Below are 55,072 nucleotides of genomic sequence, written 5' to 3'. Positions count from 1 at the left end.
CTCGTGTGGTAACCCAGAGTAGGGTATCTGCGACACGAGCATGTAGTATTGAAGCTTCAGCTCGAAATTCTGCTTCTGGATCTCCGGAAGTCGAATAGCTGATCTGTTGGAATAGTACTCATCTGGGCGATTGTAGTCGGCCAGTGGTTTCGATCGAGCGTCCTCGTCTACAGGTTGAGCAGCTCCTGTAGCATCATCATCAGGGATTACAGTCCCCTGAGCGTTTATTTTCTGACCTGTTGCATTTTGTTCTCGTCCTGTGTTAGAATAATAACGTTTACCATTTTTGACGATACGGTATCGATCGACATACGAGGTGTAATATCGATCGTTGTCGAACGATTAGGATCGACCGACGATGAAGGTCTGGTGCCGGTCGACGGTTGGTTGTGAGTATCGATCGACGACGAAGTTGTTGCGTCGAGCGATGTGGAACGTTCACCTCTACGGATGGTGCGTTCCAAATGAGCAGGATCGTCTGAGAACAGCAAGTCTTTCTCTTTGTTGCTTCTGGTACCGCTGGGCATGCACCTGAAAAGACAAGAAAAAGATTATGTTAGAAAGGGGGTAGAGAAGAAAATAAGAATCAATAAAACTAAATCTAATGGCGATCAAAGCTCCCCGGCAACGGTGCCAAATTTGATACCACTCAAATTACCCTAAGGAGTGTTACTCTCATCAAAAGAGGTTCAGATGTAGTACTGAGGGATCGAATCCACAAGGAGCTAGGGAACAATTAAATCTGGTGTTTATTAATTCTAAGAGTTGTAAATGTTTAAATCAAATAGCAATAGTAACAAGTGAAGTAAATAGTAAATGTAACTTGGTTGGAAATGATATTAGATGCAGGGCCACTATTCAGGTGTTGGAGATTATAATATCTATAGATGCCTATTTGTTGCATGCATGATATGTTAGAGCTCAACCGCTTAACTCAGTGATCAGCTGTCGCATGTTTCACTGGTTAACAAACTAGATCTTGTGTCTCAACGGTTAGTATGTTGACAACGAAAGAGTGTCGATCGATGGTCCTATAGGGACGTCGACCGATACACCTTTACCTATGTCGACCGATAGTCAGTTGAGGACATCGATCGACGGGTTCTAGCCAGGCATATGCGCGAGTATGATATGTCCTATTAAGATACTAAATTGGCGGTTAGCCCTCTCTAGAAGTCCTAATATGATAGATAGATGTCAGGATGGGATAACAAGGGTGCTTGAGTGAACTACTCAGACATAGCAAAGCAATTCATGACAATGAAGAAATGGGAATTCATAGTATAGATGAAAAGAAATGAAAACAAGGAGTTCCAATCACAAGTGATCTTCTCTCCAAAACTCTCTCTCTCTCTCTCTCTCAATGTAAAACTGTAACAAAAAGCTCTCTCTGCCGTCAAAAACACTTAGGCAGTATATAAACTACTAGGTTAAAAACTCGTCAGGGCATTTTCGTAATTTGGCTTGGACTTGGGCTTCATGTCCGCTGGATCCAAAATGTCACATGTCCAATGTCTCGACATCGATCGATGGTACTTGTGTACATCGATTGATATTAATCTTCATTTGTCGAGGCATCTCATGGTGTCGATCGACAGCACTGGATGCGCATCGATCGATTGTTCTTCCTCTCGTCGACCTCTACTTGGTCAGCTCGGATGAAATGTCCTTTAACCTCCAAAATGCTCTAAAGTCATAGCTTTACTCCGAAATGCACCTGAACCTGAAAACATACCTAGAAGAGTAGAAAACATAGATATATATATAGTAAAACACCTATATACCATGGATGAAAACGGGTCAAATCCAAGGTATATCATGTACCTTGCTGCGTCTTTACACTTTCAGCGGTTTGAGCAATATGAATATCCATCTGTCGCATGTGGCTGGCAACGTTGTCGTACTTTGTGCTCAGGTCATTGAACATGTGGTTCATTCTAGTGTTGATGTCAGTGGTGACCTGATTCAACGCCTTGCCTTGCATATGCTGACCTTGTAGTAGATGATGCATCATCATGGCTAGACTTTTTAACTCATCTTGCGGAGCAGTTGTGGCCGCTGGAGTAACTTATTGGTTGGTCAGCTGTTTCTGATTCTGGAACTGATTGTGCTGAGCCTCGCTGAGGACATAGGTTTTCCCTTGGTGGTTCTGGTTGTACCCCTTTTGGTACCCTGCGTTCTGCCCTTGGTTGTTCTGGGTATTGTCAGCCGGAGTATCAAGCTTGGGGTAGTTGTACATATGTGGATTGTTCCTCCCGTTAGGGTTTGGGTGATAGTTCTTGAACTGCCATCCCTGTCCATTGACCTAACTGACCTCATTTTGATCATCCGCTAACTGATCTGCTTCCAAATTATTGTCTGCAGTTGCCTTATCCTGAGGAGATTCCTCCATGATGAAAACCTAGTTCTGGTTGCTCTTAATCAGTTGATCAACCTTGGCGGTCAGCTCATCTATCTTGCTGTTGTCGATGCTGTTCACCTTTTGGGTGCGATCACTCTCCCTGTTATTATCGGATGAGCTTGACACCATGTTTTCAATCAGCTCAAACGCTCTTTGCGTTGATTGGGTCCTGAAATCTCCCTTAAAGGCTGAGTTGAGGGCGTTTCGGTACTCCCATCCTACTCCATCATAGAACACTCCAAAGAGATACTCATCCTCAAAACTGTGATGTGGGCACTCTCTTCGATAGACGTTGAATCGTTCCCATTCATCACAAAAAGGTTCGTCCACCAACTGTTTGAAGGTGGCAATCTTCTGCCTCAGAGCTGCTGTCTTTTACTTCGTGTAGAAGTGGCTAAGGAATGAAGATCGGACCTACTCCCACGAAGTGAGTGATCCGGTTGGTAGAGAGTCTAGCCAGCGAGCAGCCTTCCCATCAAGAGAGAAAGGGAACAGTGTGCATTTGATGTAGTCTGGTGGTACTCCGTTTGCTCGAGTGAAGCCGCACACTTTCTCAAAGTTCTCAATGTGATCCATTGGGATTTCCAGGGGCAAGCCATTGAATATCTTCCTCTGCACTAAACTGATCAAGGCTGGCTTGATTTCAAAGTCTTGTCTGGTGCAGGGTGGTGGGTTGATGGCAGAGCGTGTGGCTGGCAGGTTACGTAGGAAGTTCCTCTGCCCAATCTGAAGAGCTTCTTCAGCGTTTCAGGCTGCTTGCTCAGAAGCGGCTTGTTGTGCCTGGATTGTCTGTTGCATCTGCTGTTGCGTGAGTGCCATTGCAGCAGTGAGATCATCTTGATTACCGTGATCACCCATATTGGTGTCGGTTGGTCCTGGCTGTTGACGGTTCTGTCTTTCTAATCTTGCGAGCTCTTCGTTGGTAAGCTGTTGGAGTGGTCCTTGTGCGTTGCTTCGAGTATTTCTACTGGTCATGCACCTGGATCATCAGCTTGAACAAATAAATAAAAGAAAGTTAGATATCTTAGACTAAATATAAAACCAAAAAATAAAGGTAAAAATCTGGTCCCCGCCGCAACGTCGCCAAAACTTGATACACTAAAAATTAATCCTTGCCACTATCAAGTTTAACTGTGGTAATTGTAATATTTGAGATTCAATCCAGAAGACCAGTTCACACTTTACTCTTATGAGTTCGATATCAAGCTAAGAACAATGAGTGGTTTTAATTTCAATAGTGACGTAGGGAATAAGTAATGAAAGGTTGTGTTCAATTTAAACAAGAAGCTAGCCTAGGGTAATTCATCGGGTGCTGATACTGAGCCAAACAATTATTCAAGCGCGATGAGATGCAATCTAGAACTCGGATCACTCGTGCTGGGACAACCCACTGTCGTGGTGTTGTTCCCTTTGCAGATCGATCTTGTTACCTAAGCTCTTGCTTGGAACAAGATGCGATAGCAAGCTTTAGAGATAATTCACTTAACACCCTAATATCTACTTTCGCTGATTAGGGATACTAAGCTCATTCATAATTGATCCAGCTATCTTCTACACAGTTAGTGAGTTAATTAACTTAGGTTCGAACATTAAGTGATCAAGTTAATGCAAGCAATAAGTATTATATGAATGAAGACACTAATGAGATCGCTTATCTATGTTCAGCTCTTGTGATCAAACACCCTAAAACCCTAAGCAAGCTGAACTGACTACTCTATCATTATGCAAGATGACACAAACATGATTTCTGAATAATACTACATAGAAAATAGAGTAGAAAACAAGGGTTCATGATAATCTTCTCTAGATGAGAGATGGAGCCTTCTCCCTTACAAGTTGCAAATCGCCAAATACAATCTAGAATTCTTGCAAAAACAAGCGTAGAAAACAAAATAAAGATAAGGATGGATTTTATATGGAGGTGCCATCGACTTCAAAGGAGAGATTATGTGACTAGGGCAAATCTTTGAAAGATATGGAAACTTCCATAAATGTCGGGAACAATCTTCTGGCTGCTTCTGGTGGGATCAACCGTCAGACTGCTCCGCTCGATTGTTCCACGGGGAAAGACTCCAATTCTTGCTCCTTTCTTGACGCTTCTTCCTTTAGCTCTTCAGTGAACTCCAGACCTGAAATGGCTCTTAAAGGACTAGACTAACTCGATAAAATATTGAAAAACAAGTTATAAAGCATATACAAAATGGTGTCAAAAACACCATGTATCATATGGTTTCTAAAAGACATTATTGGATAATTTTCTAATCACTTCTTTTGTTTGGAATAAGAAAATAGCAGTGGAGCTGTCAAGACATAAATTGGGTATGAATCATAATATATTTGAGCCTGGAGGAGAGTTGTGGAATCACATAAACAAGATCAAACTGACTGAGAAGAAATCAGCTGCATCGACATTTGATTTTGTTAATCTCTCATCCTTTGAATAAAGGTGTTACATGTCTCAGAAGCCAATTGGAGAATTAAACCACATCAGTTATGGATCCAACGAACTAGAGAACACAGGAAATGGCCATCTGATCATCATCATGATATTCCCATTTTGGCAAAACATGTCATTTTGGGTTGATGTGGTGAAATAAATGTATCTGATTGGGTTGGAAGGCCACAAACTTACTTATGGCGACCAGAGGAGCTTGCTAAGGTAAGTAATTATGTTTTCAAGGATTATGTTATCACTAAATACAAAGATATAATGCACTTGCTTTTGTCAAAAGAACCACATACAAATTTCAGAGAAGCCTTGAAGCACAAAAGAAAAAACTACAAGCAAGAGGAGCACAAGCAGTTCAGACCACCTGATTTTGAGCAGGATAAGCACCAAGACATCACTGGATTCATCATCAACAAAGAAGCACCTCTAGATCCAGAATACAAAACAAAACCGAGCAAAAACAGATTTTGAATAAGACTTACTCTATGATGAACTTTCATGTGCTAACTTGCTATGTGATTATGAATAAGGTTTGAGGAATGCATCCAGAGAAAGTAGAACCAACCTTTTGCAAAAATTTGACAGTCCCTTCTACATAACCAAACGGATCAGCAACAATGCATATCACCGAGTCTTCCAAGGTAAGTGTAATCTGATTTCAAACTTTAAAGTTGCTGGTTTGGTCCATTTTATTGCAGGTAAAACATATTAGAGGTCAAATCTTTCTGAAGAGGAAGGGATGATGTGATCATTGATATCACAAGACAATGGATGCATGAATCTGATCATGGAAAGCTTGCAGCTGAGGATGCAACAAGAATAATAAATTGTTCGAGATGGAAGCACTATCATTTTTATACTTCAACCACCATCCAAGACAGTCCAAGTTCAAGATCTCAACAACTAAGCAAGTAGCTTTTGTTGCTCTTTTCCTTACCTTTGGTTTTGTCCCACTGAGTTTTCCAAAGGAAGGTTTTTAGCGAGACCACAAGTTATTTCGAATCACTTGGTTGTTGATCCTTCGGTCCGAAAATAAGAGTTATCATTTCTATCTTATGTTATGTTTTATATATATATAAGTTTTCTAAGTCAAACATTTAGTCTTTATTTGTTCTTTGTTGCATTTTCGAGAGGATCCTTGTGTTTTTACTCTTTTTTGTATTTTTGAGACCTTGTGCATGTGCAAGCACTACAAGAAAACATCTTGTTTCATACGGACGATTTCGTCGAAAATTCGTCGGAATAAGCTATTTCTGCCAATATTCTAATGAAACAATTGTCGGTTATATCTCGTCGGAAAAAAAATTCGGGTTTTCTAACGAATTTCTAACGAAATTCCGACGGACAACAAAAATTAATAAAAACTTGAAAAGTGTTTTATATATATATATATTTATTTATTTTATTTTTTTTGAAATAACACTTTCAAAAATTATAAAAACTCTAAAAAGGTTTTAAAATTTGAAAAACATTTTATAAAATAATAAAACTTTATAAATTTCACAAAACAAAAAATTAAATAAACAAACTACAAAATCAAAATCAAACCTACGTAAACCACAACCTAACAACAAAATCTAACATCTAATTCATAAAATTCTTCATCCTAACATAATTCCAACATTCAAAACCTAAAATTCACAATTTTACAATCAAAAAGCAACATAAGTCAAATGAGAGAGGAGAAATGAGGAAGAAGAAGGGGTTTACGTTTTTATATTAAAAATTTCTGACATATTGAGTTTGTCAGAAATCCGTTGGAATTTTTTTATTTGGAGCTTCACGAAAAATTAGGCAGGTTTTTTCCCAGAAAATTTTCAATTTCCGAAAAAATTCCGATGAATATACCATTTTCGTCGGAAATTCGTAGGAATATACCATATTCCTCGAAAATTCGTCGGAAATATATTCGCGATGAATTTCTGACGAATTACGTATTGGATTTTCGAAACAAAGCAAAAATAAACTAAATAATAGCTATTGATAGTATATTGATGATTATTAGGGGTTATAATCTTCATAATGTTTGAAAACACACAAATTAAAGATTGTAAGATGGATCACCGTAAATATTTTCTTGAGTATATAAGTGTTAACAAGAAAGGTTATGTATATGTCGATGCATCCGAATATGTACATAGCTTTAAATAATTGAGGTATTATTAACCCACATCATATTTATCATTTACTATATGTCATGGTGATCTTGTAGGTATCCTGTTTAACATTTATTTTGAAGATTTCATATCTAAAACTCAAGCTCATCGGAAATTCGTCGGAAATTTCTGACGAATCTCCTACGGCAATTTTGCAATCCGTTCCGCGAAAACATAAACCCCAAATCTATACCCTAAATCATTTAATCTTTCTTGAGAGTCGTCGGTATTTCTTCGATTATTTTCGATGCTATTTCGTTGTATGGTAAAATTTCATATTTTTCGTAAATTCGTCAGAAATTTTGTCAGAAATTTCCGGCGAATATTTCTTCCCTCATAAATTACTATGTTTTCTTGTAGTGAAGGTTCTTTCTTTATATGTGTGTTTTGAAATCAGTCTGAATAACAACCATCTTTTTATCATCTTGTTTTTATTGAGTTTTCTCTCGGTCTGTTGGTGTATAATATCCAACAAATCTAGGTTCAATTTTCTTAATGTGTCATCATTCGATCCACAGCCCTTGTGTGCTTGAGTCTCTGATTCGCGCAGAAAAGCTTATCCCTTTCTCAACCGTTCTACAGTGTTGATTTTGGCTAGGATCACATTTGTTCATGTATTAATTATCTCCAACAGCAAGTGTTTCAAACACTTCGAATAAAAACACTTCTGCAGATAAAACGTCTAACAGTTCTCTGCTTATGAAAATAAAAGTATTTCTAAACCCGGATCGTTACACTTAAACCCTTTAATACAGATGATACTGCCATAGACATTGTAGGATTTGCAAGCACATGACAATTATTTCCACATGAGTTAAACTGGTGTATTTTGACGGCCTTTAATTTCAAAATTGGCTGCGCAGGAAATGGGGACATATCTTTTTAAATAATTCTCTTGCTGTTCCGCAGAATTATCCGACAGACTTTTAAGTTGAAATTATACACAGTTAAACTGAAAAATTGACGTTTTCATTACAAATTATTGAAGTACAAAGTATTTACATAATTTAAAACAAGACTAGTTTGGCGAAGTATGCATTTCTGTTCATTAGACTTTCATACTCAAAAATGGTACTTCAATATTTTAAGTTATATGAAGTTATGGCAGTTAAACCCAAATTATGGCTTTGATTAAACAAGCATATAATTTCATATATATTAAACCCAAATTTTGTGACTTAGAAAGGGTTCCTGAAGAATGACACCTAAATCAGAAGAAATTTTTGACAGTTCTCAAAAACTTTAAACTTACTTTGATAATTTAAGTTTCACAAAGTTTATAGAACGAAACCTAAATTTGATATTTTCTTAAGTTTTTCATTTTCGATTTCAGTAATAACTTTTAACTTATTCGATATTATATTCCAATATATGTATGTATTCAAAGGAAAAAATTACCCAGTCAACTCCTTATGTATAAAGAAAAACAACATGAATTAATGGTTAAAATATTTATGGTTAAAAGGTTATGCAATCACCTTGCTATATCATATCAAATTATATAAAATTCTTTTATCGAGTTCTATTTTATATAGACTCAAATCCATTTTATGATGATATTTTCATATTTTAAAATGATCTCGATAATTACATCTGATTGTTTTCAGAAATTGTTTACATTTAAAAATGTATCTCACTATGCATATTAGAGACAAAGAAGCCAGTTCACCTACTAAAATCACGTTTTAAAAACAACGCAAGTTCTGTCACCCGTCAAAACAAAACAAAACAAATATAACCAACCAACCAACCAAAAAAAAAAAAATTTTAAATGATAACCCTCTAAAGTAAGCGACGACTTAGCCTTCCTATTTAATCAGACCATCACTTGCAATGGTAGAAAATATCCAAAAACAAGCAGTAGTACAAATGGATCTCTTCTTGATTATTGCCGCGATGGTAGCAGTCGCAGCCTTCTTCCTCCTTCGGAGCTCCACGAAGAAATCTCTCCGGCTGCCTCCGGGGCCAAAAGGTCTTCCTATTATTGGAAACCTCCACCAGATGGAGAAATTTAACCCCCAACACTTCCTCTTTCGTCTCTCCAAGCTCTACGGTCCAATTTTCACAATGAAAATCGGTGGACGCCGCCTTGCAGTGATCTCATCGGCTGAGTTAGCCAAGGAACTCCTCAAGACCCAGGACCTCAATTTCACCGCTCGTCCTCTCCTGAAGGGGCAACAAACGATGTCATATCAAGGTCGTGAGCTTGGTTTCGGACAGTACACAGCGTACTATCGTGAGATGAGGAAGATGTGTATGGTTAACCTATTCAGCCCAAATCGCGTCGCAAGTTTCCGACCCGTTAGAGAAGAAGAGTGCCAACGTATGATGGACAAGATCTACAAAGCCGCTGATCAATCAGGGACCGTTGATTTAAGTGAGCTTCTCTTGTCCTTCACCAACTGTGTCGTCTGTAGACAAGCTTTTGGTAAGCGGTATAACGAGTACGGAACCGAGATGAAGAGATTCATAAACATCTTGTACGAGACTCAAGCCCTTTTGGGCACTCTGTTTTTCTCCGACCTTTTCCCTTATTTCGGATTTCTTGACAATCTCACTGGTCTTAATGCGCGTCTCAAGAGAGCTTTCAAGGAGCTCGACACTTACCTTCAAGAACTTCTCGATGAGACTCTTGACCCTAGCCGTCCTAAACCTGAGACGGAGAGTTTCATTGATCTTTTGATGCAGATCTACAAAGATCAACCTTTCTCCATCAAATTTACCCACGAAAATGTCAAGGCCATGATATTGGTTCGTAACTCAGTCCCTCAATAATTACTAAATGCTATTTTTTCTAAGTGAAACTATTATTATTTCCTTTCTTTTGTTAGGTCAGCCTTTTTTGGTTTATAGGTTTACTTTTGATGAAAGATTTAAAAATAACTTTGTCCCAATTTCAACAGGATATTGTTGTACCGGGAACTGACACTGCGGCAGCAGTGGTAGTATGGGCCATGACTTACCTTATAAAGTACCCTGAAGCAATGAAGAAAGCTCAAGATGAAGTTAGGAATGTGGTCGGTGACAAAGGATACGTCTCCGAAGAAGACATCCCCAATCTCCCTTATCTGAAGGCCGTCATCAAGGAGTCACTCCGTCTCGAACCAGTCATCCCAATTCTTCTACATAGAGAAACCATAGCAGACGCGAAGATAGGTGGCTATGATATTCCGGCGAAGACCATCATTCAGGTGAACGCATGGGCGGTTTCTCGTGACACAGCCGCCTGGGGAGACAACCCTAATGAGTTCATTCCAGAGAGGTTCATGAACGAGCAGAAAGGAGTGGACTTCAAGGGGCAAGATTTTGAGCTCCTACCTTTCGGGTCAGGCAGAAGAATGTGCCCCGCTATGCATCTTGGAGTCGCAATGGTAGAGATACCTTTTGCTAACCTTCTCTACCGATTCGATTGGAGCCTACCGAAAGGGATTAAACCTGAGGACATAAAGATGGACGTCATGACCGGACTCGCTATGCATAAGAAAGATCACCTCGTCCTTGCACCAAGGACGCACATTTGATCAGGCGTGATGGGGTGTGGCGAACAATAATATATTAGGAGAATTCTGCTAGTAGATATGGCGACAATGGTTGTTTTCCAGTGTACGGCAAATTTTCGGTTTGTGTGTCATGACTATATTTTTCGCTTGATTTTATGTTTAACAAATAATGTAATCGTGTTTTCAAACTAGAAAATTAAATAATGTACCCCCCTATGTGCAAGGTTCCTTCGAATTCGGAATAATTGTGTAACACCCATCTCATCATCTTTTGAGAACATCTTTTCCCTCATTAGAGTCAATCAACAAATTTTAATAAATCCATGTCGTAACTAAAAAAAAAAACCCAAGAAAAATACCCATGACACCAGTTCTTGCGGATGTCATCTATTCGCCAGTTTCACCTAAAAAAGACAAGAAAAATGATTGAGTACATGAAAATCACTTTAAAAGGTATAAGACGCTGGACCCGTAATCCATAGACTCATGCATATCACTCCGAATATATATGTATAATTTAATCATAACACTAGATTTTGACCCGCGCTTAGAAAACGCAGATTTATTTTTAAAATTAAATAAATTCTTCTTATATACTTTCTATATAAGATAATGTATATGTTTGGATACATTTACTCGGGTGCATTGAACCGTACTAAATTGGAAAAAACCCTAAAATTAAGCTAAATTTCATAAATAGCCGAGCATATCCTATATCTTTGGAATAGAAAAATAAAAATCAAACTAAGGAATAAAAGAATACTTAAAATTTTAAAATACAAAGTATATACCTATTAAACATAACCAAACCATTAAAAAAATTTATACTATTAATGAAACTATATGTGGTAATGATCACATCATGTGTAAACATGTTTGAATAATCTGTCATATATTCATGAGAATTTATTGTTAGAGTAATTATGATTATGTGAGAGTAATAAATGAGTTTATTTAAATTATGTAAAGTATTTATAGTTAGAGAAATATAAGGTAAAACTAAATAAATAGTTAAGTCTAATGAAATGGTCCAACAACTTTGTTTAATTAGATTTTTTAAGACTCCTTCCCTTTTAATATTATAGATATAACAAAGAAAACAATTAATGTGTCCAAAGAACAAACAAAGATCCTTGTTACGAAATATGTAATGCACCTTGTAACGGCCCAAAATTTAAACCCAAAATTTTTCTTAGGATTAAGTAAATAAACAAATGTCCTAATTACGAGATATGTAATGCATCTTGTAACGACCCAAAACTCAAACCCTTTTAGGTTTAAATGAAATCTCATTAGATCCATTAGGAATACACCTAGGGTTTTTCTTTTTTCCCCTATAAATATAGAAGTCCCCTTCTCTCTTCTTGCATCACAAATTTTAAGCGGAGCCATGCAGAGAATTCTGGAGACCAAAATCTTTAGCCATCATCTCTATTTTTGTCTTTCACGCAACCATCTCTCTCTCTCCTTGTCGCTGATCTCTCTCTCTATATCTCTTTGCCGGACCACCGCGTGCACCACCAAAGAAGCCGTCGGCCACCGATCCCGAGCCACCAGCCGAGTTGGAGTGCTTGGTTGTTGCTTGCTATGGTTCCTTGTTCTCGAGTTCTATCAGATCTACTTCCAGGTGAGATGATTCGAAGATAGTTTTCCTAATGATTATGTATATTGCTTGATGTGGGAATTAGGGTTTGGTTGGACTTTCTTGCTAATTAGGTTGGTAGATCACAATGCTTGTCAGGTTGTTAGATGCATGTATCATATTGAATAAGAATACTCATACTACTTAAAGGACCTAATGGACTTGTGTTGATGTGAGAGATTGAATTGTTAATTTTGTCAACGATTTCTGTTATTGCTTGTTATGATTGTTTGTTGAAAGCTAGGATGCTAGAAAGAATTTAAAGATTATGTTAATAGATAAATGGAATGAACAAGATAGTAGAATGCTTAAATATGCTTGTATTGATTGTAAACTAAATTGCGTGTGAAACCGATAACGGGTGACGTCTAAATGAATGTGTTGAATTATGAGAATGAGAATAAATTAAATGTGTGGCACCTAGAATGGGTAGCGTCTAGAAAGAGATGTTGTGTTATGCTGTGATAAGTTGTGAGAGTAGAGCTAATAGGATTGAGTCATGCCGATTATGGGCATAAATGACTATTGAGACCACATGGTGGACAGTGCCAGATGAGCCAACGGGCCATGAGTGGGTAGTTACGTAAGATGTGTGGTTTGTAGACCGGTTTGGGCGCCCTGCAGAATAGCCGCCATGGTGGGGGACGATTGTGTGCGTGCACGAGGTCCTAAATTTTAGGTTGTGTGGTGTCGAGCCTATGTCTAGGAATTGCTGATTCGATTGGTCTATTAGTTATTATGTTATTACCAATTGATGGCTTGATTTCCAGTGGCTAGTTAGTTCTCGTTTCACATTGAGTAGTATAAAGTCTCATGCAAGGAGACTAGTCTAGAACCAATTCATTGAGTAATCCATTTAGTCATTCCCTCCATTTCCATTTCCCATGTCCGAAGAAATGTACTTAAGTAGAAGTCATGGATATGGTTAGGTTGATGTTCATAATCGAAGGCAGTGTACGTCCAGAGTCCTGAGACTAATAACGGGAAACATTGAGATGTCTAAAATGAGTAGACACATGTCCATGAAACCACACTATGAACCCTGGCCAGACGCAGGGGAGCGGGTCGTTACCCACCCCTCCCTATTAGAGGCTTCCATCTATAGAGGATTCCTTTTTGGGTATGTGCTTGTTGGGGATATTTAATCCATGAAGCAAATCACATGCCTAAAACAGGTTGCCAACCTTCCTCTCTTGTTGTCATCTTCCGCCTCTTGCATGCGTGTTCCTTCTGCTTTTGGGGTAAAAAAGGAAAACATCCAGATAAATGATAAGCTTTCCATATCTCAGGATATGAATAAATCTAACATATATTCCGACTGTAACTATCGATAAAAGAGACTCAAAAACCATAGAAGAATGGGATAGACAATTAATCCCTTTTGCCTTATAGGAAGGCATATAGAACTAGGGTTTATATACAGATACATTGTACTCCATCTCAGAAAATTAATAAAACAATTAATCTCTTCTTCCTGATTTATTCCTTTTTTCCATAGTTTCACAAAAACCCTCTTGTATTATACCTTAACAATTTGGCACTAGATGAAAAGGGATAACTAGGACTATGCAACGATGACTAAAAGTGAACATAGCAACCCTTAGCTACCATGGCCGATCCCGACTTGCTTGCTCATCTCAAAGCTTTTCACACACAATTCACCGAGATGAATTCCACAAAATAAAAAAAAACAATACCCTCGCGGGTGACCCTGGAATCATTTCGGAAGTCCAGACCATGAAGGAAAGGATGTAAGGATACTCTAAGAAGTTTTGGGAAAGACTGCATAGGTTATCACAACTCAAAACTGAGAACCTAGTTCTTCGGGGATAAAACTCATCCATCAACATTGGAAGAAGGACACGCCATATATTTGAACATCATTCTCGACCAATGTAACCCCTAGGCATCCTGACCGGAGTAGAGAATGTGAATTCGTGAACCCCTTCGAAAAATGAAGATCCATCTGACGGAGTTACCATCGCAAAAATGGACTGTGTTAACCTTCCTGTAGATGATGACACCTCATATATAGACACAGACACTGACATGCAGGAAACAAGTGTGGCTAAGAAATCAGGAAAAAATGCCTACTTGGAAGAGGTCTTCTCTAAGAAATTTGAAAAAGTGCATGTGCTAATAGAAAGACTCCTTGGCATCGCTTCCCTAATCAGACGGAGCACCCTAGATTCCTATGCGGATACTCCATTTTTGGGAGAGTTCCCCCTGATTGAGATTCCGATGAAATTTCTACTTTTCTGAGCTTAAGGATATATGATGGTACCAGTGATCCTGATAATCGTGTGGCCCAGTCTAAGTAAATGATGCTTAATACAAGGGTCCCGAAAGAAATCTGGGAGGTTACCATGTGCAAGGGTTTCAAATCAACTTTTAGCGTACCCGCTCTGCAATGGTACATCTATTTGCACAATGGCCCAATACACTCCTTCACAGCTTTGGCCGACCATTTTTCGAACAGTTCGCAAGAATCATTAATATGGAAAAGACAGACGACGGTTTATATGAAATCCTGAAGCATATAGTTGAACCTCTACATAACTACATAGCGTGTTTCCACCAAGAAAAGGTAATCATCCCCAAATGTAACGTGTAGCCATCTCCGACTTCAAGAGAGGCATGCTGTCCGGCGTAATCCGTAGAAGTAATTAACTAAATATATGTGTCGAACCATGTAGAATGTTCTATCTCGAGCATGGGAAAAAGAAAAATGAGATGAGGATTGGGCATCCTGAATTAAGCTCTCCCAAAATCAGGAATCTTTAGTCATAAAAATGAGAAAAGCACTGAAGAAGATAAACCCTATCACAAGCCAAACAAAGTAGCATGTGGAAAACCTATCATATATATCACCATCATCCCATAAAAAATGCTGAAGGAATGGCATTATCTAAATGGCGAGACATATCAAATCTGTCTATCTCAAAATCAGAATTGTTCAAAGTTATGAGGTAGATAGCCCGCTAAATCAAGCGGCTAAAGAAAATGAGAGAGCTAAAATCATTATGTAATACAAATAAATGGCGCAAATTTCAAAATGACCACAATCATAAGACTGCACCTCATTAAACATGGAAGTCAACAAATTACTAAAAAAAGGATACATCTTGGAATTTCTCTTCGCTAGAGCTAAAAACCTGCTTAATAGAAAGGAAGCAAATAATCACCTAGCCCTAGTTACTCTTGATTTACACAACACCACAATATGGTAATAAAATGTGATATATGATGGCTCTGAAGTTAGTGGCATCACACATGAAGCTGATAAAAATAGTACTAAAAGTGTTAAGAATGGTCGGGATAACCGGGAAGCTAAGTGTACTACTCTAGAATCGACGTAATAAGCATCACGACTGAAAATTAGGAGAAAACCCTCCCTCCACACCATGATATCATGGTTGTGTCACTCACGGTAGTAATCGTTTAGTGAAGAGGATATTAGTGGAGTGGACGTTCCACTAATTTAATATTCAGGGATACCTACAATGATCTAGGACTGGAGAAGGGTGCCTTGATCCGGAAAATCACGCTATTCATGGGCTTCAATGGAGTGGTCAAGCAAACAATATGCAAAATAGCACTCCATGTCTATACGAAGGAGTAAACATGTCCACTAAATTTCTGGCAATAAATTGTGCGACATCTATTAATATGATCGTGGGACGCCTGATAGACCATGGATTTGACCCATTTTCATCCATGGTTTATAGGTATTTTTACTATGTAGTATTATATTATAGAGTCTATTTATTATATTTATAAGATCAGGAGTGATTTAGAGATAAGTGATGATTTTGGAGCATTTTGGAAATATTTGGAGCAAGCACCCAAGATGACCATCGAGCTCGACCATCGGTCGATATTGGAGGAGGAATATCGATCGATGTTCACACCTGAACATCGATCAACAGCAAAGCGCGCAGAAAGCCCGTTTGGTCACAGTCGACTTGAAGCCCAAGTCTTCACCAATTTACAAGATTACCCCTGACGAGTCTTAACCTAACTATATAAGCTTTGCCACCATGTTAGAGGCAAAGGGGTGCTTTTCTGTGTTTTTAGTGTTATTACTTTCAGCAAAAGGTTTTAGGATTGTGATAGATTGGAGAGATGATCCAAAGTTATAATTTGTGATTGAAATTCTATTAATATCTATTTTACTATTCTATGAAGTTTTCTAACCTAATTGCTTTCATGAATTGCTTGGCCATGTCTGAGTAGTTCCACTTTTAGATTTAGCGTTTAAATAGGTTATGAGAGATTAGCCCCAACTATAGATTGCTGAGTTGTAGTAATTGTCATTAGGATTGTTCATTAATGCATGTTTCTAGATTAGCTACCTAGAACTTGCCCTAGGATTGATAAATAAAAGCGAGAGCTTCATTCTCATCCTGAAAACATTCTAACTGAGCTAAGTTTCTTGCTAAGAGTAAGGCGAGAGCTGATCTAGTGAGCTTAGTAAGCATTATTCAACCTGTGCATAAAGCTTAACTAGAAGCGCGTCGATCTAGATTCATATTGGATAATTGATCGACAGAGCGAAAGGTGTATCGATCGATATCCCTATAGGATTATCGATCAACACTGCTATTGATCGAACACATTTGTTTGGGTCATTAGATCTAGTTAATAGACGAGTTCAAACATGCCATTGCTGATGGACTTGTTGAATTGACAGTTGAGCTTTACATTATCATTCATGCAACTCATTAGGCATCTGTAGGATTATAATTCCAAGTTTCCTAAATAGAAACCCTAAGTCTAGCTATTTCCTTTTAAGCACCAAAACCTCAACCAATCAATCGAGCACTTACTTGCTCAACCAAAACTATAAATTTATATTTTAAATCTTAAAAACTTCCTACTTAACAAATCATATTAGATCCATTAGGTTCCCTAGCTCCCTGTGAATTTGATCCCTAATGACTACAACTCGACCTCTTATTTGAGAGTGTATAAATTACTCCTTAGGGTAATTTGAGTGATATCAACGCCCTTGGATCACTGACATGGGAGTCATGCTTTCCACTCTTCACCAAGTCGTCAAATTTCTTACACATGGGGCATAAATGAAATAAAAGGAGACCAAAGAACTCTCGTCCTTCTATCAAACAACTCTGAAAGGAATGACTGCAATCTTATAGTATTTACAGCAGACACCTCTGGATTCACATATATATCATCTTGTCTAATTCTGATTGCTTCCCCTGGTTCTATGTGGATATGCCCGACATAGACCCAAAAATCATCATGCAGAAGCTGTAAGTAGACCCTTAACATAAACCAGTAAGGAAGAAAATGTATAAATTCGCAGCAAAGTGATACGCCATCAAGTCTGTTACCTATTGGATGTTGGGTTAATAAGAGAATTGCAATACCCAAAATTGTTGACAAATGCTGGTGTGGTACACAATAAGAACGAAAAATGGTGAATTTGCATACTTTCACTGATATACCATAGATTTTACCACATTTAGACTATGGTATATAACTTTTTTAGAGTCTATTAAAATATTCTGGAGTCTCTTTTAGAGTATTTTCAGCTTCAGGTACGTTTTGGAGAACTTTGGTGATTATGGAGCTTTTTAAGGTGCATAACTGCAAAGACGCTTGAAATGTTTAGCTATGGATGGAAACCTTACCACGGTGCGATTGAGCCCATTCTTTGATACAAGATAGAGCTTTGAGTTATATTTCCAATGCCACTGGTTTGAGGTCAATCAAACGGTTAGATCAGATGTTATGGCTATTTTACTGAAGAATGGTCAGTCTGCCTCGCGAAAGGAAGCTGTCAAGGAGATGAAGGAACGTCGATCGACAGTGTGCCCATGGTGTCAATCGACGGTGATCCCAAAAGACGGGCCGAGCCTATTTTGTGACCAATTTAGGCCCAGAAGTCACCACATATTACCAGAATACCCCTGGACTACCTGAAACCCTATTTTTCTCTTTCTAAGCCATTGTTGACGGCTATGCTTCATACTATACTAGAGGGAGAAAGCATAAGATTGAAGAGAGAAATCTCTGAACACCATGAAAGAGGAAAAATCTTGAACTCCCTTTTTTTCTTTACTCTACTTTGTCTTTTTATTATTATTATTCTATTGCAGTATTATTTAGACCATCATAATTATAACAGCCCGATCCCCCGGCGTCCGACCGGGGTTATCGAAAGGGCGTTATGGACACATGTCTACTCATTTAGACAACCTTACGTGTTCCGTTACTGGTCCTAAGAGTCAACGGACGCATAACCTTCTTTGAAATACCATCACACCCACATCCATATACTTCTACTTACAGTCCTGCGCACAGGGAAATGGAAAGGGAGGGATGAGCAACAAGTTACTCAGTGAAGCAACTCTAGACCAGCCTGCCCGCATGACACTCTATACTCCATGCGGGAACTAGGGCTGACTAGCCACTACAATCAGTTAATGCATCTTAACATTTCATATCATCATCATTCTTTTCCAAACATTCTCCATTCTATACATTTCTAACAACCTAGCGATCAACCAATACAATGATCTCACTCATTGCCTCACACATCAAACCATAGACTTAACCAACTCCATTTCAACACCCCGATACCCGACCTTGAACTAATGACTCCTACAATGCACGTTTTTATATCCCGCCTCTCGCGGCTGGCTCGTCTTCTCATTCTCCGTGGGTAGCTCTCGCTAGACCACTACCCCATATTTCTGTGGGTTCCACCACAACTCCTATGGGTGCCTAGCGTAGAAATACTACCCCATGTACGCCCTCTAAACTCTATATGATCACCCAAGTACCCGACCATGAACTAAGGACATCTACAATGCACGTTTTTATATCCCGCCTCTCGCGGCTGGCTCGTCTTCTCGTTCTCCGTGGGTAGCTCTTGCTAGACCACTACCCCATATTCCTGTGGGTGCCCCAACGGGACACTACCCCACAGCTCCTATGGGTGCCTAGCGTAGAGCTAATCCACGTACGCCCTCTATCCTATATGATTCCCCAAACTCATGCTTAACCTTAACATCATTCACTTATCCAATCTCATTCTCATTCACTTTCACTCTCTTATTCTCATTCCTTTACACTTAGACTCGTACTCATACTCGTTCACTAGACGCCACCCGTTATCGGTGTCACACACAATACACATCGCACTCAAGGTCTACTTACAGTAACATTAACAATCAATACTCATCTATCATCTTAGCATTCGCTTCTTTTTAGCATCCTAGCTTTAATCACAAACAACACATGGGACTACACATCCAAACATACAAGCATCACCCATCAACCAATCAACATCACCACAACATAAATCAGTTCATTAAGTCCCGTTAACAGTATGAGGGTTCTTATGCATCGTGATTCATTCATCTATCATCCTAACAATAAACGTGTTCTATCAACCTAGCTCTCAAACAGGGTCTAATCAAACCTAACTCCAACATATAGGAGTATACAAAATCATGAGAGAAAGTTGGGTTCGAGACACTCAACCTTAGCCTAGATCTGGATCCGGATCTGGAAACAAGAGACAAGGGAGAGGAGATCTGAACAGATCTGGAACAAGTAAATAAGAGAGAGACGAGATCTGGTCACCACCACAACACCATACAGCCACCACTGTGACATCCCCGATCGTAGATGACCGGAAAAGACACGGTCGATGTTCCTCGATGGTCGATCCGAGGTTCTCAGAATACTTCCGATCACCTTAGACTAACAACCAAAGAACACCAACGCTCCTATCAGATATCACTCTAGGCTTTTCAACCCGAAAAAGCAATACCCGATAGTTAGTTCGTCCGGACAAGGACTAATATCATATGGAACCCGTACTTTAAAAACATTCTTTATATGTCATTTAGAAGCATCTTTCAAAATTTGTTATAAATTAACCTCGAGGTTTTCGGTCAACAAATCTTATACATAAGATATATCAAAATGACTTTGCAAGGATAATAAAACTACCGCTGGCTAATGATGTTCCTTCCAATCCTAGAGTAAGGTCTCCCGACTACTGGTTACCTGCATCACAAATGAGTCATGAGTAACTAGTTTACTCAGTGAGCCTAGTCCCGCACCCCAACATATATTGATAATATCTAAAGCAATCAACTTCATTTGTATGCAGTGGAAATATATTCCATATCTGGATATTTATATATAAGGAATATTTTTCCATCATTGTGAATCTAATTATATACATCACTTCCTATTCCCGTCTCTCATATCACTCATATAATCATATTTATATATATATATACCAGACCCGAGAAACCACAAAGGCTAAACGAGTCTAGCAAGTTAGCATCACCATCATCGCCATCAGATATTCAAAAATTGAACATCTAACGCTGCATGCAGTTACACGGCCTCCAGGGTGCGACCCCATCATCGTGTCTTCGTGACCTTGTTCCATATCGCAGGACCAATTTACGGTAATCATCATTCATACGGGAATATTTTGGAAGACAGGTTTATAATAAGACTTCACATGATTAATACTTCCATACTTAATTATATTTAATACTATACATATGTATTAGTACTTGAGAACAAGTACTAAGGTTTGGAATAAACCTCTATGATCATTCATAAATATTTAATAAGTGTTTACACTAAGTAAACATCTTACCAATTCAATATTGATCAAGAGACAAAGCCTATCAATCATCTATAATCAGTACGTTCAATCAAGAAATATTCATTCACTACTCATCAATCATCTATCTACACTCACCTTTGATTCCATGAGATTGGCTAAGGAAGACTATACTCGAGCTCAAGCTAATCACACTCGGCTTCTGGAATATTCTCGATTTAAAATCACCACAAGAATCCGACTGATCCGAACACTATCCTTGACCATCTGTACCAATAACATAACGGTTGGAACAACGGTTAACCAGTCCGGTTCAACCCCACAGTTCAAGACTCAGGACAGCTACTAAGGCAAGTTCAAGGCAGCTTCAGTTCGGTTCAAACATAAATCGTTTCAGCTAAGTTGTCTAGATGCTAGGGGAAAATGAACTGAACTAATATAAATCCACACAAGGGATTAAGAAATTAATCCAGAGAGGAAGAAAAACAACTCAGCCAGCTGGTTACAATCTAAACTGATCTGGATCAAAAGGCAAAACAGTTTACCGGTTCAAATCAAACACTGTGTGAACTTAACTGATACTCCACTTTAAGATGAAGCCACGCCAAACCTAATCAGTACCACATCAAGAAAATGTCGGACTCAATCAGAAAAAAGCTGAACCGCAGTCAATCCAACAGAAATGCTCACATAAAACTGATCCACACAACAACTTACATCTTTACCGATTAAAATCAAAGGCTGAAGAACATGGGTGATTCTCAACTTCAGGACACCAAATCTCCAACTCTTTACCACACAAATACTCACTGATTAAAGTCAAAAGATAGTGAGAAAGGGTCGTCCAAGCTCCCTTCTCTTCTCTTATTTTTTTCTGAATTTTTCATGTATTTTCCTCACAGATTTTTCTCTCTTTCTTTCTCTTTTTCTCTCTGAATTTTTCTTTCTTGTTTCTGAGATGAATGAGTTCGACCAGGAAGAGGACAATGTAATAAATGACAGGGGAAACAGCAGGAGAAGAGTCAGCAAGAAAGGACAAAAGTTTCAGATCAGTATGAGACATGTGGTGAGCTGAATCACATTTTCCTTCCCATGAAGTAATGTCATTTCCTTTCCATGAAGAAACTTCAAGCAGGTGTGCAACTCACATGACTTTAATGTAGCAAGCAAGCTGGAAGGTGCAAGTCACATGTTCAGGTCAGGAAGGAAGCAAGCAGCCAGGCAGCACATGACATGCACATGACTCGCAAGCAACTGAAAGTATTCAAGACCAGTTTTCGATAAAATGTTTCCCGTCCATCGGTTCTCGTCCAGCTTAGATAAAACTTGACCATAATAATTAACACTTGGTCAGAACCATTAAGAGTAGGTACTTTGTCCTCGAGACAGTCCCATCAAGAATAATTTACCGGGTCGATTTTTATTTTTAATTCTGGTCGAACCAACTCCGAACTGGTCGAGCGGGATTTTTCTCGACCAAAATCCTATCCGCTCGTGAGGGTCTTTACATTCTTCCCTCCTCAAAAGAATTCGTCCCTGAATTCTGAAAACATAGATGTACACACTTTACTGAACACTGTCTCTGAAAGGAGTTCTGGATATTAGCTTTGAAATTATCTTCATCTGCCCATATCAAAACAACTCATGGTTGATTCCTTGATTTCCCCCAACCGATCCTTTCTTTTCTGAGCAGCCACTTTCAAGAAAACCAAATTCTTTACTCTGCACAACTCTTGTGATCTGCGGTCTGCATATTTTTTCTAACAAACTTGTCTCTGTAGACTATCACATCTCAACATTTTCTATCTGGCTTTCTCCCATAACAGCAACATGAAATTTGGAACGTTAGGTGATGTGCCATACGTGAAAGTAACATCTCCAGTCTGGTCAATGTTAACTTGATTAACCGTGCAACAATCAAACAAGAACATGCACGATCAATCACACCAACATGATTCAGACCAGGGGTGCTACTCTCAAATACGCACACTCACCTATTCCAAGAATGATTTCACTTACTGTATTCTTTACACTTCTGATCTATCTGAAACCCTCTTCATAATCTTCTAACTACTACTAGAACTCGACAAGAACCACTTGGTGAAATCCCTAGGCTATTGCAGTGAATCCAGGTTGAACAAGAATATTGAACAGCTTACTTCTAGATAGCAACAACTCTTCCAATTCCTTAAGCATAACTTCAAATTCTCTAGCTATCTGATTGTTCACTATATCCTTGTTATCTTCTCTTTCCCTAATGATCAAGATAATGGAATACACATCTTCACCTTTTCCCAAAAGGTCTTCAACTCCCAAGACTGATACGAACGATGCTCCAACACTTGGTAGAATACCACTGTAGGCCATTGGCGACTAGTCTTCTTCCAAAAAAATTATTTCCTCAACATCCTAATTGAGCTCGGTAACTAGATAGTCAATCTCAGTCTAGATAGAAACACATCGCTCTAACGGAAGTACTATGGAATGGGGAAAGGCATACCACAAATTTTAACTGGTAGCCAGCACTTCCAAGAATAAGAACGGGTACTTGAATTCACTAAAGTGAATCCTACTTACAGCTATGATAATACTCGGGAACTACAACTACGTGTGGTTCCCGAATCAAACCCAATATGGACGGAAAATTCCATCCATAGGCAAGGTCTCTTACGACACCTTGATCACAATTCACATTTTTTTTTTAATTTCAATCATTCATAAAATTTTAAAAATGCACACAACACACAATGGGATAAGAAGCAAACCTGTGATTGGACCTTTCAGGGGTTTTGACGGTCCAGTCAACCATAAAGTGTAGGCTCTACCCAAATAGCCTAACACTTGGATGTGGACTAACGGTAAGGAAAAGCGAACAAGTTCAACAAGTCTTATCTTAGGTATAGGTAACATAGATCGGGTACCTTCATGAGGAAAGGTAACCTAAAATCCTAACTCTTCACAAGAACCACCAAAGCGCGAATGATGCAAACGTTCCAAGATTTCCCAAACTTTAACAATCAAGACCATTCTGTCTGTGCTAGTCACAACCATAACGACTCAAGGTCCTCGATCTTGATCTGAAGAAATGTACACCCAAAATCATCCCCAACGACTTACTTAACTCACTTCTTGAAACTGATCTTTGATCTGCAGCGGTTGGAAAATAAACGGTCTGCATGACTTGGTTAACTTCTTCAGAAATAATAGCTTCTTTAACATTCACGTCATACTCTAACATCTCCTCGAAGCTTTGAAACTCCATGGTCTTTTATCTTCTCCAAAATTCTTGGCTAAGTTCCCAAAGATTTTCTGTATGATCTTTGGCTTATTCTTCAAACTATAATCGATGAATGAAATTCACTCGACCACATATCTCGATGCTTAAATTGTTCTATATGATTAACTCGACTTGAACCTCTTGGTGGAAACATCCCACTGTACCAACTCCATAAACTAAATCTTCAATCGGTCCCATACCTTGTGTAGAAATAATACTTCTTGAACTCTTGATATCTTTCCAACTCGATCTCAACTCCTTGAAGTAATTCTTGACTCTTGAGTAACAACTCATAGCGTTCATCTCCAAATAGCTTGCTGCCAAATCCTTCTTGTAATTCTCTGAACAGCGGCCACGTCAATATTCTGCTCTGAGTGTTGACTCCCAAATCTGCCTCAAACCAAAGTATACCTCGAACGGTTTAGTCCTTCTTCGGTATCTTACGGTCCCAACTGCTTCTTCTTTGCATCATAAGCTTCATGATATCTCATTGCAAACAAAATGCTTCATGTGCTTCTACCATCTTGTAATAAAGTCGAGCTATCAATTCTAAGCTTAAAACAAATGATGAACAATTCAGGATTGTACGGCTCTGGTCCTGGTACGGCTCATCATAAGATTGATATTGATAACACAAGAGTCCGGAGATGTATTCGATGTATCAATTCTGTCCTATATATCTCTCTAAAGAATTGGCATCCCCACTAGAACTCAAAAGAACGGCAGGAAGGCATGACGTTACTGACTCCTAAAACGACGATAGTGAACCCAGCCATGAGGGTAGAAAACTCGAGCATGATGATAGCAACATCGATACGTACGGTCCACACGTTCAAGCTTGTCTTGGTGCTTCTCCTATGAAAGATCACTGTTAGGTAACTACCCATGACTATCTATCCTAAAATGAAGGAACAAGCCAGCATATCCTAGTTATCTTTGCGACTCATTTTGACTCGAAAAACATTTGAAACAAGTCCCATTCTAGCATCATATAACCATGCTCTGATACCACCTTTGTGACACCCCCGATCGTAGATGACCGGAAATGACACGGTCGATGTTCCTCGATGGTCGATCCGAGGTTCTCAGAATACTTCCGATCACCTTAGACTAACAACCAAAGAACACCAACGCTCCTATCAGATATCACTCTAGGCTTTTCAACCCGAAAAAGCAATACCCGATAGTTAGTTCGTCCGGACAAGGACTAATATCATATAGAACCCGTACTTTAAAAACATTCTTTATACATCATTTAGAAGCATCTTTCAAAATTTGTTATAAATTAACCTCGAGGTTTTCGGTCTACAAATCCTATACATAAGATATATCAAAATGACTTTGCAAGGATAATAAAACTACCGCTGGCTAATGATGTTCCTTCCCATCCTAGAGTAAAGTTTCCCGTCTACTGGTTACCTGCATCACAAATGAGTCATGAGTAACTAGTTTACTCAGTGAGCCTAGTCCCGCACCCCAACATATATTAATAATATCTAAAGCAATCAACTTCATTTGTATGCAGTGGAAATATATTCCATATCTGGATATTTATATATAAGGAATATTCTTCCATCATTGTGAATCTAATCATATACCTCACTTCCTATTCCCGTCTCTCATATCATTCATATAATCATATTTATATATATATATATATACCAGACCCGAGAAACCACAAAGGCTAAACGAGTCTAGCGAGTTAGCATCACCATCATCGCCATCAGATATTCAAAAATTGAACATCTAACGCTGCATGCAGTTACACGGCCTCCAGGGTGCGACCCCATCATCGTGTCTTCGTGACCTTGTTCCATATCGCAGGACCAATTCACGGTAATCATCAGTCATACGGGAATATTTTGGAAGACAGGTTTATAATAAGACTTCACATGATTAATACTTCCATACTTAATTATATTTAATACTATACATATGTATTAGTACTTGAGAACAAGTACTAAGGTTTGGAATAAACCTCTATGATCATTCATAAATATTTAATAAGTGTTTACACTAAGTAAACACCTTACCAATTCAATATTGATCAAGAGACAAAGCCTATCAATCATCTATAATCAGTACGTTCAATCAAGAAATATTCATTCACTACTCATCAATCATCTATCTAGACTCACCTTTGATTCTATGAGATTGGCTAAGGAAGACTATACTCGAGCTCAAGCTAATCACACTCGGCTTCTGGAATATTCTTGATTTAAAATCACCACAAGAATCCGACTGATCCGAACACTATCCTTGACCATCTGTACCAATAACATAACGGTTGGAACAACGGTTAATCAGTCCGGTTCAATCCCACAGTTCAAGACTCAGGACAGCTACTAAGGCAAGTTCAAGGCAGCTTCAGTTCGGTTCAAACATAAATCGTTTCAGCTAAGTTGTCTAGATGCTAGGGGAAAATGAACTGAACTAATATAAATCCACACAAGGGATTAAGAAATTAATCCAGAGAGGAAGAAAAACAACTCAGCCAGCTGGTTACAATCTAAACTGATCTGGATCAAAAGGCAAAACAGTTTACCGGTTCAAATCAAACACTGTGTGAACTTAACTGATACTCCACTTTAAGATGACGCCACGCCAAACCTAATCAGTACCACATCAAGAAAATGTCGGACTCAATCAGAACAAAACTGAACCGCAGTCAATCCAACAGAAATGCTCACATAAAACTGATCCACACAACAGCTTACATCTTTACCGATTAAAATCAAAGGCTGAAGAACATGGGTGATTCTCAACTTCAGGACACCAAATCTCCAACTCTTTACCACACAAATACTCACTGATTAAAGTCACAAGATAGTGAGAAAGGGTCGTCCAAGCTCCCTTCTCTTCTCTTATTTTTTTCTGAATTTTTCATGTATTTTCCTCACAGATTTTTCTCTCTTTCTTTCTCTTTTTCTCTCTGAATTTTTCTTTCTTGTTTCTGAGATGAATGAGTTCGACCAGGAAGAGGACAATGTAATAAATGACAGGGGAAACAGCAGGAGAAGAGTCAGCAAGAAAGGACAAAAGTTTCAGATCAGTATGAGACATGTGGTGTGCTGAATCACACTTTCCTTCCCATGAAGTAATGTCATTTCCTTTCCATGAAGAAACTTCAAGCAGGTGTGCAACTCACATGACTTTAATGTAGCAAGCAAGCTGGAAGGTGCAAGTCACATGTTCAGGTCAGGAAGGAAGCAAGCAGCCAGGCAGCACATGACATGCACATGACTCGCAAGCAACTGAAAGTATTCAAGACCAGTTTTCGATAAAATGTTTCCCGTCCATCGGTTCTCGTCCAGCTTAGATAAAACTTGACCATAATAATTAACACTTGGTCAGAACCATTAAGAGTAGGTACTTTGTCCTCGAGACAGTCCCATCAAGAATAATTTACCGGGTCGATTTTTATTTTTAATTCTGGTCGAACCAACTCCGAACTGGTCGAGCGGGATTTTTTAATTCTGGTCGACCAAAATCATATCCGCTCGTGAGGGTCTTTACAACCACCATCACCACACTCGGACGATCACCCCACCACCACTTGGACGACCACCACCACCACCACCGGCGGCTCGGCTAGCTCTCGGGGGGCTCGCGGCGAGGAGAGAGGAAGATATCCAACGGAAAGAGAAAAGAGAGGGAGAGAGAGAGAGAGAGGCGTGAGAGAAGAAGAGAGAAAAGGAAAAGAGAAGCTTGACGGCTAGGGTTTCCTAGTCTCTATAAATTCCTGCAGAGCTTCACTCAAGTTTCAGAATGAGAGAAAAGTAAGAGGAGGCAGCTTCATTTATAGAAACAGGAGGAAACCTTAGGTCATTTACCCTAATGGGCTGCAGTCTTAATGGGCTCTCCTTAAGAAAATTTTGGGCTAGGAACCGGGACGTTACAATAATGCTTCTTATGAATATGTCTGAGTAGTTCTTTTGTTAGATTTAGGGTTCTTCAAGGGGTGAATTATGGTTTGCTAAATTTATATTGTTGTTTGTGTGATTTAATTATTTCTTCATCTAGTTGTTCTTACTGCTAAGCTTAGGATTGATAACCCTAAACTTATATCTTGGATTTACTTACGAGAGTTGGATTCCTAGGTCTAAGCATTAGATAATCTATACATACGAGAGTTGATAGATTATAACTTAAGTTTAAGTTCGAGAACAGTTAATATTCTTAAATCCCTGATAAACCACAAGAAAAGAAACTTATCATACCTGAGAATTTACCTGAATCTAGCTATTTACCTTTAATTGTTTACAACCTCAATCAACCAACCGAACAACTTCCCTGTTCAGCAAACTTTAGTCTATTTACGGTTAAAAACATTTCTATCTAGCTTTACTTCAAAAACTACAAATCTATTGTGTAATTCTAGAGTCTCTATGGATTCGATCCCTAAGTACTACAACTGAACATGTTATTTGAGAGAGTAAAGTCACTCCTTAGGGTAACTTGAGTGATATCAAATTTGGCACCATTCCCAGGGACTCTTTCTTATTACCATTAGATTAAGTTTTAGAATATAGTCTAGATTTTATTTCTTTGTGAGCTAAAAGTTTTGTTTCTTCTTCTCTCCCTGCTGATACATGTACTTTAGAAGAATGTGTATTTTGGATGAGCATCGATCGGCAGTATGATAGACATGTCATTGACACCGAGCTTTTAGACGCGATCGACAGTACTCTCCCAGAAGCAGGTAAGTCTTTACTTACTAATTTGAACAATGAGGAAGTAGTCCTAGGAGACCCAAAAGGTCAAAAATGCAACACAACAAACCAAATCATTGATGAACAGGGGGCTGCAATCCCTGGTAAAATTAACACAACTTTATTTAATGAGAAGAAATATAAATTGCCATTGCAAGACAACTTAGATCCTATAAAAACCTATTCCAATAGGTCAGAAATTAAACTACCAGAAAACAACGTAAGATCTGAGCTTAATCTCGATTTTCTTGTCCTGGTACGTCAAATCCCATTCCATGGATCCCCTTCGGAACATCCGCATAATCACATCGAAAAGCTGGAAGACATGGTGGACGATGACTACTGTCGCTGCAAGCTCTTCTCATTTTCCCTCGCAGGAGAAGCCATGATATGGCTGAATCAGTTACCAGATGGATCCTTAACTTGCTGGAAAGAGATTAGGAGCGCTTTCGTTAACAACTTCTTCGATGAGGAAAGATATTGGGAAGCGAGAAAAAATATTTTAACATTCTCGCAAGGTGCCCGTGAACCCTTCAAGGATGCTGGGGGAAGATTCCGGAGTTACCAACTTGAGTGCCCACACCATGGTTTTCCTGAGATTCAGCTGCTTAATATTTTCTGCAGTGGTCTTGATTGGACATACCAAGCAGTGGTCTTGATTGGACATACCAAGCAGTTTTAGACGCTGCAAGTCAAGGGAATTTCAAACCAGGAGCCCTAAAGAAGCTACAAGGCTCATTGAAAATGTAGCGACTAGTACTAATGCCAAGAAGACTGATCTTAAAAGGAGGAAGATGGCCGAGAATTTGAATGGAGATCAAATATGTAAGGTGAAAGCAACATTAGATTTAGTTCATGCTTTCGTAATAGGAAAGGAGAAAGTTAAATTTACCGATGAGAGTCCAGCCTTTTCAAGTGAAGGAAATGAAGAAGAGAAAGTAGACCTCATCGATGAGACTGGCTCTCATGAACAGATATTTGCTGATCAGCAGAGAAACATGAGCTTTACAAGAGGCTACGAGGCAGCACATACTCACGAAGGCAGAGTGGAATTTATATTTGGAGAAGTTTTGAAAGGCCAGCAGAAAATGAGTGAGAATTTCGATGTAAGATTGGATTCCATGTATTCTAGTTTAAATGAGAAGTTTGAAGGTTTCAGTGCTCATCTTAAGAAAGTGGATAGCCAAGTTGTGCATTACGATGGGCTTCTCAGCAGGGAAGAAGGACCTGGAAGAACTGACACTAATCCAAGACATCCAGTTAATATAGTTACATTGAGAAGTGGATGACAACTCACCCCACATCTGAGAAAAGAAATGGAGGAATTAGATCGAGCGGAAGTATTGGAAGAAGTGCAACCCGATCTTCATGAAAAGGAAGCTGGATCGCTCATTGATGAGAGTATCGATCTACGGGGTGTGGATAGACACTTTCAAGCTGTTGTCGATCGATACTCTCACATATACTTTCATAGATATGTATTCTAACGATCCATTAGAGAATACTGTCATGGCTCCTGAAAGAAACATATTCAGTATTGATGACATTGCCGATGAGTACGCTCGACTAATGGATGCCAGTAAGGAAGCCATGCGTGTTGACAAGGAAGAAGATGATGAATTCGAAATAAAAGTCGATCGATACCTATCAGACAGTGTCGATCGACACCATCTTGCATCGGACAGCTGGGGTTCGGAAAAAGTACCGAAAGTTGAACAAAAACAACTTCCAGCTGGACTCAAATACGCCTTCCCCTATGATAACGCATACCCTGTCATAGTCACCGCTAAGTTAACTAGCGTAGAATTAACTTTATTGCTAAATAAGTTGCGCAAGTATCGCAAAGCTATTGAGTATACTCTCAATGACATTCCAGGAATCTCTCCCAATTTATGCATGCGTAGGATACACATGGAAGACGAGTCAAAGTCATCTATTGAGCATCAAAGGAGACTGAATCCAAATCTGAAAGAGGTGGTGAAGAAAGAGATAATAAAGCTTTTGGATGCAGGAATTATCTATCCAATTTCAGCAACTGGGTCAGTCCGGTACATGTGGTTCCTAAGAAAGGAGGATTTACAGTGGTAAAGAACGATAAAAACGAGCTGATCCCTATGAGGACTGTTTTTGGGCACATGATGTGCATAGATTACAGGAAGCACAACGCTGCCACAAGAAAAGATCATTTCTGTTAGGGGATTTTTGTGTAGGATCTTTGTAAGTACTATGGAATGATGGACAAGGCTGATATTTGTAAGATTTCGTATATAGTTTGAGATAAGTAGACTTGAAGAGATGTTTTATTGAGTAAAGAAGCCAGAACTACCATGATTGGTGTATAAACCCTAGATCTAGCCGTCTAACTCTCATCCCTAAGTCTTGAAGTGTTGTTCCCTTGCTTTAGGGTTTAAGTTCCCTTTACATAGTCTTCTTAAGGCAGGCCTTAGTCGGTTGGAGTAGGTTAAACTCTTCCATATTCGAAAATATGGAAGGTTCGCCTTATCGGAAGTTTTCCTTTTTTCGGGAGAAGGGGGCAGTCCCTGGGGCCGGACCCGAAGTATCTCATAGCGGAGACCCGGGGTGCCTCCTAGCTAGGTCCCGGAGGCCGGTGTCCTGCCTGGGGTCTGGAGAAATTCAATACCTGAGTATTTTTCTCCAATAGTTTGCCCCTTCTTGCTTGATTTCGTCATTGAAGTCGGGGAATAACCAGTGCACTCAAGTCAACCAGAGTTGCTCATTCTCAGCAGGCTTCTCTTAAGCAGGAGATCGCTCCAGTAATCATGCGATCTCGAGTTCCACTCAGGCCGAAACCACACTCTGAACCCGTGGGAAGACTGGTTCCCTTATACCAGCCCGGGGTCTGGCGCTATTTTTGAACCGCTGATTTCTCGTTGAAGATGGAGAAGCTCTGGGCTTCTGATGGCGTCTTGGTGACGGTGGAGCCGGGAGCTCTGTTTTTTTCCTGAAGAGGAGCTTATGCATTTATGCATAGAAGCAGGCTTGATGCTAGCGTGAATTTTGTGGGGAGGTTCCGGATGGAGTTCTGGACCCCATGAGGTTTCCATCTCTGGCATATGGGATAACTCACGCCAATTCTCACCTGACTTTGGAGATTTTATTTCCTTAAATGGAGGAGATTCGCTGAGATCGTAACTTTGTTTATAAGGAAATGATTTGAATTTCAAATCTCCCTCGAAATTTGGAAGTTAATAGGCTCGCGGCTTCCTCGGGAATCCTCCCAACGGCTTCTTCTTTATAGGCTTTCCCTTTCCTTCTTCTTTCTTTATTTCTCCCTCTTTCGTCGCCGATACCCTGAACTAAGGTAACTTTTTCTTTTACCCTTCTTCTAGTTCTTCGTATTTCTATTAGGTAGGTCGAGCCTCTTAGCTTGCTAGGTTTTCGCGTGTTAGCTTTCTTATTGCCGCGATCTATTGATTAGGATCTATCAAAATCATGTATAAGTGTTCCGCTTCTTCTGTTCCTACGGCGGCTGATAGGGCCAGGTTGAAGAAAAGGATGGATTCTCCGGTTTCCCGATCAGACAGCTCTTCGGAGCCATGTGAAGGATCTGATTGCAATCTGATGGCTCCCCTACCGCTATCTTTCGTTTATACGGCTCCTCCATTGGTGGGTCCTGCCTCGTCGGTTGGTGAGGATGAGCTGGCGGAATGGCGGAGTAGATATTCGCTTCCTTCTTCCATTATCCTCTGGTCCCCTACTCCAGAAGAACGTGCTTCCAGCTACATCCCAGGGGGGATTGCTGTTTATGAAGCTTTCTTTGACTCCGGCCTCAGGGGGGTGATTCCTGCTCTAATTGTTGGTTTATGCAACCTTTTCGAGATCTTGCCTTCTCAGCTGAACCCCCCAGCTTGGAGATCATATCACACAATATAAACAGAGGATGCTAGCGGTTGCGCTCCCCAAGGAGTCCCGTGAAGCTACCATGTGTAAAGGGTTCGGCTCCACTCTGATTGGACCCGCCTTGCAATGGTATATCAATCTCCCTACCAGACGCCTAGGATCCCTGAATCCTCTGAAAAACATCTGAAAGGCCTAGAAAGGCTCAAGGCTACCGAACAGTCGGATCAACGCTCCAGTTCTTCAAAGACAATTCAACACCCGGAGGTCATCTAAGCAACCTACAATCTTCCGAAAGAAGAAACAAGCTTTGCAAAAGAAGTTCGATACAAAAGTCTTTATTCCAAAGAAAATCCAGAAAAGCAACAAGAAGATAATGAAAGAAAACAATTTCAAAAGCATCTAGAATGGCGGACCAGCTGAAACCCGAGACTCCGCAGCAGACTCAGGACCGACTCGCAAGGAAGCATCGGCAAGACGCGTCGGCTCTACAGACCAAAAATACTGGCGGTACTCCTCCGAAGGGTCCCAATGCTCCGTCTTTCTTTCTAGCCATTCCTTCATAAGCTCCCACCTACTCAAAGCTCTCACCTGCTGAATCAGCATGTCGCGCTGGGCAGCCATATCACTCACCCGGTTACGAAGGGAAAATAGCTCGTTAAGAAGCCTTTGCTGAATACCCGCTAGCGGCGCATCTCCAATTATATTCCCGGGGGGAATGACCCAGCTCCCATACCTAACGGCGCCATCTTAGTCAAACGGGGTGGAGGCGCATAGAAAGGACGCAATCTTCGTGTCCCAGCCTGCTGGTATTCATCATATAGAACCGAAGCAGGAAGCCTCGCAATATTACCTGAAGAATAAGAGATGAGATTTTACTAAAGGGAGGATGTGGGAACCGAAATTCGCACTGTCGATTTCCGTTTAAATAAGGAAACTAGGAAAACCCTAATTTCCCAGAAGTCCCGGATCTCTGCGAGAGCCAACGACAAGTGACCGAATATATGCGGAAATCATGAAAAGATAACAAACGAGTTTCCCAGAGGTCCCGGATCTCTGCGCAGCTCGATAACAAAAGACGAAAAAGATACATAAAAGGTTTTTGATTGATTTCGGACTGAACCTTGTTAAAGGCTGCCTACGTACCCCTTTCGAGGATCAAGCCGAACGTAGTTCAATTGATAGAGTTGGACAAGAGATCGAACTGCCTGGGCGAGTTAGTCTAGTAATCGAGTGCCAGACATAGAAACCAAACTTGTCGAGAATAAAGCCTAAAGTTTCTAAGTGCAGAGAATTCCGAGTCTAAAAAGTTGACTCCATGCCTCTCGCCTAGGACTCCTTATATACTAGCTCCAAGGTCGGTTTACGCTTTTATTCTTCTGCCCTTAAGCCGTCATAGCATAAAATGGAGATATTCCATTTTTTCTGATCTTCGTAATTATCCTCAAATTTCGTATTTATCCGCGGAAACTTGACATTTATCCTTCCTTGCGCGCCAAGCGTAGACCGTCATACGATTTATGGGCTTTTGGTTAAGAAATCGTAAGTTGGGCCTCGAGTCGTGTCTTAGGTCCCTTTGGGCCGTCTTCCGACTCAAAACGTTTATTACGACTTCTTTCGATAAAGAACGAACTTTCCACGGTTTTTACCGCAAAGTTTGATTGATGTCTTAGAATGGTCGGAAGACATGAACTGAGTTCGCTACGGTCTTCGGGAGATAGCATCGTAGGATAGACGAGAATGCGTGAACTGGTGTCGTATCGACGTTTCGGAAGAGTTCGGTCGCTACGTAACGACCGAACAGAACGCACGCTCGGTCGCTACGTAGCGACCGAGCGGGACGGACGCTCGGTCGCTACGTAGCGACCGAGCTGTGTGCATGCTTGGTCACCGCGTATCGATCGAGCTTGGCTTGTCCGTGGTCCGATTGCCGTACTCGAGCTTGTTTGCGGCCGAATTGGATACATGTCTGTTTCCTTCGGACAATCGGTATTTAGTGGTTCTATTGAGATTTGAACAAGATTTTACCGCAAGGCTCTTTGTAAAGATATCTTTACGAAGATTACTTTTTCGTAAAAACGTTCATGCTGATTTTTACGGACTTTCAAGCATTGATTCCGTCGTGACCGATTTTGACCCCAATAGAGGATGCACTGGAAAGGGATTGAAGTGCACCCCACGAAAGCGCCGAGGAATCATCAACATCTTCTTCGCCACCACTTCCCCAAGAAAAGATACCGGACGAGATACATCTGAAAACAAAACCGACTATCAAATAGGCTACCAAAGGGAAAAGGAGCAGGAAGTGAGACTCACCAACAGTACGCCAGAAAGTAGGGTAATGGAAGGGTTCCTGGATCTTCATAAACACGTATCGACCACTCCAATTATTCTCAAAAGAAGAATTACTCCGTATACCTCTCCGAGGTTCCTCAACTAAAGGAGCACCATCACGAGGTTGAAGGTGGTAAAACCCAGGCACGATCCTCCAAGGGGCAAAGCGATAGGAATATAGCACCTCGTGAATCCCGGTCTCAAGACCATGAAGCTCCCCGAGTACCTGGATTGACATCAAAATCTTCCAGGACAAGGGAGTAAGCTGAGAAGGGCAAAAACCAAAAAACAAAGACACTTCAGCCACCAGCGAAGGAACAATCCCTCGGAAGCCTGCTACTAAATACGCCTCATAGATAGCTATCTCTCCCGGTCCTCCATCAGGCGCGCGTTCGAACTCGGAAGGACTCCTCATATGCACCGAGGAATGGATCCCATACTTCTTCCATATCGCCTTCAAGCCTCCCTCACGAATCTCAGAGCACGGGCCGTCGTCAAGAGTAAAGCGTTCGTGTTGCTTCAAAGGCGCCATTGGGATAGCCTCACTACCTGTTTCGGAAGCCGTTCCAAAGGAAGCAATAGGCGATGAGAATGGATCAGCAAACAGACAGCAAGGCCTTACGCGACCACCCACGAACGAAGCAGGAAGATCGGAGTTCATTTTCTCAAGCTGATAATGAATAAAGCTCCACGCATCAGAAATCCTAAATATACGCCTAGCTCTTTCCTTTCTTGGAACCTGGAAAAAGGAAGTCGGATATTTCCAAATCTTCAGAAGAATTCCTTGCGACCGGACTGAAAACAGGAAAGATGTCACACTTCCGCTCTCCTCCACGATCTAACGGAACCCCGAAGTGAAAATCTGCTCCGGTCTCACCATTTTCAGAAAGGCAGAAGAAAATACTATTAGATATCGACTGAACACGAAGGGACCGGTCCTTACCTAGGTTCAGAATGAGTTCCGACTTGAGTGGTACCTAGGCAAACAAGACTAGCGGAACAAGGTCCTGCCAACGGGAGCCTGCTGAGAATGAGCAACCCCGGTTGACTTGAGTGTACAGGTTATTCCCTGACTTCGATGACAAAGTCGAGAAATAAGGGGCAAACTGTTTGGGAAAAATATCCCGGTATTCTTTCCCCCAGCCTCCAGGCAGGACTCAGATCCCCGGATCCCTGATAAATGGGTACCCCGGGTCCCCACCAGAAGGAACCCTGGGTTCGGTCCCTAGACCATGCTCCCTTCCAAGAAATGGAAAACTTCCGACAAGGAGAACCTTCCATATTTCCGATATGGAAGAGTTTAACCTAATGAAACCGACTTCTAGACGACTATATAAGAGCGACAACAGCCTTCAAGCAGGGGAGAGAGACCTTTTGACTGGGAGATTATACTTAGGCGGCTAGGGTTAGGGTTCATACGAATATACTTGTAATCCTTGCTTGTTCTATGTAATAAAGATCTCTTCAAGTCTATATTCTCTTCAATCTCTCTAAATCCTCACGAAAGACTCTTAAACCTACCCAACAATTCAACTTGTCCATCGTTCCGTAGTACTCACAAAGATCCTACACAAAAATCCCCTAACACCGGAAATTAGAAAAAGAAGAGGGGATGTATGTGTCTACCTGGCCCGATATCTCCAATCTCTCAATATCCACACCAGAGCTGGTCAACACGCTGAGGCTGATGGGCCAACAGGTCAAGTGGCCCCCAAAGATAAAAGCACCTGACTCATTCCGGAACCCGGGACTCTGGTGCGACTTCCATCGCGATCACGGCCACAAAACTGAAGACTGTGTCGCCCTGAAGATCGAGGTCAACGAACTGCTCCAAAAGGGACATCTCCGAGAATTCCTTTCAGAGAAAGCCAAGGCTCATCTTAGCAAAGACGCATCAGGGAAATCCAAAGGAGACGCACCAAGCTCACCACCTCGCCAGGATCGGGTGATTCATGTCATCTCAGGAGGCTATGAAGTAAGTGGTGTGAGTCATGCAGCTGCGAAGAAGAGCACCCGTAATGCTAAACACGGCCTGGAGACTGCTCAACCTAAACGCCTACTTCTTGGTACCGACGAAATAAGCTTCACAGCCAAGGAGCAAGAGAAGATGTTAGCTCCCCACCATGACGCTCTAGTTGTCTCTCTCACCATAGTGAACTGTTTGGTGAAAAGAATACTAGTAGACAATGGGTCCTCCAGCAATATCATCTTCCTGACGGCGTACCAAGACCTAGGGTTAGAGGAGAATAACCTGACGTGCAAAGTAACTCCACTCATCGGGTTCAGCGGAGAGGTCAAGCAAACCGCTGGGGAGGTTGTTCTACCAGTATATGCTGAAGGGATCAACCTATCTACCAAATTCCTGGTCGTGGACTGCCAATCGGCATACAACATGATCTTAGGACGACCCTAGATTCACGACATGGGAGCAGTCCCCTCAACCATCCATCAAATAATGAAGTTCCCTACAACCTGGGGCATCAGAGCAATCCGAGGAGACCAGGAGAATTCTAGGTCCTGCTACCAGACCACCTTAAAGGGGAAGACCATGGTCTTATAGCAATTACAGAGAAGACCTCATATCCCGAAGAATCAGGAATCAGGGGTCAACAATAGGGGCAATCCAAGAACCTTCCGCAAGGTCCGGACCTTATATCCAAAAAGCTCCCAGAGAGCTTACGTCGACCACTTCGCATGGTCTCCCCTAAGAACCTTCAAGGCTACACATGCTCGCAAAATCTGGTCCCCGCAGGATCCTCGTCCTCCGCCTCACATAGACAAGATAACCAGAAACTTCAACAGTTATCAACCGGCGGTCTCGCAGATAAACGAGTGGGCACGGACACCTCGACAAAACCCCCTCGGAAGAGAGCTCCCAGCAGGCACCAGATGGAGATAGGGGACCTCCGAACCCATTTGCTCCAGTGGATGAAGGCGACCACATGCTTCATGGAGGCGCTGATAGGAGACAGTGGCCCCCGAACGTCAACAACATAGAGATCCGCAAGGGCTGGGGCATGAAACAACTCCCAAACGAGGTCCCTAGATTCAAAAAGATGCAGAACCCTGCAGAGGATGAAGGAACCCTCCAGCGAAGACATTCGTCTCAAAAGCAAGTCAAACCCCACGGGTCACGCAGCAATAAGAGGTAAAACATGGCCTAACCACCGGGGTATCTCGCAAGCTGATATCTTGTACGGTCTCCGGACCATGATTTCTATATAATTATTCTATCTTTTATTTAAGCATTGTGTTTTTCTACTCATATGTACGCTGAAAGTCTACGGACATAGCCTATATAATAAAATAGTTCCGACTATAAGAGAGAGTGCGAATACCATAATACTTAAAGGGGCAAACGAGCTGGATCAGGTCAAAGAGACCTCCGATCCTGGCCAACCCTCAATGATAAGTGGCACGACCACACAAAAACAAAACGGGTATGAGACATAAGGTAGGAATGGGTCTGCGCAAGCCCGAGTATGCCGTCAATACTACCAAAAACCCATGTATAGCCTCAGGCATATCGGGGTCCCAAACTAAAATACCAAAACGTGAAAGGTACCTGTATTAAAACGCTACGTGCTAAATTAATACAGGGGACACAAGGTATAATTGCCATTGAGCAAGTGCAAAAGTCCGGGAGCACCTTAATAATATCCTATTTCTCCAGACGTGGAAAACAGCGTAAGTCTGGCACTTGGGTTTTCACCCAAACCAGCACCCTCTAAGACTGATAGTGGCTTTCTGCAGAAAGCAGAGTGCAGCACGGGAACTCGATAGTGACCAGCCACGAGCGGTAGAAAGCGATACCCAAGAGGTACCGAGAGTGGCCACACCTAGGGTGGTAGAATGCGGTCCCTTTAAAACTTAATTCCGGGTTCTGAGAAAGAACTTCGGGCTCAGATAGGGTTTAGGGCCAAGAACCTACAGATTCCTTAAAAGGACCTCAGGGTCCAAGGACCATGAGTCTAAAACGAGACCTCAGGGTCAGGAACCTATTGGTTCCCTTTATAACTAATTTCGGATTTTGAGAAAAAATTTCGGGCTCAGATAGGCTTTAAGGGCCAGGGACTTACGGGTTTCCTAAAAAGAACCTCGGGGTTCAAGGACCACGAGTCTAATCCAAGGCCTCAGGGTCAATAACCTACGGGTTTCATAGAAAATGACCTCAGGGTCCAGGGACTACAAGTCCAATTTGAGACCTCAGGGTCCAGAACTTACGGGTTCTCTAAGAAGGGACCTCCGGGTCCCAATATTATTTAAAACTTATAAGCGATCCCAGGGTCCCCAAAAGAGATCCAATCCTGCGATACTTACAAGGTCCGATCATTATAAAGCCCGGAGGTTCTTGTCGATACCCAGGATCCCTGAGTCCTTCGACAATCATCTAATGCCTAAGAAGGCTCAAAATTCGACAAGGGGTTATCGAGCAATCAGATCAACACTCAACTCCCCAACTCTTCGACGGTCATCTAAGCAACCTATAATCCTCCGAAAGAAGAGACGTGCAAACAGAAGCAGGAGATCTCAAAAGGAGAAAAATGCGAGTCCAAAAAGAAAACACTTCAAAAGACCATAGCAGGGCCATTGTTCAGTACAATAAGATAAAAAGGCACGAAGGCCCGATCCAAAAGTTCTAAAGCCCCCATCGGAGGTAAATCCAAAAAGATATCCATTCATGGAGTTAAAAACGCAACTAGCAGAAATAGGGATCAGTTGATAGGAGGATCATCGGCAGGAGGTTCTGATCCTCCCTTCATCCCATCACTACCAGGAACCTAAGGCTTATACTCGAAGGAAGGAAGTGGAAGTCCAAGAAACTCGGCTTCACTGATCTTCACCACCTTATATTGCTCAAAGGAAGTTATCGGATCCCAACGGTCGGTCTGATCATCAAGCCACTCCCGCATCAGTTCCCAACAAACTACAACCTTAGCGTCATTCACGGTCTTTATCTTCTCAGCATCAAAGACTTCAGCGGCATACCTAAGTTCGCATATTTCCTCCTCCTTATTCTCTAGCCGTCGCTGTAAGAAAATATCCTCCCTTCTAGACGTTCCCTTTCCTCATCCAAATCCTGCACTCTGAGCTTCCAAGCCTCAATTTCCTCATCCTTGGCCAGGATAGCGTCCTTCTCTTCACGAAGCCGGATAGCCAACGCATCCCTTTCAGCCTTAGTAGCGCTTGTATTTTTCATCCTCCCCTTAAGGTGGAACAATTGAGACGCCACCTGCACCAACAAAACTCAGCTCTGAGCTCAAAAAGAAAGGAGTCACGAGAGCAATAGGAAGATTATTACCTGGAGAACATCACCCTGAAGGGAGCGGACAACCTTGGAGGTATCCTCATCTAATGACGGACGTGTGGGAGTCATAGGGAACACCTCCGAGTTCAAACTAGCCAGAGCCTTAGAGCAGCTGCGAGACGCGGAAAGGGAAGGCTTGAAAACAGAGGCTCTAGACCTCTTCTTAGAAGACGAAGGAGCCACAATAGGAGCTGCTTGGCGCTTACCACTTCGGGTAAACTGAATATTACTGCCCCCAGCAGGAACTACCCGATGAATCGCAGCCTTCCTCGCAGCCGTCACCTCGAGAGCTCTCTTATACTCCTCCAACGCCTCCGCACCCCTAGGGTCCGATATCACGCCTGAGGGACAAGAATCATTCAACAAACAACGAGAAGGAAACAGGGAAGTTACATATATGAAGTTTACCCCTGATACTACACCGATCTAATACCTCTTCACTCACAAGAAACGAAATCTCACGGCGGTCAACAGGAAGCCCCAGCAACTGCTCAATTACGTGCCTCCCTGAAGAGAAATCCGCGCGAGAAATATCTATGGAAGGAAAAATGAAGAACGTTAATATCATAAAAGTCGACAAGAAATGCAATACTCTGCGCGACTCACCAGCCGTGCGCCAAGTTGAAGAAAATCCTGGAAGAGGCATAAAAGCAAACTTTGATGCCAGTTCCCTTCACAAACCGGATGATGCTTTTTCTCCGACCTCGATAGCTCCTGAACTGGGAGCATCCGGCTGCGAGGATGCAGATGATATCTACGTTCTCCACCATTTAGAGGAGAAACAGAGTAACAGTACAGAACCTCGGCGGCCCCAATAACTAAACCTTCGAGGTCACCAAGATTTTGCATAACAATCAAAATCCTCAAGGCGGGAGGATTCAGCTGTCCCGGAGAGATATTCACCGCTCTCGAAACTTTGGCAATCAAAGAAGAAACTTGATCCCTAAAACCTGATTCAAAAAAGCCTTCATAGACCGGGACTTCACCTGACCTGAAATCCGAAACCATGTCGAAAGGACCGGGAATTCGGTTAACAAGATTCTCGGAGAGATGGAACTTCTGTCTCCAAAACGCAACCTCCTCTACTCCTATCTCCGATACGGGACCCACCAGCAAAGATCCACCTCCTTCCGGAAGCGGTGAGGTCTCCCCCATGGCTGCGTTCTTGATCTCTTCTATTTCGGCGGACAGGCCCAGAAAAGATCCCGAGGAGTTCATCGATTCGCAAACTTCGTCTCCAATCTTGCGTCGAGAGCGAACCCTAACACCAATCGATGATGAGCCGGAGGCTAAATCAGGCTCGCTTTTCATCTTAAGAGATCCGGAGTAAAGAGACAAGAGAATGGAGAGCTGTCGAAGAGACTAAAAATCTAGGTTTACTGCACAAAGAGCTTTGAAAAGGAAACTCAAGAGTCCAAATAAAAAAGGAAAAAGCCTTAAGATTGACACGTGTCAGAAGAGTGTGATCGCGCGGGAAAACAATCTCAGGATTCAATAAGGATCTTTTCTTGAAGACCCGAGGGAACGACGAGGGGTCAGTTACCAGCCGAATCTCCCTATCTTCTTCAAACTGCGCGAGAATCACATGACGAAGCTCCAGCCTTATCATTTCCAGGGAGATAGCCGAAATTACTATCATATATCGACTGAACACGAAGGGACCGGTCCTTATCTAGGTTCAGAATGAGTTCCGACTTGAGTGGAACTTAGGTAAACAAGACTAGCGGAACAAGGTCCTGCCAAAGGGAGCCTGCTGAGAATGAGCAACCCCGGTTGACTTGAGTGCACAGGTTATTCCCCGACTTCGACGACAAAAGTCGAGAAATAAGGGGCAAACTGTTGGGGAAAATATCCTGGTATTCTTTCCCCCAGCCTCCAGGCAGGACTCAGATCCCCGGATCCCTGATAGATGGGTACCCCGGGTCTCCACCAGAGGGAACCCTGGGCTCGGTCCTTGGACCCTACTCCCTTCCAAGAAATGGAAAACGTCCGACAAGGAGAACCTTCCATATTTCCATATATGGAAGAGTTTAACCTAAATGAAACCGACTTCTAGACGACTATATAAGAGCGACAACAGCCCTCAAGCAAGGGATCGACTTCTCCAAGGCTTAGAGACTAGAATTAGACGGCTAGAACTAAGGTTTATTCAAAGATCATTGTAACCTCTCTTGTTCTTGTCTATTCATCTAATAATACGTCTCTTCAAGCCTATTCTCATGTTATTCTCTTTAAACATCCTTAAATCCTCACTAAGTATTCGGAAACACTCACTAGACCGCATGGTTCACCAGCTCATTCATCATTCCTTGTACTCATAAAGAGCCTACACAAAAATTCCCTAACACTCGGTTACTTGACTTTGCAGACCAGCGATTTGCCTCTGAAGTTCGGCTTCTCTTTGGGTAGCTTCGGGTAGCTCGTCCTGCTCGTCCCCTGCCATTATCACGTAGTTTAGATTACTCCCCTCTTTCTAGCGCCAAACTGTTAGGAGATTTTTGTGTAGTATCTTTGTGAGTACCACGGAACGATGGACAAAGCTGGTATTTGTATAGATTTTGTGTACAGTTTGAGAGAAATAGACTTGAAGAGATGTTTTATTGAGTAAAGAAGCTGGAACTACACTGATTGGTGTATAAAACCTTAGTTCTAGCCGTCTAACTCTAATCTCTAAGTTTTGAAGTGTCGATCCCTTGCTTTAGGGTTTAGGTTCTCTTTATATATTCTTCTTAAGGCGGGCCTTAGTCGGTTGGAGTAGGTTAAACTCTTCCATATTCGGAAATACAGAAGGTTCTCCTTATCGGAAGCTTTCCTTTTCCCGGGGGAAGGGGGCGGTCCCTGGGACCGGGCCCGGAATACTTCATAGCGGAGAATCGGGGTGCCTCCTAGCGGGGACCCGAAGGCTGGTGTCCTGCCTGGAGTCTGGAGGAATTTAATACCTGAGTATTTTTCCCCAACAATTTCCCCATATCCTTCATAAATCAGATGTTAGAAAGGCTTGCACACGACAAGTACTATTGTTTTCTAGATGGGTATTCAGGATTTTTCCAGATTCCTATCCATCCGGACGACCAAGAAAATACCACATTCACTTGTCCATATGGTACTTTCGCATACTGTAGGATGCCCTTTGGGCTTTGTAATGCTCATGGTACCTTCCAGAGATGTATGATGTCTATCTTCACAGATATGATCGAGGATTTCATGGAAGTCTTTAAGGATGATTTCTCGGTGTATGGATCCGAGTTTACATTATGCCTTAACAACCTAGCTTGTGCAAAGTATTAGCAAGATGTGAGGAGAAGAATCTTGTCCTGAATTGGGAGAAATGCCACTTTATGGTCAATGACGGAATTGTACTAGGGCACAAAGTTTCAGCAGCCGGTATAGAAGTAGATTGAGTAAAAAGCAAAATAATGATCGGTCTACTGATACCACTCAAATTACCCTAAGGAGTGTTACTCTCATCAAAAGAGGTTCAGATGTAGTACTTAGGGATCGAATCCACAAGGAGCTAGGGAACAATTAAATCTAGTGTTTATTAATTCTAAGAGTTGTAAATGTTTAAATGAAATAGCAATAGTAACAAGCGAAGTAAATAGTAAATGTAACTTGGTTGGAAATGATATTAGATGCAGGGCCACTATTCAGGTGTTGGAGATTATAATATCTATAGATGCCTATTTGTTGCATGCATGATATGTTAGAGCTCAACCGCTTAACTCAGTGATCAGTTGTCGCATGTTTCACTGGTTAACAGGCTAGATCTCGTGTCTCAACGGTTAGTATGTCGACAACGAAAGAGTGTCGATCGATGGTCCTATTCGGACGTCGACCGATACACCTTTGCCTACGTCGATCGATAGTCAGTTGAGGACATCGATCGACGAGTTCTAGCCATACCTATGCGCGAGTATGATATGCCCTATTAAGATACTAAATTGGCAGTTAGCCCTCTCTAGCAGTCCTAATATGATAGATAGATGTCAGGATGGGATAACAAGGGTGCTTGAGTATGCAATCCTATGATCAAGTTCTAGTTAGCAAGGCTAAAAAAAGCAATGAATACAAATCTATCATGAATATCACAACAAGGCAGATCTATAGTTTGGGGCTAATCCCACAAACCTATCTGAACCCTGGATCTAATAAGTGAACTACTCAGACATAGCAAAGCAATTCATAACAATGAAGAAATAGAAATTCATAGTATAGATGAAAAGAAATGAAAACAAGGAGTTCCAATCACAAGTGATCTTCTCTCCAAAACTCTCTCTTCTCTCTCAAAGTAAAACTGTAACAAAAAGCTCTCTCCCTCTTTTGCCGTCAAAAACTTAGGCAGTATATAATCTACTAGGTTAAAAACTCGTCAGAGCATTTTTGTAATTTGGCTTGGCCTTTGGTTTTAAGTCCGATGGATCCAAAATGTCGCGTGTCTAATGTCTCGACATCGATCGATGGTACTTGTGTACATCGATCGATATTAATCTTCATCTGTCGAGGCATCTCTTGGTGTCGATCGACAGCACTGGATGCGCATCGATCGATTGTTCTTCCTCTCGTCGACCTCTACATGGTCAGCTCAGGTGAAATGTCCTTTAAGCTCCAAAATGCTCCAAAGTCATAGCTTTACTCCGAAATGCACCTGAACCTGAAAACATACCAAGAAGAGTAGAAAACATAGATATATATATAGTAAAACACCTATATACCATGGATGAAAACGGGTCAAATCCAAGGTATATCATCTACCGATACCCACCAATGTGAAAGACGTGCTGAGTTTTCTTGGCCACACTAGTTTCTACAGGAGATTCATAAAATACTTTAGCAAAATAGCTAAACCTCTAATAACCCTCCCGTGCAAAGAAGTAAAATTCGACTTCACCCTTGAATGTTTCAAAGCTTTTGAGGAGATCAAGTCAGCTTTAGAAACCGATCCTATCGTGCAAGCTCCTGATTGGAGTTTATCCTTTGAAATAATGTGTGATGCAAGCAATTTCACTGTAGGTGCAGTACTTGACCAGAAAAAGGATAAAAAATTACATGTTGTCTGCTATGCTAGTAGGACTCTCGATGATGCACAAAGAAATTATGCAACAACGGAAATGGAACTACTAGCAGTCGTCTTCGCTTTTGAAAAGTTTTGTCCCTACCTAGTTGGTTCGGAAGTAATTGTCCACACCGATCACTCCGCCTTGAAATACTTAATGCAAAAGAAAGACGCAAATCCAACACTTCTAAGATGGATTCTTCTCTTTCAAGAATTTGACATCTAAATCAAAGATAAAAGAGGAGTGGAAAATGGAGTTGCAGATCATCTTTCTCGAATTAGAGTTGACAATGACGTTCGAATCGATGATTCCCTTCCCATAGAAAACGTCTATAAAGCAGAATCAACACTTTTCGGTAATGTGCGTCTTACATCTGATAAAACATCGATCAACATTCAGAGAGAAGTATCCATCAAAAACTTAGGCGACCATCATGATAAGACACCAAATGATGGAGTGATAGTTGACATAGATATCAGTGTCGCTGTCAACCTTACGCAAACCGATATAGGTTCTCCCGATGATAGAAGTTCCACCCGGGGGTGTGTGCGTTGACTGCATCCAGTTCAGATTGGCCATGGTATGCTGATATAGTGAACTATCTTGCTGCTAATGTAGAGTCAGACACATTTAAAGGATATACCAAGAATAAGTTTCTAAGAGAGATCCGAAGATATCATTGGGGCGAGCCTTATCTCTATAAACATTGATTTGACGAAATATACAGACGTTGTGTAGCAGGATCTGAATTTCAAGACATCATATTCCACTGCCATGGATCCGATTATGCTGGATATTTCGCAAGTTTCAAAAAAGTAGCTAAGATTCTACAAGCAGGCTTCTGGTGGCCTACCATGTTTCGAGATGCTCAGTCCTACATAGCATGATGTGATTGCTGCCAAAGAAGAGGAAAAATCAGCAAAAGACACAAAATGCAACAGAATTTCATACTTGAAGTGGAAGTGTTTGATTGTTGGGGCATCGACTTTATGGGCCTTTTTCCTTCTTCGTACGGGAACAAATATATCCTAGTCGTTGTTGACTACGTATATAAGTGGGTAGAAGCAATAGCATTCCCTACGAACAATGCTGATGTAGTCGTTAAACTTTTCAAAAGTATTATTTTCCCTAGATTTGGAGTTCCTAGAGTGGTAATAAACGATTGAGGCTCTCATTTCATCAACAAAGTGTTTGAGAAGCTGCTTATGAAGCATGGAGTCCACCATCGAGTAGCTACGCCTTATCATCCTCATACCAGCGGACAAGTAGAAGTTTCCAACCGTCAAATCAAGGAAATTCTAGAAAAGACAGTGGGAAAAACAAGAAAGGATTGGTCTACAAAATTAGATGATGCACTTTGGGCTTATAGAACTGAATTTAAAACGCCACCCAGAACTACACCATTTCACCTACTTTATGGGAAAGCATGTCACCTTTGGTGGAGTTAGAACACAAAGTGGCATGGGCTGTAAAGATGATGAATTTCAACGTCAAACCTGCTAGGGAAAGGAGACTGGTTCAGCTAAATGAGTTAGATAAAATCAGACATCACGCTTATGAAAACTCAAAGCTGTACAAGGAAAGAACAAAATCTAATCAAGATAAGAAGATCATCTCTAGACATTTCAAAAAAAATGACCAGGTGCTTCTTTGCAATTCTCGTTTGGCAATATTTCCTGGAAAATTGCGCTCACGATGGTCAGGTCCCTTTACTGTTAAAAAAGTAAGTCCCTATGGGACCCTCGTGCTAGTAAACTCTAAGGGAGAAGAGTTCATGGTAAATGGACAAAGATTAAAGCATTATTGGGCGAAAGTAGAGATACCAGACAAATAAATTACATGTCTGGGAATACCACCTACCGATTGATACGGCTTCACAGTCGAGTTAAACGACATAAAATAAGCGCTAGTGGGAGGCAACCCACTGATTAGGTACTTTCTTATTTATCAAAAAAAAGGTCGGAGGAGGTGATTGCTCAAAGCATCGACCGATGGGACCGGTAGATATCGATCGACAGTTGATTACCATAAACGATCGATTGCCACTTTATTGTGTCGATCAACACTGACATTAGCGAGCAGGTATATTGTTCTTCCTTGTTACATTGTGTACTTTTGATTTAAGTTCTCACCAATCTTAGACTGTATAACACTGGGGACAGTTTTGTTTAAGTCTGGGAGAGATATCTACTCATGTTGTGTTTTATTTTGAGTTTTATTATTATGTGTTTTATTAAGTTTTATTGAGTCAAAAAGGGATGACGAACTTTTTTAATTTTACTTATTATCTAACCACTCTCTAGCACCATTCTTTGAGGTTATTGACTGCAAGGCGTACTGAATATGAAATGCCAAAGTGGATCACCTGCCAATAACATCCATGCTAGTTGAGAAAGTCTGAAGGAACCGAAGCTGACTTCCAACCTTAATCAACTGAACTTTCTTGTCTTGGGGCTTGGTATATATTGGATTGGATTCCTCTTTCAGGTTTGAAAGGTATAAGTCTGTAAATTTTTGGTTTCCTTCTCTCCTCTCTTCGGCATCCAGAAAGAAAGAAAGAAAAAGATTAAAATGATTTCATGCGGTTTAGAGGGGTAAGAGTATATATTGCGACCCCATTATTCTTCTCTAATGGAATGATCACACATCGTTGGAAGCGATGAGTAGGAGTGTCTCATGTGATCCCATTATTCGTCTACACTTTGTCAACAAAAGAAAAAAATATACATAAAAGAGAAAAATCAAAAAGAAGATGAATAAGATGGGCTGCATTAGCATCATTGTTCATTGGATTGGACATAAAATGATTCAGAGAAGAGAAATATAAGGAGAAAAGAAACCAGAATAAGACTACATGTTTACTCAGATACCTACTGGAATAAGAGTCCATGTGTCCCTTGAACGATACTCCCAAGATTTAGCTTACACATTTATATACAAAAAATGAGGTCAGTAGAGGGGTATGTCAGGCAGAATCAGCTGAGCTGTGGGATGGATGGTTTGGTTGATAAGCTAAGGTCTAGTACATGAAGTGCCTCTAAAGTTGGCACTGATCTGATGTGGCTTGCAACATTGCAGAGGTGAAGGTAGTAATTTTAAAATTGTGTGAGTCCGTACTGTTTTCAAACCTCTTTCACAGATTTATTCTTGTTTTGCTTGAGGACGAGCAAAAGGTTAAGTCTGGGGGAGTTGATATACCATGGATTTTATCACATTTAGACCATGGTATATAGTTTTTTTAGAGTCTATTATATATGTTTGGAGTCTGTTTTAGAGTATTTTCAGGTTCAGGTACGTTCTGGAGAACTTTTGTGATTATGGAGCTTTTTAAGGTGCAGAACTTCACAGAGGTGTGAAATGTTTAGCTACGTATGGAGACCTTTCCACAGTGAGATTGAGCCCATCTTTTGATACAAGATAGAGATTTGAGTTAGCTTTACAATGACATCGTTTTGAGATCAATACAACGGTTAGATCAGACGTTATGCATGTTTTACTGAAGAGTGGTCAGTCTGCCTCGCAAGAGGAAGTTGTTGAGGAGACGAAGAAACGTCAATCGACGATGCACCTATAGTGTCGACCGATGGTGATCCCAGAAGACGGGCCGAGCCTATTTCGTGAACAATTTAGGCCCAGAAGTCACCACATATTACAAGAATACCCCTGGACAATCTGAAACCCTATTTTACTGTTTCTATACTATTCTAGAAAGAGAAAGCTTATGATTGGAGAGAGAAATCTGAACACCTTGAGAGAGAGAAGATCTTGAACTCCCTTTGTGTCTTTACTCTACTTTGTCTTTTTATTATTATTCTATTGCAGTATTATTCAGACCATCATATTGCTTCTTATGAATATGTCTGAGTGGTTCTTTTGTTAGATTTAAGGTTCTTCAAGGGTTGAATTATGGTTTGCTAAATTTATATTGTTGTTAGGATGATTTAATTATTTCTTCATCTAGTTATTCATACTGCTAGGCTTTAGGATTGATAACCCTAAACTTAGATCTTGGATTAATCGGCGCAAGTGAGAGCTTGGCATGTTGCATGAATAAAACTAGTATGATCTGATTAGCTAGACACATGCGAAAATTGGTATAGGTTGTTAGAGAACGCATTAAACCCATTCGCTAAAGCTGGCTAGAGCTAATATCGATCGACATTCCATAGGATACGTCGATCGACAATCAATTCGAGACATTGATCGACAATCCATAGGAAGCATCGACCACTCCCTTTGGAGTTACTTACGAGAGTTGGATTCCTAGGTCTAAGCATTAGATAATCTATACATACGAGAGTTGAAAGATTATAACTTAAGTTTAAGTTCGAGACCAATTAATATTCTTAAGTCCCTGATAAACCACAAGATAAGCAACTTAGCATACCTGAGAATTTACCTGAAACTAGCTATTTACCTTTAATTGTCTACAACCTCAATCAACCAACCGAACAACTTCCTTGTTCAACAAACCTTAGTCTATTTATTGTTTAAAACATTTCTATCTAGTTTTACTTCGAAAACTACAAATCTATTGTGTAATCCTAGAGTCTCTGTGGATTTGATCCGTAAGTACTACAACTGACTTCTTATTTGAGAGAGTAAAGTCACTTCTTAGGATAATTTGAGTGATATCATTCACTGATCTAAGTAAATCCTGACCAAAGGATCCATCCCCTGCCTCCCATTGATAAGCTGGTCGATGCATCAACATGACACCAACTGATGAGCTTCATGGACGCTTTCTCTGGATACAATGATATATTGATGAATCCATACAACAAATAGAAAACACAATTTATGTCATCAAGGGTCATCTAATGTTATAAGTTATAAGGTCATTCCTTTCAGGTTGAAGAATGTCGGCTCGACCTATCAGACACTAGTAAACATGATGTTTGCATAATAGATTAACCATACCATGTAAGTTTATATAGACGATATGCTTGTTAAATCATTGGAAGCAGAGGAATGCATATCGCCCATTTACAAAAGTCATTCTCAACTCTGAGAAAGTACATCATGAAACTCAATCCCTCCAAGTTCTCCTTTGAGGTGAGCTACAAAAATTTCATGACTTACATAGTTACACATCATGGTATCAAGACTAAACCAGAGACAATTACACCAGAGATCGTACACAGATTCGTCAAAAATAAAGAAATTTATTACAAAGCGTAAAAACATCCTATGTTCGCTAGTCTAAGTTCTAATTTTCCTAAACCTAACAAAGAATTTTAAGTATCTCGTCTCTGGATTCTTTGCTCGAATTTCCAAGGTCTCGCTCATCTTCTTGAAGATTCGCATCGGTCTTCTTTCCATTTTCTTCTTCGTTTTCCCTTTTCCTTGCTCTTTCCATTTATGCTTGTCTTCACATTTCTCAACAAGTAAATAAAACCGTCACTGAACTAAGATTCTTTACATGTTAAGTCATTACGAGCCGTTTCGTGTTTAATTCCTCTCAGACCTTTTACGAATTACCCGTTTTTACGACTTTTTCAAAAATGTCATCATTTCCTCTGAATTCGTCGAAAACATATTGGTGTTTAAGTAACCAATTTTTTACTCAGGTTTGGCAAAATCTTTATGGAAATAAAGAATTTCTCTCTTTTTCCACAAAATCTCAATGACAACTTTGTTGGCAATGAAACGAAGACTATTTCAGATGAGAATCGAACGAGTGGACAGTGAATGGGCGATGGTAGGAGCGAACAGGTGATGCTATGAGTGATCAGGCAATGGTGAGAGGTAACGGGCTATGCTGCCTACTCTAGGCTCTTGTCCCGTCATTTCCATTTTCTGTTGATGGCTTCGTATGTTCTCACTCTGTTTTCCAAAACTGAATTTGAATCTTCTTACAAACTATTTCCATAAAAGATCTGTGAAGTTATTTTTACGAAATTTTGTTTAGTAAATCTTTTTTGATTCGTTTTACGAAAGATTTCCCGTTAAAACTTTTCGAAGTTAGTTTCATGGAAGTTTTTTTCGTAAAACTCATTTGTTTCGTTAAAAACCTTATAGAAGAACATTCCAGATAATCTACTTTGAACATAAATTACTTTATTTCCTTTCCAGAAAGAGATACGAGTTTTGTTCTACCGTACTTAAGTTGACACGGCTTATGCGGGATTGTTGTTAAAACTATCACGAGCTGCTTTGTTAATTTATCGTAAATTTGGCCGTTATTTTCGAGATGACAGATTTTGACACCAATAGTTAGCATACCATCCCGTAAGATTTACATATAATTTTTGCAAGGTAGTGATAGGCGTTTAATTGGGGATCTACAGTCAAGAACATTTTTCCAAGATTTTTTGCTGTCAATTAGTTTATTACAGAAAATCAATTTCTCTAGTGTTTTCTATAAATATGGATCTCTTTTCTTTCAGATAGCATTAGGAAACTTAGTTCTATGCAGTTTTCTCAGTTAATTGCATCAGTTTACAAGACAAAGTTTGTGAAAGCATGTAAAATCTCTTCTTCACACCGTTGTAAATTGTATTTTGTTCCGTTTGATCCTCGAAAGGCGCATATAGGCAGCATTTTATTGTGATTATTTCGGAAACTCCCAAAAAGTTACTTTTCAATTATATTTTTTTTTGCCAGTTTTAGGTCACACAGTTCTGCACTAAAAGGAGGGGACTTAGAGTCTTCTTACTCAAAATCACCAAATTCCTAATCAGAAATGATTTCAATCATCGCTAACGAGACCGTGATATCACTCGCAGAAAGAAAAAAGATAAATTCAACCAAACCCCATAAAAATCTTCTCTTTATTGAGCAAGAGATATCACAAGGCGACAAGGAGTTCAACCAAAAATATTTTCCGAAAAATCTTTTGACATCTAAAACTTGGTCACCTCAAAATCGTGGAGAAACCCTAGAGTCCTTGCGGTAAAGGAAGCAAAGGAAATTGAGTACACAACCTTCACTGATATACGTCTTCGTAAGAATCTCGAAGAAACAACGTAGATTTCAGTTTACAAAAAAAAAACAACGTAGATTTCTCTGAAATCGCTCAAACCCGGAAGCCATCGACGATGACGAAAACAAAGCAAAACGGGAGATCATATCCCTCACTGTTAGATCGTCTTCCAAAACATAAGACTTTGGCTGTAACACCCCAAAACCAGCCCATTTAAAATTTTTGAAAAAGCTAATGGGTTTCTCTACAGCCCAACTAGAAAACCCTAGGGTTTTCCCTTTACCTCACCTTATAAAAGCAGGCCTCCACCCCTTAAATCTCCCATCAGAAATTTAGAAGCGAAGCCCTGCAGAGAATCCCCGGAGATCAGAAGCCCTAGCCATCGATTCTCTCTCTCTTCGCGCCGTCTCTCTCCTCCTTCTCTCTCTTCGCCGCGTCTCTTCTCTCTCTCCCTCTCTCCTCGCCGCGTCCCCTTCTCTCTCTCTCGGCCGCGTCTCTCTCTCCTCGCCGTGAGCAGCCGCGAGTGGTGGTGGTGGCCGTGTTGTCATAGATCGCAGATCCCGTTTTCTCTTACCTCCTACTCTCAGATCCAGATCCAGATCCAGATCTAGGCTAAGGTGAGGTGTTCTATTCCAGATCTTGTTCATGATCTTGTATACTGTTGAATGAGGAATTAGGATGGTTTAGATCTTGATTGATGTTAGGTTGATAGATCATACTGCATAAGAACGCTCGCACTGATTAAGGACAGTAAACGGATTGTTGTGTTACTTGAATGATGGATGTTTGGTTGGTCGATGATCTATTCTTGATTGTGGTTGAAAGCTAGGATGCTTAGGAAGAATTAAAAGTAGGTTAATAGTAAACGTTAACCGGTTGATTTGATGAATGGTAGGACATCCGTGAGATGGTTGTTTACTGAATTGTGTGTGACACCGAGAACGGGTGGCGTCTAGAAGTGAAAGTAAAGAAAGAGTCTAAAGAATAAGGAAAAGGAAATGATAAGAAAAAGGAAAGAAAATGATTGATTAGAAAGTACCCGGAAAGGGTGGAATAAATGACCCAAGAAGGGTGGAATAAATGACCCAAGAAGGGTGGGATAAAGTACCCGGGGAAGGGTGGAAAGAAATGAAACGCGGCGGCCGTAGCGTTCAAAAACGGCGGAGATGCGGGGCCATAGCATCGGATAAAAATGGCAGGGTAAAAATAGAGGCGCCGGTAAGATTGAGTCACGCCGAGTCTTGGCGGGAAAGGGTCGTAATACACTGCAAAGGCGGTCCGAACCCGAGGAACTGGGCGGCGGGCCTACCAGGGCAGGCGACTTCACAGGAAGCAGCAAGAAAAGGGGAGGAATGGTCCGCTTGAGCTGTGTAGGTCCTAAAGTCCTAGGATGATGGGAGGTCTTAAATAATAAACCGTATTCTATGATTGAGTGATGACTGAGTTCATTACAGTGCTTGATTGTGAAATGAAACTTATTAACTAGCTGTTAGGTTGCATCGACTGAGTGTAGTGACTAGACGGTTCTCGTTTCGCATTGAGTCGTATAGAGGCTCATGGGGGAGACTGGTCTAGAATCGCCTCACTGAGTATTAGTACTCACCCCTCTTTTCCCTCTCCCTTTTTGCAGAACTATAAGTGGAAATGTCAACGGTAAGGAAGGAAATGCAACTAAAACTCATGGGACCAGAAACGGGACACACGGAGATGTCGGGAAAATAGACATGTGTGTCCTAAACCCCGTGCCCTGGAACCCCGGTCGGAAATGGGAAGGGGCGGGTGTTTCAATTGGTATCAGAGCCAGGTTAAGGTCCCTTAATACTAACTTAAGGGATCAGCATTTCTCACCGTTGCCCATTTCCCTTATGGTTCTGTTCGACCGTCATAGCTAATGTTGAAGGAGAATTCGAACAGCTCAGAGTTTCCGGCCGAGATCAGGTTAACAAAAAGTCTTCGTACTGCGGTGTAGTGGAGTTTCAGAGGTTCAGAAATGGGTAACAAGGAATTGTAAGGCAAGTATACAGAGGGATTAGTCGCCTAGCACGTCAAGTCAAAGGGGTAATGGAAAGCCGGACATTCGAGCTGGAGGGAAGCGTCTCGCGGACGACACCGCCCCGCACCGGGCCGTAGAGGTCGGGGAAGGAGGGACGGACGCAAGGCCGAGGCGTGCGCAACTTCACGGAGGGATTAAACCCTGCAAAGAAATGGACTTCTGACATTCAGATATCACAGTGAAGCTTGTTCCCAGTAAAAAAAAAAAAAAAAAAAAAAAAAAAAAAAAGGAAATATGGGCGCGGGTCCCACCATCAGGGCGTGGGCCCGCCGACGAGGAAGGAGCAACCCGGGGCGGCCAAGGGACGGACGGACGAGTAGTGGGAGAAAACCGATTTCAGATTGTGAGGACCAAACTAAGGATCATCTTGGGGTAAAAAGGGATGATGGAGAGTCATCTTGGAGCAGAATGCAAAATGTTAATAAGGATATGGGATCTTCATAGGGTAAAAAGGCTGACTGTAAAAAAAAGGGTCATCTTGGGGCAAAAAGGGATGATAAGAACCACACTGGGATTTTGTCTGTTAAAGCAGCTCTAGTTTGAGAATTGATTGAAAACTGCCATCTATGTATGTCTACTATTAGGTACTGATCAGGTCTTTGTTTTTACGCTGCAGGATGTCTTCACCAGTGCATCACGAGCTCGGAGAAAGACGCATGCGCTATGGACCAAAAGGGACAAGGGCTTACGCCCGCAAGCCCTACCGTGACGCTTGGGGCGATGTGGTACCTGCACTCTTCCCAGACGAGGAGGAAATGGAGTTCGCGAAGCCGCCGAACG

General features: G+C 41.0%; 1 protein-coding gene, 1 long non-coding RNA gene and 1 other non-coding gene across 3 annotated transcripts; all 3 read left to right on the top strand.

Moving 5' to 3' along the window:
• The first annotated feature begins 2,660 nt into the window (after nt 1–2,660).
• Nucleotides 2,661–2,767, top strand: LOC117127552. Its single transcript, XR_004450572.1, has one exon. It is a non-coding gene; the product is annotated as a small nucleolar RNA R71 (small nucleolar RNA).
• Nucleotides 2,768–8,798: 6,031 nt separating this feature from the next.
• Nucleotides 8,799–10,765, top strand: LOC103833295 (cytochrome P450 83B1). The gene is made up of 2 exons (XM_009109384.3): nt 8,799–9,757; nt 9,910–10,765. Exons 1-2 carry the CDS (start codon nt 8,840–8,842, stop codon nt 10,525–10,527), a joined length of 1,536 nt encoding a protein of 511 aa, XP_009107632.1. The 5' UTR covers nt 8,799–8,839; the 3' UTR covers nt 10,528–10,765.
• Nucleotides 10,766–26,052: 15,287 nt separating this feature from the next.
• LOC117127376 lies at nt 26,053–30,173 on the top strand. The gene is made up of 2 exons (XR_004450349.1): nt 26,053–29,590; nt 29,735–30,173. It is a non-coding gene; the product is annotated as an uncharacterized LOC117127376 (long non-coding RNA).
• Nucleotides 30,174–55,072: the final 24,899 nt, after the last annotated feature.

The sequence above is a fragment of the Brassica rapa genome, chromosome A08, assembly GCF_000309985.2.
Source record: "Brassica rapa cultivar Chiifu-401-42 chromosome A08, CAAS_Brap_v3.01, whole genome shotgun sequence".
In the NCBI taxonomy this organism is placed as follows: domain Eukaryota; kingdom Viridiplantae; phylum Streptophyta; class Magnoliopsida; order Brassicales; family Brassicaceae; genus Brassica; species Brassica rapa.
Note: the sequence above shows the minus strand (reverse complement) of the source record. Positions and strands in the feature narration are given on the sequence as shown.

Excerpts from the sequence above, each read along its gene's own strand:
- LOC103833295 (XM_009109384.3), top strand. The coding sequence starts at position 8,840 with ATGGTAGAAAATATCCAAAAACAAGCAGTAGTACAAATGGATCTCTTC. Across the intron at positions 9,758-9,909 it reads ATGTCAAGGCCATGATATTG|GATATTGTTGTACCGGGAAC; the intron begins GTTCGTAACTCA and ends CAATTTCAACAG.